Consider the following 72,089-nt stretch of genomic DNA (forward strand, 5'->3'; position numbering starts at 1 on the left):
CTGTAAAAGGGAATGAGGATGCTCTCAATGAAATGATATGGAATAATGTCCAAGATAGGTTGTTAAATGGGAAAAAGCAAAGGGGAAATGCCTATATACTACCATTTTGTAAGAAAGGAGGGGAGAACATATTCATATACCTGCTTATTTTTGAAAGGAAACACAAGATACCTCAACCAAAAATTAACAAGATTAGCTACTCATGGTAGCTGGATAGAAATAGGGTTGAAGGGATTGGGGATTGGAAGAACATAAAATTTTGTATAATTTTGACTTTGGGGTACTATGTTAATATTTCATATACTAAAAAAATGAATAAAAAGAAGGCTAGGGAAATAAAATAGAAATTTAAAACACATAAACAGATAAACCTAATTATATTTCAAATAAATAACATAACTAAAAGAACTCACCTTGCAAGAGAATACTTTAACTACTTACCTTCAATCTAAAGACAAAAGTAATTGTAGGAGAGATTGAATCAAGTGGCAGAATTGGAAGACCCTTAGCTAACATCCTCCTACAGACACACCAAAACTACAACTACATATAGAATAACTATTGCTGAAATTGACCTGAAAACCCGCAGACAGATTTTTTTACAACTAAGGATATAGAGAGAAAGCCACGTTGAGTCTGGAAGGAGGGGCAGAGACACGGTCTACTGTGTACCCGCACCCCAAGTACAGTGACCCACAAGTGGGAGGGATATCACAGCTGTAAATGTTTTCTCAGACAAGTATGGGGCCTGAGACCCACCTCAGTTCCCCATCCTTGGGGACCTGTACCAGGAGTATGAGCCTTCATAACATCTGGCTTTGAAAACCAGTGAGGAAATATATTGAGGAAAGTGAGAGGGCTATAGGAAACTGAGACTTTGCTCTTAAAGGGCACATACACAGACTCACTCTCTCCAAGTCCAAGCACAGAGGCAGGAGTTTGAAAAGTGCATGGGTTATACATGAAGGAGATTCTCTGAGTAATTTTAGGACGAGTTCTGAGAGGCAGGGATCTGTTAAAACTTTCTTGGATGGAAGTGTTGGCAGTGCCAACTTTTTCTAGTCCCCTTCTACCCACCTTACCTGGGCCAGGCAGGTGCCATTTCTGACAATCTCCATCTACCTTGCTAGTACAACTTGCCCCACTCCAGGGTTCCCTCAGCCAATGCTCCATCAAAGTGGTTACCATTCTGCCACACTTGGCAGGTGGCCCTGGCCAGCAACGTAGCCCCTCCAAAGTAGTTCCCACGCTGGAGGTCCAGCCATGCATACCAGTGCACCCACAGCAATTTTTCCCCAGGTACAACAGGAGGGTGCATGCAGCCTACACAGAGAACACACCTGGAGCACCTGACTGGTGACTAGGGGGGAGTGCACTACTAGTCTCATGTGATACCTTCTACATAAGGCCATCCCTTTAAGACTGGGAGACGTAGCTGAACTACCTAATACATAGAAACAAACACAAAGAGTTAGGAAAAATAAGGAGACAAGGAATATGTTCCAAATCAAAGGAGAAGACAAAACCTCAGAAAAAGAACTAAATGAAATAGAGATAAGCAATCTACCAAATAAAGTGTTCAGAGTAAAGGTCATAAATATGCTTAATAAACTTGAGAGAACAATGGATGGACACAGTGAGAAGTTCAACACAGAGACAGAAAATCTGAAAAAGAATCAATCAGAGCTGAAGAATACAATAACCATAGTGAAAAATACACTGGAGGGAATCAATAGCAGACTACATGATGTAGAGGAACAGATCAGTCATCTGGAAGACAGTTAAGTGGAAATCACACAATTGGAATAGCAAGAAGAAAAAAACAATTAAAAAAATGAAGATAGCTTAAGGGACTTCTGGGACATATCAAGCATAATAACATTCACATCATAATGGTCCCAGAAGAAAAGATAAAGAGACAGAAAATCTATCTGAAGAAATCAGGGCTGAAAACTTCCCAACCTGATGATGGAAACAGACGCCCAGGTCTACAAAGCACAGAGAGTCCAAAATAAGATGAACCCAACGAGACCCACACCAAGACACATTATAATTAAAATGTCAAAAGTTAAAGATAAAGAGGGAATCTTAAAAGAAGCAAGAGGAAAACAACTAGTTACATACAAGAGGATCCCCATAGAACTATCAGCTGATTTTTCATCAGAAACTTTACAGGCCAGAAGAGAATGGCAAAATAGTCAAAGTGCTGAAAGGAAAAAAATTATGACCAAGAACACTCTATCTGGCAAGATTATCATTCAGAATGGAAGGGGAGATAAAGAGTTTCCCATAGCAGCAAAAGCTAAAGGATTTCATCACTAATAACCAGCCTTACAAGAAATATTACAGGGACTTCTTTATGTGGAAAAGAAAAGGCCATAACTAGAAATAAGAAAATTATAAAAGAAAAAGTCTCACTGGTAATGCCAAACAGAGAGTAAAGGTACTGGATCAATCACCTATATAGCAAGTTTGAAAGTTAAAAGACAAAACTAGTAAAATCATTTATATGCATAATAAGTTGTTAAGGTATACACAAAATAAAAAGATGTGAAATATGACTTCAAAGACATAAAAATGGGAGAGTGGAGTAAAATCTAGTGCTTTTAGAATGCCCTTGAACTTAAGTGATCATCAAGTTAAAATAGACTGCTGAATACATAGGTTGTTATATATGAACCTCACAGTAATCATGGGCCAAAAACCTACACACAGAAAATAAAGAGAAAGGAATACAAACATAACACTAAAGAAAGTCACCAAATCATAAGGGAAGAGAGCAAGAGACAAAGAAAGGAACAGAGAAGAATTACCAAAACAACCATAAACAATTAACAAAATGACAATAAGTACATATCTGTCAACAATTACTTTAAATGTAAATGGACTAAATTCTCTAATCAAAAGACATACAGTGGCTGAATAGATTAAAAACTAAGACTTATATACATTCTGCCTACAAGAGACTCACTTTAGATCTAAAGAAATCACAGGTTGAAAGCAAAGGGACTGAAAAGATATTCCATGCAAATGGAAATGAAAAGAAAGCTGGGGTAGCAATACTTATACAAACAAATAGACTGTAAAAATACAAACAAAATAGACTGTAAAACAAAGACTGTAACAAGAGACAAATATGGGCATTGTATAATTATAAAGCATCAATCCAACAAAAGGATATAACACTTCTAAATACCTGATCTAGAAAAGGAGCACCTAAATACATAAATCAAATATTACAGACATAAAGAGAGAAACTGACACAGTACAATAATAGTAGGGGGTTTTAATACCCCACTTACATCAATAGATAAATCATCCAGACAGAAAATCACAAGGAAACATTGACCTTAAATGAAACATTAGACCAGACGCACTTAATAGATATATACAGAACATTCTGAACAAATGTAGCAGATTACACAATCTTTTAAAGTGCACATGGAACATTCTCCAGGATGGATCACATATCAGACCACAAAAGAAGTCTCAATAAATTTAAGAAGATTGAAACCATAACAAGCAAATTCTCTAGTATGAAACTAGAGTTAATTAAAAGGAAAAAACACAAATATATGGAGGCTAAACAATATGCTACTAAACAAGGAAAAGGTCAACAACAAAATCAAAAACTATCCTGAGACAAATGAAAATGGAACACAATGTTCCACAATCTACAAGATGCAGCAAAAGCAGTTCTAAGAGGGAAGTTCAGGGCAATACAGGCGTGCCTCAGAAAATGAGAAAAATCCCAAGTAAATAATCTAACCTTACACCTGAAGGAAACAGAAAAAGAAGCACAAACAAAGGCCAAAGTTAGTAGAAGGAAGGAAATAATAAAGATCAGAGTGGAAATAAATGAAATAGAGACTAAATAAAATAGAAAAGATCAATGAAACTAAATAGCTGATTCTTTAAAAAGATAAACAAAATCAATAATCCTTTTGCCAGACTTATCAAGAAAAAAAGAGAGAGGGCCCAAATAAATAAAATCAGAAATGAAAGAAGAGATGTTACAAGCAACACCACAAAAATACAAATGATAATAAGAGATTATTAGGAGAAATAATACACCAATAAATCTGACAATGTAGAAGAAATGGATACGTTCCAAGAACCATAAAATTTTCCAAGATTGAGGAAGAAGTAGAAAATCTGAACAGACTGATTACTAGTAATGAAATTGAAATAATGATCAAAAAATTCCCAAAGAACAAAAGTCCAGGACCAGACAGCTTCACAAGTGAATTCTACCAAACATTTAAAGAACAGTTAATACCTACACTTCTCAAACTATTCCAAAAAATTGAAGGGGAATGACTGCTTCCAAATTCATTCTACAAGGCCAGCATTACCCTGATATCAAAACCAAACAAAGACATTACCAAAAAAGAAAATTAAAGGCCAATATCTCTGATGAACACAGATGCAAAAATATTCAACAAAATATCAGCAAACTGAATTCAAGAATACGTTGAAAGGATCATACACCATGATCAGGTGAGATTTATTCCAGAGATAGAAAGACGGTTCAATATTTACATATCAAACAACATGGTGCACCACATTAAGTAAATGAAGGATAAAAATCTTATGATTTTCTCAATAGATGCATAAAATGCATTTGATTAAATTCATCATCCATTTATGATAAAAATCTCAACAAACTGGGTATAGAGGAAACATATGTCAAAATAATATAGGCCATATATGACAAACCCACAGCTAACATCATACTCAATGGTGAAAAGATGAAAACTTTTCCTCTAAGATCAAGAACAAGTCAAGGTGCCCACTCTCACCAATTTTATTCAACATATTATTGGAAGTCCTAGCTACAGCAATCAGGCAAGGAAAGGAAATAAAAGGCATTCAAATTGCAAAGGAGAAGTAACACTGTCACTATTTGCAGAAGACATGATACTATATTTAGAAAACCCTAAAGATTCCACCAAAAATTATCAGAACTGAATAAATGAATTCAGTAAATTTGCAGGATACAAAATCAATATACAGAAATCTATTGCATTTCTATACACTAATAGTGAACAATCAGAAAGAGAAATTAAGAAAACAATCCCAGTTATGATTGCATCAAAAAGAATAAAATAGTTAGGAATAAATTTAACCAAGGAGGTAAAAGACCTGTACTCTGAAAACTATAAGAAATTGATGAAAGAAATTGAAGATGATACAAAAAAATGGAAAGATATACCAGGTTCATGGATTGAAAGAATTAATAAATATTGGTGATATTTTTCACAGAAATAAGACAAATAATCCTAAAATTTGTGTAAGAACACAAAAGACCCTGAATAGCCAAAGCAATCTTGGGAAAGAAGAACAAAGCTGGAACTATCATGCTCCCTGATTTCAACTATACTTCAAAGCTACAGTAATCAAAACACTATGGTACTGGCACAAAAACAGACACATAGATCAATGGAACAGAATAGAGAGCCCAGAAGTATACACATACTTATATGGTCAATTAATCCATAACAAAGGAGGTAAGAATATACAACGAGGAAAAGACAGTCTCTTCAATAAAGGTTTTGGGAAAACTGACAGTTACATGCAAAAGAATGAAACTGGATCACCATCTTATACCATATACAAAAATAGACTCAAAATGGATTAAAGACTTTAATGCAAGACATGAAAGCATGAAAATCCTGGAAGAAAACATATGCAGTCAGCTCTTTGACATTGGTCTTAGCAAGATTTTTATGGATCTGTCTCCTCAAGCAAAGGCAACAAAAGCAAAAATAAACAAAAAGGCCCACACCAAACAAAAAGCTTTTGCTCAGTGAAGGAAACCATCAACAAAACGACAATGCGACCTACTGAATGAGAGGAGATATTTACAAATCATATCCAATAAGGGGTTAATATCCAAAATAAAGAAAGAACTCATACAACTCAATAAGAAAAATACAAACAATATGATTTAAAAATGGGCAGAGGACATGAATACACATTTTTCCAAAGAAGACATACAGATGGTCAGAGATACATGAAATGATGTTCAACATCTCTAATCATCAGGGAAATATAAATCAAGACAGCAAAGAGATTTCACCTTACACTTGTCAGAATGGCTATTATCAAAAAGACAACAAAGTAGCAATGTTGGTGAGGATATGGAGAAAATGGAACCCTCATACACTGTTGGTAGGAATGTAAATTGCTACAGCCACTATGGAAAACAGTATGGAGGTTCCTCAAAAAATTAAAGATAGAACTTTCATACAATCAAGCAATCTCACTTCTGGGTATTCAAAGAAAGCAAAAACATTAATTCAAAAAGATATATGCATCCCTATATTTATTGCAGCATTATTTACAGTAGCAAAGATATGGAAGAAATCTATGTGTCCATCAATAGATGAATGGATAAAGAAGATGTGGAATATTACTCAACCACAAAAAGAATGAAATCTTACCATTTGTGACAACAAGGATGGACCTAGTGGGTATCACGCTAAGTGAAATAAGTCAGACAGAGAAAGACAAACACTGTATGATTTCTCTTATACATGGAATTTAAAATACTAACAAAACAAAATAGAAACAGACTCATAGATACAAATAACAAACTGGTGGCTGCCAGAGGGGCAGTATTTGGGTAGATGCACGAAATAGGTGAAAGAGATTAAGAAGTAGAATCTTCCAGTTATAAAATAAATCTCAGGGATGTATACAGCATAGGTAATACAGTCAATACTATTGAAATAACTATGTATTGTGACAGATGGTTACTGGACTTGCCATGGTGATGATTTTGTAACGTATATAAATGTCAAAAAACTGTTGTACACCTGAAACTAATATAATACTGTATTTCAACTATACTTCAGTAAATTAATAATAATTATAAACAAATATTAAAGCCTAGTTAATGTTATTTTTACCCCAGTGATATGGAGTAGCAATTTTGAAACTACTTTCTGGGATTCTAATATTCAATAAATAAGCAAATATATTGAGCATCTGGGGAGCCAGATTTCTTAACATTGAAGAAGTGAGTTGTAAATATAGAGAAGACTGGCATGGGTTCTTGAATTGGAATTGTAAGTATCACTATGAACTCATGGTTTTTAAGAGAGAGAGACAAAAATAGATGTGTGTATGTGTGTTTTTCTTAGCTCTGTCTGCTGAGAAGATCTAAAAGAAATAAAACCACAATTAGTAATGAGCACAACTACCTCCCATATGTTGCTTTCTAATTACCACTCTGCACTAAAAGAAACCAGAGATCCTTGGGAAAGTAGCTGATTCCAGCCCCGAGGCAATAAAACTACAAGATGATCCTAAAATACTTGCTTGGGCCATAAAATAAGGCTATACTAAAAAAATAACGATGGAGGCATATCAAAATGTCACAGGAGTCGGCTTGAAGCTCTCCCATTGGACAAATCCAGTAATGTGAGCATCAATCTAAATAATAATAGCAAAAAGTATAGCCCACTAAATGAAATATGAATCTAAAAGTCCATACTGATAGGAAAAAAATTTAAAAAGAAAGAGAAAGAAAGAAAAAAAGAGAGAGAAAGAAGGAAAGAAAAGAATGAAAGGTAGGAAGGAAGAAAGATCTTTCTTACATTATAAAGTGCATATTTGAGTGTGGAAGGGATGAAAGGGTTAGAAAATGACTATTTGGTAACTATCATAGTAATTAACAACCTGTTTAAACAAGAATCATCAATGGATGCTAAAGTTAGAAGGTGAAATTTTAATGAACAGAGTATTTACATAATCTCAAAGCTTTCCCCCAAAATTACTTATTAATTACAAAGGGAGAAAACAATAATTTTAAAGCAGAGAAATCTGGCAGACACCACCTTAACCAAGTGATCAAAGCTTACATAATCAATGATAGGGCAAACCAACATCACTACTTTCTGATCTCTGATTCACTGAGAGAGACACAACATCATCTTTGTGGTATTCCCCCCAAAAATGCATAACCTGAATCTAATCATGAGGAAACATCTGACATACCCAAACTGAGAGACAATCTGCAAAATAATTGGCCTGTGTTCTTCCAAAATGTCTAAATCATGATAGACAAAAGAAGGCTGAGGAACTGATCCAAATTAAAGAAAACTATAGAGCTATAGAGCCGTGAAACTAACGCAGGGCATGATTCTGGATGGGATCCAGGACCAGGCAAAAACTTTATCTATAACGGGGATTATTGGACAATGAACTAAATTTACTTATGACTGTAGATTAGATAATTGAGCTTTTCTATGTTAAATGTCCTACTTTTGATCATTGTACTGTGATAATATAACAGAATGCCTTTGTATCTAAAAAATATAAAAGTATTTAGGAGTAAAGGAATATCATATGGCAACTTATTCCCAAATGCATCAAAAAACATATGTGTGTGTGTGTGTTTATGTGTGTGTGTGAGAGAGAGAGCACAAATGAGAAAACAAATGGAGCAAAATAGTAACAATTAGTGAACCTGGGCAAAGGGTACACAGGAGTTATTCCTACTATTCTTATAACCTTTTCTGTAAATTTGGAGTTATATCAAAATAAAAAATTACCAAAAAAAGTTGATTAAATGTGATTGGACTAAATGATCACTATAGTTCTTCCCCTCAAAAATCTATACATCTAGGATTCTTATTTTATCTGCTTTTCTTGAAAGGAGTCACTGCAAGTATAAACAGACAATACAAGCATAACTCAGACAAAATGCACTCCTAAGAATGAGAGAAATCACTGTATTCCTACTTTTCATTCCATGATTTCAGTGTGCTATAGATTTTGTGATTGCTGAACTTATTTCTCTCTCTAAACAGTCCTAAGTAACAAAGGAGGCCGTAATGTCTAAATATAGTTCCTGCATATCTTTTAGTCAGTTACAGAAGAGGAACAGTGGGCTGTATTTTGGAAAATTGGCTTCAATTTCAACAAGCAGGCCTTTATGGGTAATAATTTACCTTGTCTGCACTGAAATTTCCTAGGGTGGTGTTAAGCAAATTATCTCTGAATTCCCTCCCTTACTCAAATCCTACAGAATAAACAGTTTAATAGCAATGAAACACACAATGTACCTGGAGACATTAGTGACAAATTTTGCATTGAAATAACAGATGTTTTAATTTACATAAATTAATCCACAGAAGACTCTCAGAGCCCAGGGAAAAAGTATTGTTTGCTATATTTTTTTTAAAATCTCGAGTCAATTGCTTCCATTAAGCACAATCTTTCTCCTCAACCCTCACAGTAGAGTAATAATAACAACAACAAATAGGATATGCTACACACTATTCTAACTGCTTTGCACGTGAAAAGAAATTTAAATTACTAAATTAATGTGTTATTTACCTAACCAAGTATTATAATATTACTGTCCCTATTTTTCAGGAAAGAAAAACCAAGGCACAAAGAGGTTAAACAATCTGCCTAAGGTCACTGTGATATTGTGATTTATAACAAGCAATATATATATATTTTTCCCCCATTTCTGGCACAGAGTTCCTAAAACCTTTGGCATTTCCTAAGTAAAGAGAGCAATAAAGGTGTCTTTTGTTATGTTAAGGAGGTTACTTGGGGACCTCACCTAACTATGCAGGTCGGTTGCCAGGGGAATCAACCATGTGATTAGAGAGTTGTTACCCACAATTCTACTCCATGACATCAGGGAGGCAGAGGGGCTGGAGGTTGAATCAATCTCCTATGGCCAATGATTTAATTAATCCTGCCTATATAATAAAGCCTCCATAACAAAAACAAAAGGAGGGAGTTCAGAGAGCTCCCAGGTTGGGGAGCCAGAATGCTTCCATGTGCCACCATGCCAGGCCCCAAACTCCTCAAGGACAGAAGCTCCTTTATTTGGGACCTCACCCTATGTATCTCTTCATCTGGCTATTGATTTGTATCTTTTAATATCTTTTGTAATAAACCAGTAACCTAGTGAGTAAACTAGTTTCCTGAGTTCTGTGATCCGCTCTAGCAAATTAATCAAACCCAAGGAGGGGGTTGTGGGAACCTCTGATTAGTAGCCTTAGGTCAGAAGTGAGGTAACAACCTGGACTTGCCATTGGTTCTGAAATGAAGGGCAGTCCTGTAAGCTAGAACTCTTAACCTGTGGAATCCCATGCTATCTCCAAGTGTCATAATTCAGTTGAATTATAGGACACTCAACTGGTATCAGAGAATTGATTGATGGTGTGGAGAAAAATCCCAACACAACAGAACTAGTGATCAGAAAAATCAGTCACAAAGCTAGGAAGTTATAGAGTGGGATTCCCTGGCTCCGGAATCTGGGCTCCTCGTACATATGTTACGACACTTTTCACAGTTCAGCAAGACCCTTAGCATATTATTTTCTTTCACTTCCACAGGAACTCAAACTTGACTTAGGGGCAGATATTTGAAACTGAATGTATTAATTCTTTCCTCCTTGCTGAGGAACAGGAAGCCTGTGTGTCTAAATGTCACTTTCCCATTGTGTATTATGTTAGATTTGATAGATAAGTCCTGGCACCTTCAAGTGTGTCACAGTCAGTGAGCTGCACCTCTCGTCACAGCCTCCAGATCTTGATCTCTGCTGACCTTTTAATTTATTCCCTCTTCCTTTGGGGACTCTGATGACATTTCCCCATTCAAAGAGTAAAAGGCAGGGCATGATATACAGCACCATGGAAAGCACTGGCTGATACCTGGAATTGAGACCAGCCTCCTCACTCACTGACTAACCCATTTCTCTAAGCCTCAGTTTCTTCCCTTATGAGAAGTCAAGTGCATTTAGAACTTGCCAGTCTTCTAATGGGTTTTGTGAACATTCTCTCTTAAAATGGAACAAACAGTTCCTAAGTCACAAAATTAATGATTAAAAAGGATGGAATATGTAAAAATGCTTGTAAACTTTTAAATGATATACAACTATTAGTTACTTTTAACAGTCATTACTACCAAGGTCCAGGACCAGGAATTATGTAATAATCATTTCTATCTACTGTGAGATCCTTAGAGCAGAGTTGGGTACAAATTGATACTCTGAGTTCAAAGATTAAGAACTGATCAGGTAAACAAAAAATCCTATGGAATTCTCTACCTTGTCATCATTATACAGCAGAAGACTATGACAGGCTGACTAGTAATCTCTATTTGATCTAATGGACAAGGCATAAAAAGCACCATGAGATAATCCAGTGGTTTTAACTGTATTCAAATGACAAGAACAAATTCCTAGGCAAATTCTACAATTTTCATCTGTTGAAATTTGAAGAATCTGCTTGGGAGTCATGCAAAACTTCCTGGATTTCTAAGTCAAGAACCACTTAAGACCAAAAACCTGAGTGAGTGAGACATTTGGGCTTTGTAAGAGATCTCTGTCACTCTCATGAGAGACCTCTATGGCCTTAATAATAAAAGTTTCCAGAACCCTGGTATGAGATCTGTGACTTTAGTGTGAGACCACTGTGGTTGGCGTTAACCCAACTCAATGAGGTTTAGCTTTTTGGACTTAATAGGTCTTGGGAAAGGGATTTAATTTTAGGGAAATAACACCTTAGTTTCAATGACATCCATAAGAGGGAAGAGTACAATTTCAGCGTCTAGCTTTATGTGCACTGGATGGACAGAATGATTTTTACTTCCCATAATGTTTCATAGCAGGACTGTAAGCTAAAATTTTAAAATGGAAAAGTAGCTATATATGCAGAATATGACAAAACTCTGATAAAAAGAAATAAAGAATATCAAAAGATATTCCATGTTCATAGATTGAAAGACTATCGATAAGATTTCAATTCTTCTCAATCTGATGTATAGATTCAGTGTAACACCAATCAAAATCACAGTAAACTATTTTGTAGATATTAACAAACACATTCTAAATTTATATTGAGAGTAAAAGACCTAGACTGGCTAACACAATACTGAAGAAGAATAAAGTTGGAAGAATTACACTACTTGATTTCAAGACTTACTATAAAGCCTCAGTAATCAAGACAGCTAGGTATTGACAAAAGAATAGACACATAGATCACTGGAATAGAATAGAGAGCCCAGAAATAGATCCACACAAATATAGTCAATTGATCTTTGACAAAGGCACAAAGGCAATTCAATGGAGAAAAGATAATCTTTCCAAACAATGACAATGGCACTGGAATAACTGGACATTCATATGTCAAAAAAAAAAAAAGAACCTAAACACAAACTGTATACCTTTCACAAAAATTAACTCAAAAGGAATCATAAATAAATTATAAAATGGGTGGAAATCTATAAAACTTATTGGAGAAAACATAAGAGAAACATCTAGGTGAGCTAGGTGGTGAGTTTTTAAATAAAAGACCAAACACATGACCCGTGAAGAAACATTACTAAGTTGAACATTATGAAAGCTAAAAACTTCTGTAAAAGATCCAAAGACAAACCACAGAGTGAAAGAAAATATTTGCAAAACACATCTGATAAAGGACTTTATCCAAAATATACAAAGAATTCTTAAAATTTGACAATATGGAAACAAATAGCACTATTAAAAACTAGGTGAAAGATCTACAGAGACACCTCACAAGAGAAGATATATAGAGGACTAGTAAGCATATGAAAAAATGGTCAACATCATGTGTCATTCAGGAATTGCAAATTAAAAAAACAATGAGATATACCATACACCTATTAGAATGGCTAATATGCAAAAAACTGACAAGGATGCAGAGCAACAAGCACTCTCATTCATTCCTGGTAGAAATGCAAAATGGTCAAAGCACTTTGGAAGACAATATGGCAATTTCTTACAAAGCTTAACGTGCTTTCTTATAAAATTTACCATACAATCCAGCAATTGTTCTCCTAGGTATTTACCAAAGTTATTTCAAAATCTGTGTCCATGCCAAAACCTGATGCAAATGTTTATAGCATCTTTATTCACAATTGTCAAAACTAGAAGCAACCAAGTTGTCCTTCAATAGGTGAATGGATAAATAAACAATTGTATACACACACAATGGAACAGTATTCACTGAAAAGAAAATAAGCTATTAAGTCATGAAAAGACATGGATGAATTAAAGCACATGTTGCTAAGTGAAAAGAGCCAGTGTGAAAATGCTACATACTCTATGATTCCAATTACATGACATTCTGGAAAAGGCAAAACTGTAAAGATCATAAAAGATCAGTGTTTGTCAGGAGGGAGGGGGAGAAGGGTTGAATAGGTGAAGCACAGAAGACTTTTTAGGATGATGAAACTATTCTCTATGATACTATAATTGTGGCTATATGACGCTATGCATTTGTTAAAACCCACTGAGTTTTATGGCATAAAAAGTGAACTTTAATGAGCTCATGTTTTAAAAAATTATCTAGGAGATTGGGAAAATTTCATGATGGAATGCAGAATGTGACAAAACAATCAAACTTTATCACAAATGTATGAAACAACCTCACTGAAGAGAGTAAGGGGAAATGTGTGCTGACCTGCATAACTTTGAAAATGACTGGATTTTGTAAAATTAAAGGGAAAAGAAATTGTACATAAGAACTGCACTATAGTTGCTAGAGTTGTTTCCCATAGAGGCACTGGTTAACAATTCTGATGCTTTTATACATGTACACTGGAAATGAACAATTGAGTAAATGGATGACAGGTGGGAGCCAGGTTTCACACTGTTGGAGTGGGAGTTTGCAGATAAGCAAGGGGATGGGCTAGAATGATCCACGTGGTAATGGATTAAAGTTGGAGACATCAGTGTGAACTCATGTTTAGCTTAATATAGATTTAGATGAACCAGTATTTCTACACATAGAAATATCTACACATAAGTATATAAAATGGGTTGGTAAGGGACTAGAAGCAATGACACTCCATTAGCTATGAGCCTATCCTGCACCCAGATCATGGTTTCTAATGCTATTGGCCAAGGGAAAGAACTAGGGCTCATTGTAGAAATGGCTGATTCTGGGACTGGGGCAGAAAATATACAAGATAAGCCTGAAGTCTTCTGCAGAACCAGAAAGTAATGAAGGGCTCATTAAAAAAAGGGGGGGGGGAGACAAATCTCCTGTGCAGAATAATTTCAAATAACTTACATAGATACCTCGCCCTCAAGGAGGTGAAAGATAACACTTCACTCCTTACACTACAAAAGGCAGGGGCAAAGCATAACTTCACAGTGGAGAAACTTTGCAGACACTGTCTCAACCAAGTGATCAAGGTCAACATCAATAGCAATAAATTATATTAATAGTATGTACTTTTGATATGGTGTGATTAAATGGCATGTTAACTTTACCTCTGCGGTATTCCTAGCCAAAAATCCCACAACCCCAGTCTAATCAAGGAACAACTATCAGACAAATCTCAACTAAAAGACATACTAAAAACATATTTGACCAGTGCTCTTCAAAACCAACAAGGTCATCAAAAACAATGAAAATCCTAGAAACTGTCACAATCAAGAGAAGCCTAAGGAGACCTGACATCTAAATGCAATGTGGAGATGTGACATCAGCATCATGGAGTTGTGAGACTCCTTTTGTTTCTCCCATTCAATCAACAACCAGTAGGACAGTCCTAATTCAACAAAGTTTCCTCTGATCTACACACCAGGATATAGGATGGATCCACATATATATAACATCTGAATGTGGGTGGAGTAGAATGCACAGAGAATGTGGAACGAGGAGAAGAGCAGAGGCAGTACCTGTGACCCCAGACCCCCAGCCATAGCAGCTGAGCCCACAGCCCCAGCAAACCTGTTAGCAGCAGCAAAGGCAGGGCCTGCAACCTCGGCCCCCCCAATGGTGTTGGTGTACACAACTCCAGCACTACCCCCAGCTACACTGGTGTCCACACCCCCAGAGAACCCATTAGCAGCAGCAGAGGTGGCACATGCAACTCTGGCCCTCCAGTTGCAGCCACTCCCACAGCCACAGGGAACTGGAAAGCAGCAGAGGCGGGGCCCATGACCCCAGTCCCCCAGCCACAGCAATGCCCCAAACTCCTGTCCTTCTACCTGCACCATTGGTGCCTGAGAACCTGACAACGTTGAATGCAGGAAAAGCATCTATGAATCTAGCTTACCCCCCAAGCTGCCCCTCTCCCCGCTGCGGAGGAAGAGCCTGCAGCCACAGCAACACCGGCAGCAGCAAGGCGCCAGTGATCCCGGGAGGCAAAGCAGCAAGGACAAGTGCACTGGTGACACCTCTGACAGAGGCTGTAGAGAGTGGAAAGTGAAGGCTGTCAAATAAAGTCAGAGGCAGCACAGGTAAGAGAAACCAAAAAACTATGCTGTAGTGCTACCTACTGGAAAACAAAAGACAGACCTCTAATTAGCAACGTATTAAGTTGTTAGAATCAATGTAAATACAGTTTTACCTAAATAAGAAAGGTGTTCGTTACTTCAAATGCACTGGCAGAAGAACAACACATCAAGCACCATGGAAAATCATGGTAACGTGGTATCACAAAAAGAAAATGACAGTTCTCCAGAGCAAACTTAAAGCCTTGGGAAGATTGTGATCTAACTGATAGAGGAGTCGAAACAGCTGTCATGAAGAAACTCAACAATTTACAAGAAAACTCAGAAAAGCAGCTCAATAAGCTCAGGAATAAAATTAATGAAGAAAAGGAGTAGTTTTCCAAGGACACTGAAACTCTAAAAAAGAACCAACAGAAATTCTAAAGCTGAAGAACTCAATAAATGAGATGAAGAATACATTAGAAAGCATTAGAAATAGAGCAAACTGTATAGAAGCAGCAATTAGTGAGCTCCAAGACAGATATCTAGAAACGATTCAGGTGGAACAGGAGAGAGAACTAAGATTTTTGAAAAATGAAGAAAGTCTACAAGAAATACTCATCTCCATTAGAAAGGGCAACATAAGGATAATGGGTATCCCAGAAGGAGGAGAGAGGAAGAAGGGAACAGAGAGTTTATTTAAAGATATGATAGCTAAATGCAATGTGGTCTCACGGATAGAGTCCTGTAAGAGAAAAGGAACATTAGATAAAAACTAAGGAAATATGAATAAAGTAAGAGATTTACTTAAAAACGATATATCCATATAGCTTCATTAATGGTAACAAATGTACCATAATAATATCGGAGAATAAGAGAAACTGGGAGGAGGGTATAGGAACTTTCTGTACTATGTTCATAAGTTTTCTATAATGTATAGCTGTTCTAGAAATAAAACTTTAAGAATGAAAAAGGACAGATGCTAGGCTCTAGAGTACTAGTGGATGAGATTTCAGTCCCTAACTCATTAGCACTAGGCATTTAAAACTGCCTCATGTTCTAGGGCCAAGGAAAGTCTATGAAAGAAAAACTTATCACATTCAAATATCTTGTCCACAGACTACGAGTCACACTTACCAACTGGTCTCTCCAATTTGTTAATTATATTAATATCCCTAAATAATTCAGTTGTGTACCCTCATCCATCTAAAAGAATGGGAACTCTTACCACGAAGAGAATATACTATCCTCTTGCTTGAAACAACTCAAGTTATCACTACCTCAAAAAGAAATCAGAAATGTAAAAAGTCTCATATTTGGAATCCCGTTTCTGTGAGAAAAATGGGCTTATTGTGTTTTTTATTTAGTTCTAGTTTGTTTTTGGTATCGATACTTCAACATAACTATCAGAATGTAGTCATAGGAAAATGAAGACGACAAAATAAAAACTGATAAATGTAACGAAAGGAAGCTTTTCTTAGAAGAAAAGTTGAGGAATTTATGATGGGTTTGTGAGTAATCTAGGGAAAAGCAAAAATCTAGAGGCCAGGATAGACACATGTGAAAGGAAAAAGGAGGTGAACCTGTATTTAATTATTCAGAAAGAAGAAATTGAAAAGGGAGAGATATTTCACTCTTTCTAGGTTCGAAAGGGTGACTGAGTTTCAAAAAAAACAGATGAAAGTCAGGGACTGTTACATAAAATATTTATGCATGTGAGAGAGAAAAATCAGGAAAATCAGTCAAAATAATAATACGTGACTTTCAGATTGACACATATATTGTACATAAAGATGCAAGTATTTCCAGGGTGTTAGGGAAAAATCATCAGGATATTTGAAGAGTTAGATCTCTGAAGGTAGAAGTGATGAAAATGAGATCTACTAAGGGAGGGGGCGTAGGAAGACTACAATATGAGGTCAAGGTTTACGTTAGGTTTTGTTCTAATAGAATAATTCCTAAGTGGCATTACCCACAGTGGGGTAAAGACGGACAAAATGGCTTTTATAAGAGCCAGAATTTATTGACTTCCTATCTCTCACAGTGAGGAATCCACAAATGTAATCAAGAAGAGTATTTTTGGGGAAAAACATATCTGAGAACTTGAACACAAAAGATATATTAAAAGAATGAAAGTATCTCACTCCAGACAATAGTGTTAGCCACAAGATATTAGAAAAGGAAACAGACCACATTTAGAAATAGGTGAAGATTGTTATATATTACCTGGCTATTCCTAAAATGAGTGGGGTTCATGAGAGGAACCCTAGAGGAATATCCAACAACCAGGAGAAAAAGGATGCAGCCAACAGAAATTTTACTCACGGCCTGGAATAATCAGAAGCAGAGGGAAGATAAGGTCTTAAGGAGCAAATGGCAAAGGCATTGGGTCTCCCCAGGCCCTTTGGGATTAAAGACCAGAAGCTTGTTTGCTAAATTTTCTGTGGTTTGGGTTGATCCTATGATCTTATTAACTCTCTGAACTCTTGAAATGTAGGACATATGAAAGATGACTTGTGATGTCCTGAAGGGACAACACTATTGCAGGGAAAGACAGCTCCATCATGACTATATCCAAGCTTCAGCGTGAGGGCCTCCAGTCAGCAATGAGCAGAATAAATCTTGGTAAGAATTAATTTGTAAATGAATTTACAAGAGCAAATGAATTGATTTTGGGGTGATAATTTCACTCTAAATTTGATAATGGAGTGTTATATCCATATTCAAGGCATTTTCAACATTGGGCATTGTAACATTATAACACTGTGCATTGTAACATTTTAGCATTAAAAGCATTTGACATCATTTCCTAAGCTCTGCTGAACTATTTTAGACCATTTGGACAGGAGCAATTTGGAACAGAAAGGAGAATAAGAGGAAAACTTCAGCCAACTATAGAATTGGGCCCTGAAGCTAATTTAATTAGCTCTTCTGGCCAATTTAAGAGCCTTCTAGGGGTAAAAGTTTAAGTGTCCTCCAGTAGTTCCCATAGAAAATAGAAGAAAGCAGTGTGTGGTATTAGAAGAGAGCTCTCCTGAACATGGGTTGGCACTAGTCTCCTTTCCTAAGAGAGGCAGGCCGGCACCGGTCTCCTCAACTGAGGGAAACAGACCCCTGGTTGATCACAGGTTGTGATGATTACCCTAAATGGGTTATAGTAGAACAAAGACCTAGAGAATGTTAGAGAGACTTATCTCCCAGTCTTCACACTTCAGCAGAAGGATGAAAACCTCCATTCCCCAGGTAGAGAGTGGGAGAAACACTACTTATTTCTGGCTCTAAGTTATTCATACATACCTAATCAATGGGACTGAGGAAACCACTGGGTACATGAAGTTCAGCTCATCCTGAATTTTCTCTAATCTTTTCCAAGTGATTCTTCCAGGGGAGAAATATCTTTTTTAATCACTCATACAGTCAACTTCAACTTCCCAGGACATATTCTATCCTAAAGAAGGAAGGCCTCTCATCTTGGGAAGTAATTTACATTCAGAGATACTATATCTGATAGCCCATTTCGGGATACAAGAAACATCATTTCTCCAGTTCAGCCTTATCCATGTTAAAGCTGATACTTTTCAAATATGTGTGATACCTGAGACTGCTTCTCAATTGGCACCACTGTTGAGAGAGAGATGTGCTGTTTATTGCCCCCTTTAAATCTTCAATAAACTTTTTCTAAGTTCCTAGCAGGCTGAGAAGCAGATGTTAAAGATGCCACCAGGCCAAGACAGAAGCAGAGATGATTGTTGATGTTCCTTTTGGATGAATGAGTGGGTAGGAATATGTCCTGTAAAATGAGAACATAATCTCTTGAGCACAAAATGGGATGAGGCATAACAATAAGAAAGAGACATCTGACAGAATGTAGAGTGTGTTCTTACTTATTGGTTGGTCAAGAATATCTCAGACCACTCTTTTTGTCTGTACTTTTAGTTAAGAAAAGAAGAAAGAAACTCAACTATAAACATTTCAGATGAACATCCCATATCCCAGCAAGAATAGTGACCCTGCTTGTTGCATGTAGGGTGTTTAGCCTTATACATGCATTGCAGTATTGGGCATTTGACAGAGAAGATAGTCTTGAGCCCTTTATTACAATGTTTGCAAAAAGCACTTATCTCTCTAAAATATTGGAACCACTTATCTCATTTTCTCATTTATTATTTTACCTCTGGTTTGTAGTTGGATTTTTAAATTTTTTGTTATTGCTATATAAAAATTGTATACTTTTATACAGTCCTGTGTATCATTCTTTTGCTTTATAGTTTCCAGTTCAATACCATGTTTGACATAATTCTGCCATTTAAATGCTGTCTTAAACATAATACTCTTCCAACTTGAGATTGTAAAAATTAAACTCAGCTCTGATTAGGATAACACGGTTAAATGTCAGTTTTTAGTTAGGCTTACAATTCTACCTCAAGTTAGTTATTCTTGTTCATTTTAATTAATATTTATAACTTTAAATGAAGAACTTGGGTAAAAAATATATATAAAGTGGGTAAAGGAGCTGTCAGCCTATCATTTTTTTAACTCGTAAGATTATTACTAATATTTGGAAAATTGCCCCAATATTTTTCACCAGCAACTAATGTAGTTTTTCCTTGATATGTCTTGTACAATTTAAGGTTAATTCAAATATGTTTTCATTAATATATATTGAGTGACATGTTAAGTAAGTACATTAAGTGATTTTTTATATCGCAAAAAGTTAAATTGTAATTTCAAACTATATGACAAAGCTATAGGAATCCAAACAGTATGGTATTGGCATAAAAACAGACACAGAGACCAATGAACAGAATTGAGAACCCAGAAATAACCCATGCATATATGGTCAACTAATATTTGACAAGGGAGCCAAGAATACTCAATGGAGAAAGAATGGTCTCTTCAATAAATGATGTTGGAAAAACTGGATACTCACATGCAAAAGAATGAAATTGGACTCTTATCTTACACTCACAAAATTAACTCAAAATGAATTAAAGACTTAAATGTAACCTTGAAACTGTAAAACCCCTAGAAGAAAACATAGAGGAAAGCTCCTTGACAATGGTCTTTGCAATGATTTTTTTTGGATAGGACACCAAAAGGACAAGCCACAAAAGCAAAAATCAACAAGCGGCACTACATCAAACTAAAAAACTTCTGCACAGCAAAAGAAACAATCAACAAAATGAAAAGTCTACTTATGGAATGGGAGAAAATATTTGCAAACCAGATATCTGATAAAGGGTTAATATCCAAAATACATAAATAACTCATACAACTCAATAGCAAAATAACACAGAATCTAGTTAATAAATAGGCAAAGAACCTGAATAGACATTTTTCCAAAAAGAAGACATACAAATGACCAACAGGTTCATAAAAAGGAGCTCAGCATCATTAGTCATCATAAAAATCAAATGAAAACCCAATGATATATCTCCTCACAACTGTTAAAATGCCTATCGTCAAAAAAAAAAAAAAAAAAAAAAAGAGCTAAGAAATGCTGGTGAGGATGTGGAGAAAAGAAAACCCTTGTGCACTGTTGGTGGAAATGTAAATTGCTGCAGCCACTATGGAAAACAGTATGGAGTTTCCTCGAGAAATTAAAAATAGAACTACTATATGATCCAGCAATCCCATTTCTAAGTGTATCCAAAGGAAATGAAATCACTATCTTAAAGAGACATTTGCACCACCATGTTCATCGTAGTATTAATCACAATAGTCAAGACACGGAAACAATCTATGTGTTCATTGATGGATGAATGGATAAAGAACACACAATGGAATGTTATTCAGCCATAAAAAAGAAAGAAATTCTGACATTTGCAACAGCATGGATGAAACTTGAAGAAATTATGCTAAATGAAATGTCAGATACAGAAAAATGCATATTGTATGATCTCACTTACATGTGGAATCTAAAAAACCCAAACTCATAGAAACAGAGAGTAGATTGGTGGTTGCCAGAGGATGGGGGAAATGAGGAGATGTTGGTCAAAGTGTAAAAACTTCCAGTTATAAGAAGAATAAGTTCTGAGGGTCTGATGTACTGTATTGTGACTATAGTTAACAGTACTGTACTGTAAACCCGAAAGTTGCTAAGAAATTAGATTTTAAATGTTCTCACAATAACAATAACAGCAAATATTAAAAAATTTCCTGGGCATCTCTGAAAAATGGAAAATGACCTGTGACAGGAATAAAAGTAGATCACCCTTAGAATTTTCAACAATAACACCCTTTGCCAAAGAAAAATGGAGTAACAAATTAAAGATACAGAAAGAATAAAATGTGATTTTCTGTCTGAAAAATTATTATTCCAGTAAAAAGAATAATGAAACTGTTAACTAAGGAAATGTCGTTTTCATGGGCCCTTTCTGAAGAATTTACTGGAGAAAGATTCTCAGACAGCCAACAGTCTTCTCTTTCATACCCTCTATTTTTGTTGTGTCTGGTGAGTTCATAGCTGACATTTATTCTTTCACAACACACTACTCTCTTTCACTCATCTCATCACTGACATTTGGGAAGCTTAGTGAAAGACATGAACTGAGTGATATTTTGCAGAATGCCCTGCTCTCTTCCGGTACTCACCAAGCCAAAGAGAAGCCTGCCTTCCATCAGGACTGCCCCTTCTGCAGCCACCCACACAATGTGAATAAGTGTGCCCAGTACTCCCCTCTCTTCCTTAGTTCTGACCCTCCTTTCCTACCTGAAGGCCTGCCATAAGCCCCCTGGTCAGGACTGATCATCTCCAGTTTCTCTTCCATAATAATGTCTGGAGAAATAACAGTCACTCCAATAAAATAAGGGGAACTATTAAGCCCAAGAAATTAATCTCTTCTTCCAACAAAGCCCAGCTCGAACGCTTCTGCTTTCCCACATACCCAGAGAAGAATTGCCAACTGCTAATATATTCCACATTCTAGAATATATCCATAATAATGCAAGGAAGAAAACACCAGTCTGCCTGGTCACCTTGCAAAGGCAATGTTATCTGTAGCAAACACCATGGTATTAGAAAGCCTTCCTTTAATATTACCTGTAACAATTCAGAAAGAGCCAAATCCAGACACTCATGTGCATAGCACAGGATCCACTCATCCACATTGCTCAAGGGCCTGTCTTTAGGGTTTCCGGCCACACAGACTTCCTTGTGATATTCCAGCCAAACTGTCTTCAAATTCGCACTAGCCCTACACAAAATGGAACAATAACATAAGACCTACACTAGTTCTGAAATAACTGGCAGCTGATGATACTGACTAATCTTGATCTTCACTGACTGAGAAGGATGACCTGGCAACTGCTGAATATAATAGAATGATCAGCAGCTGAAAAGGCAACCAATGCAGATGACCTAAAAAGATGTTTATGGAAACACAGTACCTTCTTGCCAAATCTTACAAACAAAAGGCAACAAGGCTAGTGAAGACCAGACTAGCCCTTGATTTAGATGATTAAAGAAATTCTCCCAAAGTGCATAGCAAAAAAAAAAAAGCTAGATATAAAATGAAAAATAAACAGAGAGAATTGATTCATGAGATAAAATGTTAATGTATAAGTTTCAGAAGGAAAGTGGAGAGAAATGAGCGTCTGAGTACTGTGAAGAAAAGTCCCTGTGTTGAAGAAAAATCTGAGAAAACATTCCAGCACAGAAACTACCTGAAAGTTAGAAGATTAGTGCAGTGCAATTGAGGCTTTGAAGGGGTATCAGACTATATTATTGGAGTGCATAATTGTAGCCACTAGTTTATCAGTGGGGGTGGTTAAATATATCTCTTAGAAGTAATAAGGCCTAAATTGAATCTTGCAGAAGATTCTAGAAAGAGGAAACAGCAGACAGAAATCTTGGAGACGTAAATTAACATGATTCATTCAAGAAACTATGTATTCAATTTGTTTGGATCTAGAAATCCTACGTTGGATTCTGTGTCGAATTTTGCTCTCACTAAATATCATAATCCCCAAGGATAGTAATAAGAATAGAAAGTTTATTTCACCTGTGTTCTACAACACCAAGACTTCCCTGATTAAAACCATATGCAGAGAATCTTGGAGGATCTCTGGGGCATGAACAGTCAACCTTCTGTCATCTGTGTGAGCCCAAGTGTGTGTTTTCCTCATACATTTCAAAATTAAACCGAAATGATCTCTATATCATCAAAAATATTAGCTAAATATCATACCCATAGTTACACACACAAACAATACAATGGAAGAAGAGAGAAACAATCTCACCATCAGACTGAATATCAAATGATGAAGGAACATTTCTAATATTTGCTCTGACTGCTTGGACACGGTTCCTTCCAAAACAACCCAAGTCACACGTTGTACCTATTAAGAATGAGACACTAACAACATCCTATCCACACCATCCCACTGGGCGAAGTCCCACAAAGAAAGAAGGGATGTACCTGACCTGACCTGACCTAGTCTACCAGGTGATGAGGTCCATCCAGTGTGGAGCTCAAAGACTCCATTGTTCTGCTTGTCTTTATAAAGGAAGCCACCTGGGTTCTCCCAGCACAGAGTTGGGAGCAACTCCAGAGCTTCCTCCAAGATGCTGCTGGTCCTGCTCTCAGTGGCCTTGCTGGCCCTGAGCTCAGCTGAGAGCTCAAATAGTGGTAAAAACCAAAAAGGGGGTGGGGGCTGTTGTGACTCTGCTTAGGGCTCAGGAGATCATCTGTAGTGAGGAATGGTGTGGGAGGGGAGACAAATTAGAGGAAAAAGGAGGCTGCATAGTTCTTAAGATAAGGATAAGGCCAGTAATGTCCTCATTTCATGCCAAGGCCTTATATTTTATTTAAAGTGCAGCTGGAACCCAAGAAAGAATTTGGCAGGGGAATGACAAGGTCATATTTGCGTTTTTAGAAAATTCTGACCGTGCTGTGAAGGATGCGTTGGAAGATGGCAAGACTGGTACAGGGAAGGCCAGTCGTGAAGATGTTATGGTAATCAAAGCAGGCAGTGGATGTAGTGGCCTTGCTGGGAATGCCATATAGATGAAGATAAACACACAGCAGAGCTATTTCAGAGATAGAGAAGAGGATATGAAATTTCTCTCTCTCTACATAGCAATATAGAGACACCAGGACCTGATGTTCTCATTTTTCTCCCTCCCATATTTAATATTTCAATGTGCTGTGAGCAATACGTGGAAGATTATATCCAAATGTTTATCCCTGGTAGCCCGGCTTTGAGAAAGCATGTTAACGTAAGTAAAAGTATTTAATGAAGAAAGAAGGCCGAAGTATACTAAAACATGAAATACCTCAGCACTTAGCTTAAATTAACTTCAGCGTTTGAGGGATCCTAAGGAAGATAAAAAGGTCCTTTTCTATTTTGAGTTTGTGGTTGACACTCAGCATAGTAACAACCCTGCCGCTCCCTTACATGTTGCTCTCTTTCTAAAGGCATCACGGACCATGGCTGACAAGTTAACTTAGAGTCCAGACAGATAGTGGTTGGCAGGGGTCCTTTCTCTGTAGAACAAGTGTGAGCTCTAGCAGATTTGGGACTTAACTTTTCACTTCATCTTGTGCATCTTTTCCTAGATGTCAGCGACGAAGAATATTCTGCCCTCATATCAGGTAAATCTCAATTAATCCTCAATATACATTCCTTCCATTCTCTTCTCAAGAACTTTTCAGTTCTCCCATGTCTTATTACCATCATTTTCCTGTCAAGAATTGATTAACGTTAATACCCCTAGCAATATAGGCAATCATCTACCCAACCTTGATTCTGGGGACTGTGAGCAGGACCTCAACTTGAATAACAGAGATGTGTCTGGGCTGGATGACAAAAGGAGTGTGCTACCTGTTCTCTCAGGCCAGCAATGACTGCTGAGAGGTGACAGACAGAGGGCAGGAGTCCTAATTCTGACTCCTCCATCCCATTGAGAACCAACCCCTCAACTGCTCCTGCTTCCCCAATGTTACTCTCTGGTTTAAGCAGTAGTGCAAGTAAGAGTCTTGGTCCCTTTACTCCATGTTTCTCCACTCAGCTGTGCCCCTGTAGCTGATAAAAATTTGCCACAGTTATTTGGTGAATCCGTGTGGGCCATCACTTTGTCTTTCTCTCTCTCTTAGTATTTCTCTACCCAAATCGTGGAGCCTGAGGCTTCCCCATGGAGCCCAAGTGGCCAGACAGAAGAAGCACATTTGTCAAATTATGTCAGTGGCCTGAAATGTAACTGGCAGCATAAGTGACATTAATCCCTTTGCTTTTCCTCTACACTTGGAGACATTCTCTGGGAATTCTAAGATATCTAAGACCTGCTTTTTCATCAAACTTAAACTCACATGTTTGTCTCATGAGCAAAGAACTAGAACTTCAATATTACTAGTATGCTGATGAAGAGGACTACTGCTAAAGGAAGTAGTGGGCAAGGGGGAGGTGGGAAGTTGAGGGGCAAATTCTGGGAAAAAGGGACTGTTGCGTATATTCATCAGAGTTCAATCTGAGAAGGGAGGCCTCCATCACTAAGTCATCTATTCTTGCGCCATATCCATGCAGACATAAAGGAACAAAGCCAGAACCCAAATCAGAACCATCAGAGACCAGCTCCCGGAGGACGCCCGCCTAGAGCCCCTTCCGACGGCGGAAACCCAAATAACAGCTCCCAGGAGCGACCACCCCGACCAGGCGGAAACCCAAATAACGGCTCTCAGGAGCGACCACCCCGACCAGGCGGAAACCCAAACAACGGCTCCCAGGAGCGACCACCCCGACCAGGCGGAAACCCAAACAACGGCTCCCAGGAGCGACCACCCCGACCAGGCGGAAACCCAAACAACGGCTCCCAGGAGCGACCACCCCGACCAGGCGGAAACCCAAACAACGGCTCTCAGGAGCGACCACCCCGACCAGGCGGAAACCCAAACAACGGCTCCCAGGAGCGACCACCCCGACCAGGCGGAAACCCAAATAACGGCTCTCAGGAGCGACCACCCAGACCACAGGGCAATCAAAATCCTCCTCCCCCACCTCCTCCTGGAGGGCCCCAGGGACCACCACCCCCACCAGCAGGACCTCCACCTCCAGCTCCTCCTGATAATGGAAACCAAGAGGATGCTCCTCAGGACAGAGGACCCCAGGGAGGAAGAGGCCCAGCAAGATCCCCTTCTGAGGGTGCTCCTCAGCAGCAACCACCCAGACCACAAGGCAATCAAAATCCTCCTCCCCCACCTCCTCCTGGAGGGCCCCAGGGACCCCCACCCCCACCAGCAGGACCCCCACCTCCAGCCCCTCCTGATGGTGGAAACCAAGAGGATGCTCCTCAGGACAGAGGACCCCAGGGAGGAAGAGGCCCAGCAAGATCCCCTTCTGAGGGTGCTCCTCAGCAGCAACCACCCAGACCACAAGGCAATCAAAATCGTCCTCCCCCACCTCCTCCTGGAGGGCCCCAGGGACCACCACCTCCAGGAGGCCAGCCACCCCAGTAATATGGAATTCAATGACAGGTATGATTCTATTTCACTCTCCATCAAAGGCCCTAACGCCTACAGTTCTCAAACTTCACTTTGCCAATGAATCAACTGGAAACATTGAAATGGGATAGTCCTAGGGCCCGTTTCTAAAGATTTCTCTTCAGATATTCTAGAATAGGGTCAAGACTTTATTTTTAACAAACTGTCCAAGGAAATTTCAATTTTGAGAGACACTGCCATAAGTGGGCTTTTTTCCCATGATTACCTGTCTTAAATGGGCTGGTAATGAGGAAGTAGAGCAGTGTCCTCCCTTTGGTCCTCCCCTCTGCTCCTCCTCAGGCTCAAAGACTTCCCATCTCAAGTTTCCACCTGACTACTCTACTCAGTCCTGCCTCACAGTAGGCTTCTTGGGCCCAGTGTGCCTGCTAAATACCACTTTAGTTTTATGCTGTTAAATGTTATCTAGCTTTTAAAATATTTACTTTTAAATTAATATATGATCAAGGTAAATAAAATTAATAGAATGGTATGAAATTAAATCTTAAAGGCTTATCTCTTCCTATCTCCCCACTTCCCTCCCCCAAAGCCAACACTGTTAACCCTTTGAACATCCCCTTGGAAAAATTTATGCTTATATAAACATAAATTAATACTTTCTGCAAATGGTATTATAATTTATATGCAGATTTATTGTCCTCATTTCATATAAAATATTTCTTAGAAAGATTTCATTTTAGGTCACAGAGATATATGGCTCTATGTGGTCTTTTCTTGGATTTGTTTTACAATTGTATACTATTCCATTGTGTGGCTGTGCCAAGATTTCTTTAGCCAACCCTGTCAATGGACATTTTGGTCACTTTCCATTTTTTCCAATTGTAGCATATGTGCAGTGACCATCTTTTTAAATATTTCTTTGAACATTTTCAGTAACAACCAAAAGATAAACAACCTAGGAATAATCTCTTTCATTCATCTTGCAAGCAACTATTTAGAGCACATTATCTCCTAGGTGCATAAAAACAGGAAACAAAAAGAAATTAGGAAGGAACAGGCAGAGGGAGCAGGGGAGAGGGAGAAAGATGGGCTCTCACCTACTTCACTTCAGTAACACCAGCAATGGATTAGAAACTACCTGCCATGTCTTGGCTTCTCTCTCAACTTCCCTTTTTGTTTGTTTGTTTCAGAAAATGAATATGAAGATAAGTGTCCTTCAGAAAGCCTTCACACTGGAACAATGCAGTCTGTCTTCAATATGCCAATAAAATAATCAGCATCCAATTTCTGAGTGCCATCTCTCATTCTGGGTGTTTGTGAGTCTGGAATTTGAGGGTTGTGAACACAGCACAGGACCATCAAGACCCCTTCTCATTGATGCTTCTGGCAAGCTTCATCCTGGGCCACTTTCCTAGAAAACACTGTTGCTCTGTTCTTTCTTTGGGAACAGGAGTAGATCTCTCCTCTTTCTCCCTGCTATCACCTCCTCCCTCCCCCGGACACGTTTATTCACAAGCCAGCTGCCAACTGAAAGAATGCCAGTCTTCCTCCCTTCTCTGGATGCTACATCACAAATACTATTTCTCAACATCGTATTTCAGAGCTTTGACTGAAATTAATTTTAAAGAGACAAGGAAAATATAACAAATGTGAGGAAGTTGCATTGGCTGATAGAATTCTTGAAATTTACAAAATAATTTATCCTGCTCGCTAGGGAAGTGAATATGGTTCTAGGCCTCTGTTGCCCCTAAACCACTATACCCTGTTCTTTCATTTTTATCACTGCTCAATTCTATTGCACATTAGGCCCCCCACATTCTTTAACAAAACCTGGGTGGATTTCATAAAGGAGGTGGCATGATGTGTTTTAAAATAGAAGCAAGAAATTTGGAGTCCTTCAGTCATGTGTTGAAGTCCTAACTCTTTTTCCTCCAGCTCTGGACTTTTAGCACGCTACTTAAACTCTCAGAGCCTCAGTTTCCTCTCTGTAAAATGAGGGTGATTATAATACCTACCCTAAGGGATCCAGAGTAACAACATAAGGTACCTAAACACCTCACAGAGATTGACCCCCTCTCCTCCTTATAACTGTTTTAGGGAAGAACAGTAGACATGAAATTGTAAGGAATTAAATCCTCCCAAATTAAAATTTTTCCAATTGGTTTGTCAAAAGATCTAATCACAATATTCTCAGACAATGTCTGTTCCAGATTTTAAAAGGAAAATAAAATAAATCACTGTCTCTCTATCTCTATGTTTTTTTTAAAGAGTGGCCCTGAGCTAACATCTATTTCCAATATTCCTTTTTTTTGCTTCTCCTCGAAGCTCCCCCCCACCCAGTACACAGTTGTATATTTTAGTTGTAGGTCATTCTAGTTCTGCTATGTGGGATGCCACCTCAGCATGGCCTGATGAACAGTGCTAGGTCCATGCCCAGGACCAAACCAGTGAAATCCTAGGCCACCAAAGTGGAGCATGTGAACTTAACCACTAGCCACAGGGCCAACCCCCTGTCTATGTTTTGTTTTTTTTTTTTAGCATTTTCTGTCTTACCATTCTATTTGTAAAAGTCTTTTTAGTTTTTTGTTCTGAGCACCTACTAGTCTGTTGTGTGTATTGTCACACATTTAATATTGACTTTACGTCATGATAATTTGAAATAGAAAGTCTTCTTAAACTTCTACCAGATCAGGAAAGTGTTAATTAATATAATGAAGCGTTGCTTACATAATATCAAAGTTGGTCCACCACCCAAAATAAAGTATCTAGAATAAGAAAACATTAAAAAAATATTTTAACGGATTCCTAAGCTGGCTTTTAGACTAAAACAAAGAAAGAGACAAAGTTCTTAAAATTCTAATAAAGGAAAAAGAACGTAAAACAATACAAACTTCAGAAATGGAAACGAGAAATTAACTCTAGGTGCGTAGATTTTAAAAATAAGAAGAAAACATCATGTAAAACTCTATTCTAGTAGAATCTTTAATTAATTAAACATTAATGTGAATTGATGTAAATTACAAAATTTGACCCTAGAAGTTTAGGAAAAGTTGAATAGGAAAAAAACACAAAAGAACTGGAAGAAGTTGATAGGACACCTATCACTGTTACCTCCAACATCAATGGATGTAGCAAATTTTAATATCTAACTTTTTATGTCATGGAAGAACACATAATTCTTATAATATGTAAGTTATTCTCAAATATCGAAAAGGTTAACAAGTTTCTAAATTCATTCAGTTTGGATCACAAAACAAGATATATAGACCTGCAAAAATATTTCGAAGATATCTGTATTCCCATGTTCAGAGCAGCATTATTCACAATAGCCAAAAGTGGCAACCACGAAAATGTCCTTCCAGGGATGACTAGATAAACAAAATGTGGTCTATGCATACAATAGATGCAATATTGTGATTTATAAGAAATATATATAATTTGGTCATTCAAACAACAAAAATATATTTTCAGATACATTTGATCTTCATCTACAGTTCCTGGCTCACCGAATCTAAAACACTTGGAATGTCCTGAGTGATAAGAGCAATGGGAGAATCTTTTGTTATCATATTTGGTCTCTTGTCTTCAGTTCCTAAAAATGCTTCAGAGCCATAAAAGTGAAATTAGTGTCTTGTTATTCATAACAAACTCTTTCCACAACAACTCAGTTTATGTTAAGCGAGGTGACTTTTGCAAAGAACCTGAGGATGAGGACCAGTTGCCAGGGGAACCAACCATGTAATTAGAGGGTTGGATACTACAGTTCTACTCCCTGACCTCCAGGAAGGGAAGAGGGTCTGGAGGTTGAATCAATCACCAATGGCCAATGATTTAATCAATTGTGCCTTTGTAATGAAGCCTTCCCCAAAAAAAAAAAAGAGAAGGGAGTTAAGAGAGCTTCCAAGTAGGGGAGCCAGAACGTGTCCGTGTGCTACCATGCCAAGCCCCAAACTCCTCAAGGAGCGTAGCTTTGTTGTTCGGGATATTGCCCTCTGTATCTCTTCATCTGGTGATTGATTCATGTCCCTTAATAGCTTTTGCAATAAACCAGTACTCTAGCTAGTAAATTGCTTTCTTGAGTTCTCTCAGCCACACTAGCAAATTAATCAAACTCAAGGTGGGAGATGTGAGAACCTCTGGTTAGTAGCCAGTAGGTCTGAAGTACAGGTAACAACATGGACTTGCAATTGGTTCTGAAGTGTAGGGCAGTCTTGTGGACTTGAATGCTTAACCTGTGGAATCTGATAGTGTCAGAACTTGGTTAAATTGTAGAACACCCAGCTGGTGTTAGAGAATTGCTTGGTGGTGTGGGAAAAAAACCCAACACATCAGAATTGCTGATCAGAAAAATTAGTCACAAAACTAGGAAGTAATGGACTGGGATTCAAACCAGACCCTCTGGCTCAGAATCTGGGCTCTCCATACTTATGTTATGCCACTTTTCATGATTCAGGAAGACCCTTTGCATATTATACTCTTCTTTAGCTTCCACAGGGACTCGCAAGCTTGATTTAGGGGCAGATATTTGTAACTAAATGTATTAATTTCCTCCTTGCTGGGGAACAGGCGCTTTCTGCACTTTCCCATTGTGTATTACGTTAGATATGATAGATCAGTCCTGGTACCTCCAAGTGTGTCACAGTCAGTGAGCTGCATCTCCCTACAGAGCCTCCAGGTATTCATCTCTGTTGTCATTTTCATTTCTCGACTCCTCCTTTTGGGACTCTGATATGCCATTTCCTCATTCAAAGGCATAAAAGTAAAAGGGCAAAGAAGGATGTGTAGTTCCATGGAAAGCACTGGGTGGTACCTGAAATTGAGACCAGCTCCCTCACTGACTGACTGACTGATTTCTCAGAGCCTCGGCATCTTCCCTTAAAAGAAGTTAGGTGCATTTAGAACTTAACAATTTACTAATGGGTTTTGTGGATGTTCTTTCTTAAAGTGGAGCAAACAGTTCCTAAGTCACAAAATTAAAGATTAAAAGGATAGAATATGTAAAAGTGCTTGTGAACTTTTAAACTATTTACAGGGATTAGTTGTTAGCAACAATCATTACTACCCAGGTGCCAGAATTATGTAATAATCATTTCTATATACTGTGAGATTATTAGAGCAGAACTAGTTACAAATTGATACTCTGAGTTCAAAGATTAAGAACTGATCAGATAAACAGAAAATCTTGTAGGATTCTTTATCTTCCCATTGTCATAATCCAGAAGAACTATTTCAGACAGACTAGTAATCTCTATTTGGCTTACTAGGTAAGGCACAAAGAGCAGCGTGAGATAATCCAGTAGTTTTCACTGTATTCAAATGACAAGGGAAAATTCCTAGGCAAATCTTACAGTTTCCATTCATCGAAATTTGAAGAATCTGTTTGGGAGTCATGTAAAACTTCCTGGGTTTCTAAGCCAAGAAACACACAGGACCCAAAAACTGAGTGAGACGTTTGGAAGTTGGAAAGAGATCTCTGTGGCTTTAGTGAGACCTCCATGGCCTTACTATAAGGCCTCTGTGACTTTAGTGTGAGAACCTCTATGATCTTAATGAGGAAGTTTTCTGGAATCCTAGTATGAGATTCTCTGTGACTTTATGGTGAGATCACTGGGACTGGCATTAACCTGAGTCACTGAGGCTCAGCTTTTTGCACTTATTAAGTCTTGTGAAAGAGACTTAATGTTAGGGAAATAAGACTTTAGCTCTGATGAAGCCCATAACTAGGAAAGTACAATTTCAGTGTTTAGCTTTATGAGCACTGGGTGGACAGAACGATTGTTACTTCCTTGATGTTTCTTAGGAGTGCCACAAACCAATACTTTAAACTGAAAATGTAGCTAGATATGCAGAATATTGTAAAATTCTGATGAAAGAAATCAAAGGATATCTAAATAAGTTCAGAGATATTCTATGTTCATGGGTTGAAACACTCACTATTGATAAGATTTCAGTTCTTCTCAAATTGGTATATAGATTCAATGCAATACCAGTCAATATCCCAGCAAGCTATTTATAGATATGAAAAAGCACATTTTAAATTTACTTAGAGAGCAAAAGACCTAAACTAGCCAACACAACACTGAAGAAGAATAAAGTTGGAAGACTTATACTACTTGATATCACTACTTACTATAATGCTACAGTAATCAGGACAGGATGGTATTAACAAAAAAATAGACACATAGATCATAGGAACAGAATAGAGATGCCAGAAATAGCCATTGATCTTTGATAAAGGAACAAATGCAATTCAACGGAAAAAGGATAGTCTTTCCAAAAAAAGGTGCTGGAACAACTTGTTAAAAAATGAGTAATTTGTTTCTACATTTAAATTTAAAGATCTAACTGGCTTTATTAAATAATTCATGAATCAGGCAGGCATGCCATCTAGCAACTAGAAGTGCACTCCGAAGGGTTGTACAAAATGGAAGGTGTTTATAGGCAGGAGGTGGGTGGTCTATAAGGTATTTGCAAAAGAAAAGAAAGGACTGTTTCAGTCCCAGACATCTTCTTTTGGAAGGAAGGAAACAGCAAGTGTTTTACCAAGCAGATTGCCTCTTCTTCTTCTGGAAGATAGAGAGGCTGCACATGACAGATTACCTCACCGATACTGGCCAGAAATTTACAGAATGGTTGACTAAGATTACATTTCTGAGGAAGGTAAAAACTGCAATTTAATCAGGTATTAAATCTATATTTGGCATCATGGTCTTTAGCACAAGTGATGCCATTTGGGGCCTGTGGTTTTTCTCTTTCTCCCATTTGATCACACTTTCATCTTGACTGAGAGATGTGATCAAAATTTAAGGCATTAGCCCCACTCTCAGTTACCGTTCTGTAGTTCTGGCAGCTTTGTTGATCCTTGGTATGGTGTCCACAGGTCATGCTATTGTGCTTAATCCTTGTGATGTTCACAGGTCATGATTCTAGTTCATATCTTTCGTCAGTTATTCTCTTCACTTCTTTTCTGATGTTCCAGTCTTAGGGTGATCATTTGCCTAGTAGTTAGTGGCTGCAAACACCCTTTTAAAGCTTGAGAGAATACAATGTGTCAGGGGAATTTTTACGGTAACTGTAAACAGGATAATTCTCAAAGTTTGAAGTGCACTTCAGAGCCATGGTCCCCAAAATCCAAATCAATCAAGATTAAATAAGTCAAAGAAAGACCCATTGAAGGAGTCATCTTTTCAAGCAAAGTGCTTGCTCATTGATCTTACATAGCTGAGTTTTAACTTCTCTAGAAGTATTGATCCAGGTATTGCAGGTGGAGTTGGCCAAAGCAGGAACCTCCTTGCTCAGCTAAAAGATAATCAAGGGCTATTCCGTTATCAAGAGCAACTTTGGCCAGAGAGTATATGGATTTTGTTGGGCAGCTTTGCTTTTTTTTTTTTGAGGAAGATTAGCCCTGAGCTAACATCTACCACCAATCCTCCTCTTTTTCCTGAGAGAAGACTGGCTCTGAGCTAACACCCATGTCCATCTTCTTCTACTTTGTATGTGGGACACCTGCCACAGCATGGCTTGACAAGCAGTGGATAGGTCCACACTGGGGATCCGAACCAGCGAACCTTGGGCCGCCAAAGCAGAACATGTGAACTTAACTGCTGCACCACTGGGCCACCCCTGGCAGCTATTGCTTTAACAGTACATTCTGCAATATTTTTGAGAGGTTTCTGATTATAGCCTCATTTGTATTTATTCCTGACCAGGGAAGTAAGGACTTGCCAAAGGAAGTGAATCCTTAATCATGAAAGCCTAAACCTCCTCATAGATCCTTTCTAGCATAGTTAGGGGCACAATTAGACAACCTAATAGGCATTGAGTAGCTGTATGCCAGCCATCTAGGCATTCAGAGGCCCAAAGAGAATGATAATCACCACAGACAAGGGTAAATCCTGTCTAAGCACAAATCATTTCCACTAAGGTAGCACTGTTAATGGATTCATTCATAGGAATTACTGGATTTGCCTGTCCAAGCCAGGGGTCATTTAGATTTTCTCCTACCCTGAAATAAAAAGTTGTTCTACCTTTCATAGGTTGCCCCCCTTTAGCAATGGCCTAGGAGATATGGATGATGGCATTATCTTTCTAAGCCAATGCTGGAGTAAAGGAAAGAAAGAAAGAAAAGGAGAAAGGGTTTTATGTTTACTTAAAGTACAAAGTCTTGATCCATCATCTTGGGCAGAAGCAGTCTACCTCAGCTACTTTTTCTTCCCTGTCAATTTGATTCAGAGATTTCCAGCATCTGTATAGGACCTGATGTCAGATGCAGCCTTCTTTAGCTGTGAGATGTTTATCCAAGGCTCAATGTCTTCTAGTTTTGTAGCAGTGTTAGGGATGAGGAGTTTTTGTCAAAGTCCCTTCCAATGGGGCTTGAGGGCTGTCTTCTTCTGATGACATGGTCAGAATACCCGGCCACCAGGCTCTATACTGTAACCAACAGAATCCTTTGAACTGGGAACTTGGAAGCCTTCTTTAACCTGTTGATGATAGGCTTGAGCATAATACATTAGAGATTTACAGTAGCTGGTCGTACTAGCAGGAGACAACAAAGGATTAACAGAAGGTTGTATACCAATAATCACTGGTTTGATGGTGACTATCTCATGTGGAGTAAGATTATGTTTTCTGAAGGGAGTCCTCCAAATATTTAGCAAGACCAAACACAATGCCTTAGTTCAAGGGAGTCCATTAGTTTCAGCCACTGTGAGAGCATCGACCTTGTGGCAAAGGGATGCTTCATCCCATCCAGAAAACATACATACAATAAGAAAACGTACTGATAACCCATACTAAGTGACAGTTGATTGAAGTCCAGCTGCAGGTGTTGAATGAGCCTCTAGGGACAAAAATAGTTTTTCCAAGATTAGGGACCTGGCAAGTCAGACATTGCTGGTAGATTGTTTTTTAAATTAACAGAAGTATTCCCACTGTCTATTCATAATTTGAGTCATAAATTCTATGGTGGGTGAAAGAATGCAAAAATTGAAAATGAGGCTTAACAGGGAGCCAGGAAGAAAGAAGTGGAGGTCTTGGGTTTCCTATAGCACCAATAAATGAGTGGATTTCCCAGTCATTTAATTTACAGCAGTTGTTTACTCATCTTAACTTCTCAGATTTAGCAGCATACTATTGCCATGTTACAAGGACATCAGGATGGCAAAAACTCTGGCAATGAGAGGTCATTATTTTGCAGAAGCAAGATACTTCATATATATGTGCCATCTTCCTTGTAGATTCTGTTGCTGCTGCCTTTACGTGATAGTCAGCTAGAGCATTTCTCCAACATTCAGATTTGGTTCTTTCAGCAGGAGCCTCAATTTTGATGACAAACAACATTTTATACCAGAACATGTCAGATTTCTGGAAATTTTACATAATTTCTAAGACACTTATACCTATGCCAATACAACATAAAGAAGGTCTTGTATTACTTTTAATTTGAAAATGCCTCCCAATAATTTAACATATCAAGTAAGCCTGCTTAACACTTCTATTTGAATGTTCCAGGGGCCCTCTGGAAAAATCCCAAAGTTTCTGTCAGGTCAAAAAGACTTCATTTTTAGAATTTGATTGGAAAGTTTGTCAAAGATATCAAAATGTTTGAACACTTGACTAAACAGGATCACAGATTATCATGAAACAGCACTTAATTATCCATTTAACCAATGTAGCAATAAAAGATTTTAAAGGCAAATACGGCAGGTTACATAATTGTTACCAAAATACCTTTTTTAATATTAAGAAGACTCAATGTTAAGTAATCAAAGACCCGATGAAGACAGTAAAGAGCACAGTGGGTAAGACATAATATCTTAGCTCTCCAGGGAGAAAACTTTCACAATATCTTACCAGGAGCAGAACATAGTCCAAAAAAATTTTGTCCTTTTAGCAGGTGACTTAAAATTAAGTTTCAGTTTTACTTAAGTAGAGGTACATTACAGATATTACAGCTTCTTTTTAAAATACTTATAATAACAATTTAATTTTAGCCAGCTTGATTACATAAGGTAAAATTCTCTCTCTCTTCCCAACTTTGTTTTTTATTTTCCTCCAACCCATTATGAAATAACCAGAAGTTCTAATTTAGACAAAATTAGTCTCATTTCCCTTAACAAGAATGCCTCTTCATACCTCACATCTTTTCTTAACCAAAAGCACATCTTATTTTCCTTTCAGACAGAGTTGTTTCCCTTATTATTTCTAGCAGGTAATCCTCATTAGAATTCTTATCATTTAAAAATCTTAGCATCTAGTGAAAGTTAAGAAGTAAACAAATAAGAAGTGTCTTTTCCATTAGCATTCTGTGGATTGGCTGATTTATAAATAACGTTTTTAACGTCCCAATATCTACAAGAATTTTGAGATGAATAGGGGAGGTTTTGGTACTGACAAAAGTTGAACTGTGAACCACTCATAGAGTTACACCTTTGGCCATTCAGAGATTCACAACACAAGTATAGTTGTTTCCAATGCCCCAAAGAACTGAGTTGCCCTCTAAATGACGTCAAAGGAATGATACATCCATCCACCTGCTATTGGAATGCTTCTTTCCATCTGGGTACATTTAGCTTAGGAGAGAAGGCCTAAAAAAATTCCCTATCAGCCTCTGAATATCAGTTTCCAATTTGGCCAAATTTCTGATCAAAAGTTTATTAAATCTTACAAATATCTTGTCAGGTTTTAGCCAGGAAAAACAGTAAATATTTCTGGCAGTATTAAACAATGCAATTAATTTTAATTTTCCCTTGACTAGTTAAAGGAATAACATAGCAGTTTTCCAGAAAATCTGAGTCCCATAAACTTTAGAAGGGGCTCATATGGGAGCCTTCCTTTGAAGGCAGGTAGGAGGACATTTGACAAGAATTTGCACAGAACCTTTGAAGAAAATCTATTTTCCAGTGTCCTAGTTGATTACAATAGAGACAATGATTTCTGGGTCAGTGTTTTGATAACAGACCCTTAGGAGGTTGTAATGGAGGAGACCCAGGTATTCTTACGATCTCTGGCCTTGTGGCTGCAGCTGTAAAGCAACTAGCTTAGCAGATTTTTGTTTGCTGTCCTCTAGTCTCTTCAAAGTAGAAAAACAACTGAGTCAGAAGATGACTAGAATGAGTACTCACATAAAGGATGATAGAGGGGAGCAGTAGGAGCTGCATCAATAGTCTTATTGTTTTAGTTTCATCTTATCTATTTAATTTTTCTTTAGCCTTTTGCAATGAACCTTCCAATGTGCTAGATTTGGGAGCCCTTGCTTTTCTCACCTATTTGGAATGCTCCTCACAAAGGCTATTGGAATTCTAGGCCATTTTCACCAAGATTTTCCTTCTTTTGCAAATATCTGCTGCCTCTGGGACCACAGGTCTTGTAAGTAAAATAAACAGGTGTGCTGGAAGGTGACATGCTCAATTCTTTGGATATAAAGGATCTCATTTCTTCTAGTTAGGCCTTTGGGTTTCTCAGAGCCAAACTAATATCTCAGAAACACAAGCAGTGGAGTTGGGACTGTAGGGGTGGGGAAAACTCCCCTTTCTCACCTTCTTGTCTTGTTATGGCTGGACTAATAGTAAAACTGACACAAGACCAAATTAACAGGAGAACCATCCAGTTTAATGCATACGTACTGGAGACCATAGAGAAATGATGCTCAGAGAGTAAACAAAGCAGGGATATATGCATATATATATATATATATATATATATATATATATATATATCTTTTACACAAAGAAACAGTAAATTTATGAGAAATGACAGGACAAAGGAACTTAGATTTGAGGTACATAGTGAGGAATTTAAGCAGTGTTTAGGCATGGGCTATTTAGTTAGCAAGGTTTGTCTATTTAGGTTTCTCAGCCCTGAATTCCCTAGCTCTGGTGATAAGGATGCAGGCAGAGTACCTTTCACATGGGAGAATTATTTCCTACTTTCAGGAGGAGAAGGGACTGGAGGGATAGAATGTCCTTTATGCTTTTTAAGTAATTTTAACTCAAAATAATCAATATGCCATTGTGGAATACTTTTAGGCAGCCTGTCCTGGGCCCCAAAAGGATCTCACTGAAGAAAAATTTTCTTGAGATAAAAAGGTGACTTACTGTCAATCTGAAAGTGACCATTTCTCTAAAAACCTTTAAATACTCAATCCATGCCCACCACTGTCTGAGGCTTTTTTAGCTAGCTTTTATCTACACAAAACTAGACACACAGGTACCCGTCAATATATTGGCAGTAACCTCCCCACAAGAAGGCCTTGTGGGCACCTCCAACAATTCCAGTGGGACCTTGGATTGGAGGAAAGGATAGGACCAGCAAACCCTAACAAATGGGGACTGTGGACTGATTCCAAACGAAATGGAGAACTGCAGCTGCCACCAGCAGTTCCCAACTTGGAAACTGGGGAAGGATTTCAAACAAATGGGGAGCTATAGACCAAACCATCAACAGTTCCCAATGTGGAATTCAGTGACAGAGCTAAGGGAGGAGGCTTTCCATCTGAGGAATCATGATCTGAAAGTCTAGGGGCTTCGCTCTGCACAGAACCATCTGCCAGCTCAATTGGTTCCTGGCAGTATCCTCTACCAGCTCAATTGGGCTCCAGGTAGAATCATCTACCACCTCAAATTGAATTGACCTGTAAAGGAAAGCCAATTAGATTGAGAGCTTGAATGCAAAAAAAGAGCAGAGCTCAAACCCCACAGGAACTTACCAATGGCTCTCAGAAATGGTGAGAAAGACTAGACTCAAAGGTTTGCATGGGGCACCATGCCTGTGTTTCTTGTTGTCCCTGAATGCCATTATAATTTCACTTCAGATCCTGATGCTGCCACCAAACCAGTTAACAAAAATTTGAGTGGGTAAATTTGAAGATCTAATTGGGTTTATTAAGTGATTCATGAATTGGGCAGCATCCCATCTGGCAACTGGAAGGGCGATCTGAGACGTGCACAAAATGGAAGCTTTCTACAGGCAGATAGAGGTTGAGGTAGGCACAAAAGAAAAGAAAAGATTGTTTCAGGCCGGGACATCCTGTTTTAGGGGGAAGGAAATAGCAAGGATTTTATCATGAAGGTTGCCTCTTCTTCCTCTGAGGGGTAGAGAGGGCCCACATAGCATATTACTTTATTGGTACTGATCAGAAAATTCCAGACTGTTGATTAAGATTACGTTTCTGATGAAAATGAGATGAAATTGGATCAGATATTAAATCTAGGTTTACTGTCATGAGTTTTAGCACAAGTGATGCCATTTTGGGCCTGTAGCTTTTCTCTTTAACAAACTAGACATTAAAAACCCCAAAACGAAGCTGAACTCAAACCTTGCACCTTCCACAAAAATTAACTCAAAATGAATCATAAACTAAATGCAAAATGCAAATCTTTAAGACTGGTAGAAGAAAACATAAGAGAAAACCCAGATGAGCTAGGTGATAAGTTTTAGATACAACACCAAAAGCATGATCTATGAATGGAAAAAGTGAGAAGTTGAACCACACAAAAATTTAAAACTTATGTTCTGAAAGCAATCCAAAGACAAGCCACATACTGAAAGAAAATATTTGCAAACACATCTGATAAAGACCTGTATCTAAAATATACAAAGAAACCATCAACAAAACGAAAAGACAACCTAACAATTGGGAGAAGATATTTGCAAACCATATATCAGATAAGGGGTTAATATCCAAAATATACAAAGAACTCATACATCTCAACAACAAGAAAACCAACAACCCAATTAAAAAATGGGCAAAAGAGGGGCTGGTCCCGTGGCCGAGTGGTTAAGCTCGCGCGCTCCACTGCAGGCTGCCCAGTGTTTCATTGGTTCGAATCCTGGGCGCGGACATGGCACTGCTCGTCAAACCACGCTGAGGCAGCGTCCCACATGCCACAACTAGAAGGACCCACAACAAAGAATATACAACTATGTACCGGGGGGCTTTGGGGAGAAAAAGGAAAAAGTAAAATCTTTAAAAAAAAAAATGGGCAAAAGATCTGAACAGAGATTTCTCCAAAGAAGACATACGGATGGCCAACAGGCATATGAAAAGATGCTCAACATCGTTAGCTATCAGGGAAATGCAAATCAAAACTTCAATGAGGTATCACCTCACTCCGGTCAGAATGGCTATAATTAACAAGACAGGAAACAACAAGTGTTGGAGAGGATGTGGAGAGAAGGGAACCCTTGTTCACTGCTGGTGGAAGTGCAAACTGGTGCAGCCACTATGGAAAGCAGTATGGAGTATCCTCAGAAAATTAAGAATAGATCTACCATATGATCCAGCTATCCCACTGCTGAGTATTTATCCAAAGAACTTGAAAAGGCAAAGGCATAAAGATACTTGCACCCCTATGTTCATTGCAGCATTATTCACAATAGCCAAGACTTGGAAGCAACCTAGGTGCCCAACAAGGGATGAATGGATAAAGAAGATGTGGTATATATACACAATGGAATACTACTCAGCCATAAGAAATGGTGAGATCCAGCCATTTGTGACAACATGGATGGTCCTTGAGGGTATTATGCTGAGTGAAATAAGTCAGAGTGAGAAAGTCTACTCATAAGTAGAAGATAAAAACAACAACAAACAAACACATAGCAATGGAGATTGGATTGGTGGTTACCATAGGGGAATGGGGGGGAGAGCAAAAGGGGTGATTAGGCTCACATGTGAGGGGATGGACTATAATTAGTTTTTGGGTGGTGAACATGATGTAATCTACACAGAATTCGAAATATATTACAATGTACATCTGAAAGCTATATATTGTTATAATCTAGTGTTACTGCAATAAAAAGAATAATAAAAAATTTTTTTTAAAATACAAAGAATTCTTAAAATTCAACAAAAAGAAAATAAGCAAAATAAAAAAATGGATGAAAGATCTAAAAAGACACCTCACCAGAGAAAATATACAGATGTCAAATAAATACACAAAAAGATGCTCAAGGGCCAGCCCTGTGGCCTGGTGGTCAAGTTTGATGCTCTGTGCTCTGGCAGCCTGGGTTCACAGGTTCAGATCCTAGGCACAGACCTACACTACTCATCAGCCATGCTGTGGTGTGGACCCACATACAAAATAGAGGAAGATTGACACAGATGTTAGCTCAGGGACAATCTTCTCCAAGCAAAAAAAAGAGGAAGATTGGCAACACATGTTAGCTCAAGGCAAATCTTCCTCAAAAAAAAAAAAAAAAAAAAGATGCTCAACATCATATGTCAATACAGAATGGAAAATTAAAAAAATAATGAGATACCCTAGAAACCTGTTAGAATGGCTAAAAGCCAAAAATCTGATAATACCGTTGCTGGCAAGAAAGCAAAGCAAAAAGACCTCTCATTTATGCCAGTGAAATGCAAAATAGTAGAACCACTTTCTAAGACAGGCTTGGGTTTCTTACAAAAACCAACATAGTTTTACCATACAATCCAGCAACTCTGCTGCTAGATATTTACCCAAGTGATTTCAAAATTTACGTCTGTGCAAAAACCTGCATATGAACATTCATAGCATCTTTATTCATAATTGTCAAAAACTAGAAGCAGCCAAGTTTTCCTTCACTAGGTGAATAGGTAAGTAGACTGTTGTACACACACACAATGGAATATTATTCAGTGAAAAGAAGAAATAAGCTATTAAGTCATAAAAAGACATGAACGATTAAAGTGCATGTTGCTAAGTGAAAGAAGCCAGTCTGAAAAGGCTGTAACCTCAGTGGGGTCCTGGATGGAGAGGCGGAAGGATTGAATAGGTGAACTATAGGATATTTTTCAGGGCGGTGAACCTATTCTATATGATACTGTAATTGTAACTATACGACACTACTCATTTGTCAAAACGCATTGAGTTTTACAGCACAAAGAGTGAAATTAATGAGTGAATATTACTAAAATTCATTTAGGAGTTTGGCAAAATGACACAACAGAATGCAGAATGTGACAAAACAATCTAACTTTATTACGAAAGTATTAAATAACCTCATTAAGAGAGTGGGGGGAAATGGCAGCTGACCTGGATAACATAAAATGAGTGGAGTTTGTAAAGCTACAAGACAGAAGAAGCTGTACACAAGGACTGCACTATAGTTGCTAAAGTTGTTTCCCACAGGGGTACTTGTTAACAATTCTGGTGCTTTTATACATATACACTGCAATTGAACAATTAAGTAAGTGTGTGGCAGAAGGTAGGAGCCAGTTTTCTCACTGTTGGAGTGGGAGTGTGCAGATAAGCAAGGGGAGGGGACTAGAATGATCCATGTGGTAATGGACTAAAGTTGGAGACATCAGTATGAACTCATGTTTAGCTTAATATAGATATAGATGAACCAATATTTCTCCATGTAGAAATATGTATATATACGTTTATAAACATGAGCTGGCAAGGGACTAGAAGCAAGGACACTCCAGGAGCAATGAGCATACAGAGCAACCTGATCTTGGTTTCTTTTTTTTCCTGAGGAAGATTCACCCTGAGCTAAAATCTGTACCAATCTTTCTCTATTTTGTTTGTGGGTCACTGCCACAGCATGTCCGCTGACGAGTGATGTAGGTCCATACCCGGGATTCAAACCTGGGCCACCAAAGCAGAGCACACTGAACTTAACCACTAGGCCACGGAGCAGGCCCTAAGACCTTGGTTTCTAATGCTATTTTTCAGTGAAAGGAAGTAGGGCTCCTCATAGAAATGGCTGATATCGGGACTGGGGCAGAAAATATACAAAGAAAGTCTGAAGCCTCCTGTAGTACCAGAAAGTAAGGAAGTGCTCATTTGAAAAAAAAAGGAGGGAAGAGGCAAACTTCCTGTGCAGAATAATTCAAAATAATTTATACAGATAACTCGCCCTCAAGGAGGTGGAACATAACTCTCCACTCCTTAGACTATGAAAAGAAGGAAAAAAGAGTAACTTCACAGTGGAGAAACTTGATAAACACTGTCTCAGGCAAGTGATCAAGATCAGCAAGAATAGTGATAAATTATGTTGATAGGATGTACTCTTGATATGAGATGATGAAAATGGCATGTTAACTTTACCTCTGTGGTATTCCTAACCAAGAATGTCATAACCCCAGTCTAATCAAGGGAAAAATATCAGACAAACATCAGTAAGGAGACATGCTTCAAAATACTTGACCAATATTACTCAAAACTGACAAGGTCATCAGAAACAAAGTCAGAGAAACTGTCATAGCCAAGAGGAGCCTAAAAAGACCTGACATTAAATGCAATATAGTGTTCCGGATAGAGCCCTGGAACAGAAAAAGGATATTAGGTTAAAAACTAAGGAAAGCTTAATAAAGTATGAGCTTTAATTAATAATAATATATCACTATTGATTCATTAATTGTAACAAATCTACCATAGTAATGTAGGATAATAATAGGGGAAACTGCATGCAGAGTAGGGGAACTCTCTGTGCTACATTTACAATTATTCTATAATGTACAACCGTTGTAAAAACGAAACTTTCTTAGCAATATAAAAGGATAGACTCTAGGCTACAGAGTGCCAGGGGATGAGATTTCAGTCTCTAATTCACCAGCACTGGACCTTCTAAACTGCCTCATATTCTAAGTCAAGGAAAGTCTATGAAAGGGAAACTTCCTACATTAAAACGTCTTGTCCACAGCCTGTAAGTCACACTCTCCAGATGGTCTCTCCAATTTATTAATTATATTAATACCTCTAAATAATTCCTGTCTGTAGCTTTCCCATTTAAAAGAGTAAGACCCTTATCATAGAGGGAATATGCAATCTTCTTGGCTTGAAACAACTCATATTATCACTAACTCAAGAAGAAATCAGAAATATAAAAAGTCACATTCTTGGAATACTGTCTCAGGAAAAAAAGCTGGTTTTTTTTTTTTTTTTGCTTTGTTCTGGATTGTTTTTTGTTATCTATATTTCAATATAACTATCAGACAGTAGTCATAGGAAAATGAAGGAGCAAAAAGAAAAAATAATTAATGTAGTGGAAGACAGATTTTCTTAGGACAAAGCTCAAGGAATTTATGATGGACTTGTGAGCAATGCAAGGAAAAGTGAGAATCTGGAAGCCAGGCTAGACAGATGCAAAATGAAATAGGAGGTGAACCTGTATTTAATTATTCAGAAAGAAGAAATTGAATAGGGAGAGATATTTCCCTATTTCTAGGTTGGAAAGGGTGACTGAGTTTCAAAAGGAAATAACTAACAGAAGAGAGTCGAGAACTGTTATGTAAAATGTTCACATATTTGAGAGTAAAAAAAACAGGAAAATCAATCAAAAGAATATTATGTGATTTTTAGGTTGACACATATTTTGCACATAAGTATATAAGTGTTTCCAGTGTGTTAGGGAAAAATCATCAGGACATTGGAAGAGTTCAGTCTCTTAAGGTGGAAGCAATGAAAATGATATCTACTAAGGGAAGGAGGTGTGGTAGGAATACTATGTGAGGTCAAGGTTTAGGTTAGACTTTGTTCTGATAGGATGATTCCTAAGTGACATTACCCACGGTGGGGTGAAGATGGACAAAATACGTTAAATGGCAGTTCTTTTATGAGAGACAGAATTTATTGACCCCTCTTTCACAGTGCAGAACTCCAAAAACGTAATCAAGTAGAGTACATTGGAAAACAAAAAGAATATTTTTTTGGGAATTGAAGGACAAAGAAATATGAAAGGAATGAAGGTATCAAACTCCAGCCAATAGGGTGAATCACGAGATAGTAGAAAAGGAAGCAGATCACATCTAGAAATAGGTCAAGATTGTTATATATCACCTGAGCATTCCTAAAATGAATGGAGTTCATAAGAGGCTTTTAAACCCTAGAGGAATATCCCACTACTGGGAAAAAAAGGATGTACCCAACAGAAATTTTACTCTTAGCCTGGAACAATCAGAAGCAGAGGGAAGATGGGGTCTTCAGTGGTCTGTGATTTCACATTTGATTTTTTTGTAACCTAGGGATTTTATAGAAATGTTTTCTCTTTCTTTTTCAAGTTGTTAGAAGGGTTTGTCAATAATTAATTACTAAATTCTAAATTGTGTTTCATCGTGGACAAGAAAGTGGTTAACTAAGTTTCTTAGAATGTGTTGAGTTTTTCTTAGTATTCTAGTTGGATAGCTGTTCTCTTATTTTAAAGTGTATCAAAATCATCTGAGTCTGTGTTCAAAATGAAGTTCCCAGAGCTCTAGTTCCACAGATACTGATTTAGTATGTCTCCAATGGAACCTGAAAATTCACACTTTTAATAAATATCCAAAGTGATCTTCATGCAGGTGATCTTCAAACAACAGTCTATGGGACATTGTAATAAGTGGTCAATACTGGTAGTTATTCCATAGGCACTGGACAAAGTGGGTAAATTTCCTTAGGGAATATATGTGGATACGTCAACATAGTAGAGCAGTCTTATTATTTATTATTTACATCATCGATAGCCCTTTATGTCTACAACACCTGTAAAAACACCCAAAAAAATGAATATAAAGTTATTGTGATATTATAGGGTTTCTGCCCATTACTTCCAACAATTTTTGCTTTAACGTGATATTTCATTGATTCAAGATATGTTTTTTCCTTATTGTAGTACTGAAATAATAAATAATTATTATAATATGTATATTGTAATAAAATTAATATCTCAAAATCTATTTTACCAGATGAGTCACTACTTGTGCATGTACAAATATTAGGTATGCCAGCTTCAATATCTGTAAGGTGATTGTCCATGGCTTGAATGAAAGTCCCAAGGACAGTTGTAAAGCACTCTTTTAGATTCTGAGAACTAAATACTTGTAGGAGAGGCAGGCAGTAGCAAATCAGATATGTTTGTCAATATCCTTGGGACAGGAGTCAAAGATAAGCAAACTCTATACAATTGTAGCACCAGCTGAACACACCAGTAAGAATAGGTTTTAAAAATATATAATCTCTCTTTTAAACGCTACATTACAAACACATAAGGGAGAACTTATTATTAGATACCACATTCACTGACTCAAATAAAATTTCTCTTCTGGCCTGAGGATATATACTCCAGCTAGCAATACAGTTCGGTCTAGACCACCGCTCATCAGCAGAGATGATCTCCTGAATTTTGCCAAACAATAAAGGAACAAGTATCATTTAAAGGAGTTATTAAACACAAAAACAAACCCATCTCCATACACCACCCCCAAAATGCAAGTAAAATTCTATTCTCAGGAGCACTAAATTTATTAAAACAGGTTGTCCATTATAGAAAGAAAACAATTGTAATAGATTTGAAACACTGGTTTAAAGTAGATCATCTCAATAGCAGAATGAAAATAGGTAAAGATTTCATTACTTAAGTTACTTTCCCCAAAAACAATGGAAAAGAGGAAAGAGAAAATAAGTATAAAAGACAATTTTAGAGACACAGAGAATGGATTCCAAAGTTTTTATAACTGTTTAATAGGCGTTCCAAAATAACAAAATATAAAGAATAAATCAACAATAAAATAATAGCATAAAAATATTCTAATGTGAAAAAAACTTCACCCTCACTAAGTGCTAAGAGAAAGTAATATTAAAAACTCTCCCAGAAAGATTCTGGAGAAATTTCTGAATTAAAATATCCAAGGAAAGTACTAAAACCCTCCAAAATGTGAAATAGGAAACCAAAAAGTAGAAATTTCCAACAAATAAATGAGCATCATATTGACTTTAAGTTTCTCATCTGAAATTTTGAAAGCTTAAAGATAATAAAATAATTTGTTCCAAACTCATGATGAGTAACTTCTTAAACTAATTTCTAACATTTAATTGTTAAAGCAAATAGGAACACTTCAGACTTGCAGCAATCTTTCAAAGAATTTGTCCACTGTAACAAACATTAGAAGGATCAACAAATAGTATTAAGAAAAGAAAACAGTGGAAATAATAATTTTCTCAATAATTACTAATAAAATAGTTATAAAATGTAAAGAAATGAGAAATAATGTCCAAAACTGTGAAGATAATTTTTTTGAAACTAAAATAAAATTGTGGCTGATTTTAATCAAGCATGGGTGGGAAATATTATGGTGGAGTAGAGAAAAAAAAACAGCCTTCAGAGGGGATTTGTGCTGTGTCTCTAGGGGACCGCAATAGAAATTTATTAGTTATCAATATTAATAGAAAAATATAAAAATATTAACACAGACAAACCATCGATGCATAGAAAAATAAGGTTAAATTCCTATCTCATGCCATAAGGAAATAAATTTTAGACTGTTGAAAATAAGTTGTTAAGTATTCTTATCAATAAAAATGGAACAACAATGGTAGAAGAAACCTAAGGAAAAGCAGACAGGAAATGTATTACCCAGGACTAGTAAAGTGCATTTAATTACAAAATTAATAAGTATTTAAAATGCATTTGGTCAGAGTGTGTACAAAGGCATTACTATACAGTTATATACCTTCAGATATATTTCATATGTTATGTGAGTACTAACAAAATATTCTGATTTAATGGACTAATGAGTCTTTGTCAACAGGACTGCCCGGTTCTGAAATTCTTAAAGTCTCAGTGTATTGCCTCTCAGTAGACACAGGAAAGATGTTAGTTAAAATTCTGTACTTATTCCTAATAGAAATCCCTTAAAAAATCAGTTAGGGAAGAAAAATTCCTGGCCAAAGGCATCAGTCAACACATTTCTAATATTTCAGATGAAAAAGCAGAAAACCTAAGTTGTCACAAATGAGTAGAATAAGGGATTGAAGCTGGATTACTTGGGAATTTTAACAAAGATTAAAGAGTTTATGTTGCTCCAAACTATAAATTGTTCTCTACTTACTTTCCTTCAACCTTGACCTTCCTCCTTGGCAAAACGCTCATGTAACTCCTCTGTGGTGCTCTTTTTTGGTTTCATCTGTAGATACTGTTTCTGAAATTTATTCCATCATGGTATACTGATAACTTCTACTCATTCTCTTTCTTGAAAAAAATTTAAGAAAATTTCCTGAGTTAAATGCTACTTTTACAATGGGGATAACAAAATCATAGAAAGAAAAATTCTGCACATTGAGGTCGCTGACCTCAAGTGGAAGAACAAAATTTGGATTTCCTCTAGCTCTTCTGTCTATCTTAAAATCATATTGAATAATGAGAATATACCCAGGTGCATCTCTACAAGGACACAGAGCCCATTCATGAACATCTCCTGAAAGACTGACGAAACTCATGTGCTTGAAAGTAAAGGATCTGAGGACCATTCCTTCAGAGGGAGATTCATTCTCAACTCCAGTAGTCTATCACTATACTTCTGTTAACGAATGCTACCTATGACCTTATTTTCTTACATACCAGCTCACACTGTTAACTCTTACTGAGCTAGCCATTAACTGAAACAAATAGATTTTGCTTAAACTGCTACTTGAGTAATTAATTTTTAAATCTCATACAGAATTCATACACGGTTGATTATAGCTTGGAACTGAGAGTACTTCAGATCTGATATTGGCATCTTGCACATTTAATAGAAATTTCAGCTTTAGGTCCTTAAGTTGACAAATATATTCTTTATCTCTGCTCAAAATACACATGAACTTAATTTTGGCAAGTCTCAATAAGGCATTTTGTAAATTGTATTTGTTTTATCAAGTTCTAAATAGGAGCCTCACATTATTCCTATGATTTAAAATGGCGTAAGGCAAAGACTACCTACACCAAGCCCAGCTGTGAAAAAAATGGCATGCAATGTCTACTCTCCCCTTTAGCCCTTCAAAACACCTCCAGATACTTTGGGTATGTGACAGAAAAAGGGGCTCCAAAGGGAAAGAATATGACTCACACCCAGTCTTCCAGCTTTAGGAAGTTCAAATTTATGGAATTTGACAGAACAATCCCCAATTTTTTCACAAAACGTGTGTTACTTTCTTATTGAAAGAACTCCAATAGTTTTTGTTTCTAGAAGAAACATCTCAGAGTTTGTGTTTTGCAGTTATGCTCTTTTTTCCACCAATATCATTTTGCTTCCAAATGCAAAACACTCAGCCAAAATTAGCTTAAGTAGAAAAGGAAAATTGAATGTGAAAATAATGGAGGCCTCAAATATGACTGTTTTCAGTGGCTCAAAAATGTTTTCAACAAGTTTTAACCAATCTCTCAGCTCTCCATGTCGCTGGTAAAATGACTGTCAGCAGCACATATTCCATTCACTCATCTTAGCAACTCATTCATACATGAAATGCTTGGAGAAACTGACTAGATATGCTTTAATAACACGGCAATTCCTCAGCCAATCACTATGGTAGGCGCTAAGTACTATGACTGGCCGGGACTGGATCATACGCCAACCCCAGTGGCCTTGGGTTTGGGCAACTATGATTAGAAGCTCTAATGGGACCACAAGGATGGAAGTGTTTTCCCCCCCAAAAAAGCATGCTGGCAGGCTGACTAACAAATCAACATCTCTCCTAAAGTTTCAGCACTGATCATCCTTCCACTCTTTTTATCCTTTCTATTATGTTATCTTGTTCAATTTGGGTGGGGCAGAAGTTCTACAAGCTTGTCCTTATGCTCCCATCTCTTCTGAAACATCCTTGTCTCAAGAATTTCTGATGTTAAGATCTCACCTACAAATTCTCTAACCAAAAATGCAATTCATCTGACTCTGAGCACTTGAACATGTTTGAAATTATATGGGTTTTCCTACTTCCTTATTACCCACTCTGGATTTTAAATTCCTCTCTAAAATGTTTCTACACATCACAGTCTCCTCTTGATGCAAAATATAGGTGGTGGAACGAACTTGGAAGCCCCATATCCATTTATTTATTAGAAAAAATAATCTATTCCTTAATTGGCAAAATCTATCATAGATAACAACAAAAAATTACTTCCTGAATGGTAACTCTAATAATATAAGCAGGTTGAGGAACTCGATATGTTTTCCTTAACACAAGAGTTGTTTCTTTGAGTCCCTTACAAGAGCTACTGCTTTGAAAGGAGCAAGATATTAACATGAGGTGATTTGCTTATTTGTTGCTATGCAACAAATTACCCCAGATTTAGCAGCACCAAATTACAACAAGCAAGTATTATTCTCTGGTTTCTGTGGGTTTGGTGTCCAGGAGTGCATAGGCTGGGTGATTATGGCTCAGCATCTCTCAGGAGGTGGCAGTCAAGTTGTCAGCCAGGATTGTAGTCATCTCAAGGCTCAGCAGAGGAAGATCTTCTTCCACACTCACTCATGGTTGCTGGAAGATCTCAGTTACTTACCACATGGACTGCTTCATAGGCTGAGTGTCCTCACCACCAGACAACTAAATTCCCACTCCCCAGTCTGCCTTATGATAAGACAGCTGGCTTCCCCCACAGGAAGCCATGCTTTGACGGAGTGGAAGAGCACAGCCATCATGGAGCCACAGATTTTTTGTAACATAATTTCAGCAATGATATCTCATCACCTCTGTCCTATTCTATTCACTAGAAGTGAGTCCAGTTCCCACTCAAAGAGAAAAAAATTAAGCTCCACCACTGGAGAGGAGGAGTATCAAGAAATTGGTGGACATATTTTTTAAATGATCACAAGAGGCATTGACTTTCCTCATGTGAAATTACACTGTGTATCTCTGATAAAAATTAATACTTGCCTTAGTGGTAATACCTGCTTCCATAATTAAAAAAAAAAACTGTGAAGATTTAGCTACAGTGAACCTTGGAAGGGATCCTGAAATGCATCCACAGGACTGCACCTTGTCCTTGCCCCTTTGGAATGGCAGTAATAGCCAGAAAATCCTCCTTAGCATCTAGCTAAGCTTGAGCTATTCTAGTTTTAAAGTCATAACAAGAGTCTGAGCAGCAAAACTAACTTCTGTGAATAAGACAGGTTTTCCCAGGGGAAAAAGTGAAGAATGTGTGATAAAGGGAAGTATGGGTAAAGTAGATGACATTAAGAAAGATGGAAAGTGGTCTTCTTGTAGGACCACTTCTTTACAAACAAATAATACTTCCAACTAAGTTAAGGATATAATATATGTAGGTCCCTTTTATAACACTCTCCTTCAGAAAGTCCTTCTAATTTAAAGAACTATATGTTTCTTCCTAAAAATCTATTCATTTTGTCTTTAACGTTATGGAAACACAGATGATATTCAGGGAAGAAGCAGTAAATACACCAAACTATTCTGCAAGACTCTGATGTGAACAGGGCTGGAAATGGAAACACTATAGACTGTTGGAAGTGGAGAATACATGTTAAGATGAGCACAGGAGACACCTGAAGGCGCAATAGGTAATGAAACTAAAATACTTAACCATCTCTCATGAAACAAGAAATAACATTTTTCAAGAAAGAAAAGGAGAGGTTGATCATACCCAGGTCAATATTATTCTGTTACAGGAGATAGAATTGGGAACTCCCAAACCCTGTCTATCAGAGATAGACTTGATCAAAAGAATTGAATCAGAGCCAGTATAATTTTCAACCAAGAAACTCACAATAGAAATCTAGTGTGGCTCTATAACATGCAGTCAGTCCCAGGAAGAGCAAGAAACAGTCCAGTGGTCCTTTGTACTATAGAGGAGAACCATGATTTCCAAAAAAAAAAATGGCCAGAGACTTGTCAATAGAGGCAATACTCCATTTTTAATATGAGTTATCTCTAAGAAAAGTTCATGAGAGATGTGTCTATTCTTCATGATGTCAATTAGGAATCTTGTGATTGAATTTGGTATAAAACACAATTCCAACTGGCTTTAGGTGAATTGGAGAAAGAATTTCTATGCTGAGAGAACAGTATAATGCAAAGGACTGGAGTTGGGATAGGGCATGGAGCCCTTGAAGAACAGAAAGACTTTTAAGGTGAGTAGAACATGAATGGAATGGGGGAGTGGGAGAGATATAATTCAAGTAATAAGTTGTAGTTCTGAACCCAAAAGCCTTTAGAACTAACTTCCAGATTCAAGGAAATACAGGAGATAAAGAAGTTAAATGGCACAACAAAAAGACAACTAACGTATCCAGAATGTGGGAAAATCCTAAAGACATATGACCCACTTACATCAATAAGTTAATGACATGGGGAGAAAGGAGAGAGGACGCCCTGCAGGTTTCCATGAGGCTATGGATCTGCGCTCAGGCTCAAATTCTCTGTATTCAGTTGCAGACTGAAGAAGAAGGATGAGCTTGGTAAAGTAAGATTCTTCTGTGAGGATGTCCTTCTCTAGATTAAGAAATGTAACAACCAAATATGGAGAAGAATCTAGGTTTTGTGTAGGGGAAACTTATGTAATTTGGATTGCTCTCTTTAAAAAACATATACAATATGATGAATGTAAAATTACTAGGCCCCTCCCAGGGTCTTGGAAAGGGCCTGGGCAAATGAGGGACCCCAAAGTATAAGCTTCATTAACTTCATAAAAAATGCAAATCTGACCAAACGCAACACATAAAACTTGTTCAGATCCTAGTTTAAACAAACCAGCATTTGTTGCTCAAAAATGTAAAAAAAAAAAAACAATTTTGAGACAATCAGGAAAATTTGAGTACTCACTAAGTTTAACTAGAGAACAAAGAAAATTAGTGAAATTTTAAGAAAAATCCAAACACTTTCTTTATCATAAACTTGAGTTTCTGTCTATGTCTGTTTACTAGAAGGGACAGGATTTCCGTATGACATCAAGGGGTTTGTTTTCAAAGTTCTAAGGATGGTTAACCAGTAGACATGGAACTATGGACGTTTGTTATAGGAAACTATATTTGTTAGATTATTAGAGTAGAAAACAGTGTTTGTTCACTTAAAATTGTTGTTTCTGGGTTGAAAAATAAGCTAAGGTCCTTACCCAGAAAATTATGGTCATGCTATATTTAATGCAGCCAGTAAAAAAGGACTGTGCAGATTCCTCTGTTAAATTAAGAACATAGATAGCAATCTGCCTTGTAAGTAACTTGAATAAACAGAAAAGAAAGAAAGACAGAGAGAGAGAAGGAAGGAAGGAGGAGAGGGAAGGGAGGAAGGGAGGAAGAAAGAAAGAAAAGAAAGAAAGGAAGGAAGGAAGGAAGGAAAGAAAGAAAGAAAGAACGAAAAGAAAGAAAGAAGGAAGGAAGGAAGAAGGAAAGAGAGAGAGAAAGAAAGAAAGAAAGAGAGAGAGTGAGAGAGAGAGAGAGAGAGAAAGAAAGAAAGAAAGAAAGAAAGAAAGAAAGAAAGAAAGAAAGAAAGAAAGAAAGAAAGAAAGAAAGAAAAAGAAAGAAAGAAAGAAAGAAAGAAAGAAAGAAAGAAAGAAAGAAAGAAAGAAAAAGAAAGAAAGAAAGCAAAAAGAAAAGAAAGAAGAGAGAGAACAGAAAGAAAAGAAAAAGAAAAAAGGAACCAAAAGGACCATTTATAGAAGCTCTTTTAAAGTCTATCAAGGACTTTGTCCTTCTAACCTAAGCATGTTGAAGTGCTCTCAGAGTATTAAGCCAGGAAGTTACAGGATCAGAACTACACATCAGAAAGGTCACTAATTGTTTTATTTAAACATGGTACATTGAACACGTGTTTATTTCTGCTCTTTCCAAATTCCCAAATTAAGCTATAAGATGAAATTTTAAAAAGGAGTTAATGACCAGAGATAAGAAGAATGGGAGAGAAGATGACAGTAAAAAAGAAATATGAACACAATTGTGGAACTGGAATGACTATGTGAAAGTTAACAGTTAGTGAATCAAGAAAAGCTGAAATCAGGCATGTAAGAGAGGAGAGCAGTGCAAATCAATTACTCCAGAATTCCAGAAAAACTGGCCTTTTTAGAATATTGCATTTTTCCATCCAGAAAGTTATATTTTTTCACATTTACTGTATAATCTCCATTTTTTCTTGTTTGATCCTAGAATTTTAAATTATTCTTATGAATAAAGTCTCTCTCTCTCCATATTTCTTATCAATGCTGATACGTATAAAGTATATGGCTTTGTGAAAGTCACTCAATCGTATTAAGCTTTTATTCCTTCATGTGAAAAGTGAATATAATACATATATCAAAGGGCTATTGTGAAGAATAAAAGAGCTAATGAATGTAAAGCATTTGATGCTGAGCTAGGCACAAAGGAATGATATCAAGGAATAGAGAGGATGTGAGCAAACCAAGGATCTTCATGCACTGCTCCTATCATCGTAAATTAGTGCAGCTGTTTTGAGGGAAGTATATATTAACATTTTATGACTGCAGACATTTTGACCCAGAATTCCGTTTCTTGGCATATGTTTATTATTTAGGTAATTCTCTATAGAATACACAAAAGTGGTATCAGTGTCCTTAGATGTTGTTGGCACTACAATGTAAGGATTTTTCATTCCCATTGTATCTCACTGAATCTAAAATATTGTGATTGGCAAATACACTATCATTTATGTGCCACTCAGAAAGAAAAAGCATAGCCAGTCAAGCTGCCACACATAAAGACGCATCTGGTTCTAGTTAGTATTGCTTAGAACAAAACACCCCAAAACTCAGTGATAATAAAATTTAACTGCTGCTAGAAATTCTTTTGTTGGTGGTAGAATTAATATTGTCGTTACGAGACTGTTTATATAATGTGAGAACACTCTATAATTCCTTATGTCACCTTAATTTTTCAATGAGCTGAGAATTCATGTATTCTCAGCTATAAAAAAAAAATCTCTCTCATGCAAGGCACTGAAACTTAACATAGTAATATCTAATGCTTTGTCATATTTCTTTGATTAGAGATCTACGAAATGATAGAAGAACCCTTTGAATGACTTCTAGGACTTTTGATGTCCTGAAATTTCCATGTCATTGCTTATTTTAAAAGGACAATTTTTCTCTCCTGTTTTCAGTAGGCCCCAAAGACACCACAGTTGCTACATGGTTCATTTTGAGGACATTAAAGGTCTCAATGTCCAAGACTCATAAGACACGCCATCAGGGCTTTACTTCTCTTGGCCTTGGATACTTACCAATTCTACAGCCTCTCAACCTTATGCCTGGGCTCAGGGTCTAATGCCATCTTTCCCCAACAAGGAAATGTCATGCCTTGAAAACACCCTTGCTTCTCATGGTGGACTGTAGTCATCATTGACAGAATGACTTTCTCCTGGTCTTCTTCAACATTAAACCTTATCTCAGCTGGCATGTCCAAGGTTAAAGAATAAAGGGTATATCTAATCTCAATTCTATAATAATATTAGTTACTGTGTGCCTTGTTTTATATGAGAGATTCTAAATTTCAACAAAACTTAGAATCTGAGATAGGGTCTTAAAATAACTATTGTCCATGCCCTTCTTTTTATTGATACTTTCCTATAAATCATAAGGAAATGAATCTCTTCAGTAAACTGTGTCAAGGCTTCAATTCCCTTCCTGAAGCTTCTGAAAACACTCACTCTCTTCTTAGGCGTATTAAAAGATTTGTTGAGGAGTCCTTTCAGATTGTCTTGCACCATCCACTGATGGTCACTAAAGCAGAAATGACCTTTGAGTTTCCCCATTCACTTCTGTATATCAATTATGTATTAGTTCCAAACAATTTTTCAAAAGACTTACTGTCGTTGTCTGCAAAACAATTGCCTTCATCTCAAGACCTATAATCTTGTGTATCTAGGTACCAAGCTGCCTCTTAGGAATTAGGACAGAGAACACACACTCAGCGTTAACCTGGTGGTGAGTACACTAGAGGCCTTTCCTCAGCATCAGTGGGAAAGGTAGAGAGTTGAAGAAACAGATTTTCAAACATGCAGTTGACGCCCATTAATCATCCTGACATTTTCTCCAGGACCACCTGATACTCCTGATATCCACTCAACTCTGAGCTGGAACACTCTGACCCATTCTCATCTCCTCAGCTGTCTTTGCTTGGACTTGCTTTCAACTATGAGTGTCCTTCCATCGTGTTTCTCTGTTCCTCTATAGCTATGCTTTCTACCTTTAGGAAATCTTCATAAATTTCTAATTGACAGTTAATACTCTCTGTTATTCTTCAGAAATGTTACAATTTATTCCTTTAAAAGTACTTTGTTCCATTTCAGAGAATTCAGGTCAAAGGCAGTATAAGTCCATGTGTTCTATTTCATTTTCTTGATCAAATCTCATGCACAATAATCCTTAATGGTTATATGAAATGACTGAAGAACAGCAAGGTTGTTTTCAATATTTATAAAAACTCAAAGAAATTTATAAGATATATACATACTCATTTTTTATGATGTCCGTAATTAATTACTTCTGACTACACAGAATATTTCACTTTCAGAATAATGGTAGCTTTGTGAAAATAAGTGCCAAATTTTCCTTCTCTCTATGCTGTAGAGTAGTTTAAATAGCATAATTATGGTCTATTCCTTGAAGATTTAAAAGAACTAACACTTAAAACCATGTGGAATTGTTCTTTTTAATGGAGGTAATTTTTAACAACTTTCTCAATTTCATCCATGGATATTAGTCTATTCAAATCAATCATATGTTCTTGATTCAGTGGTGTTAATTTATATTTTATTAAGAATTTGTTTTATTAAAAATTTAATATGAGTTGGCAAAGAGTTGTAGTATATATTTTTTCATACATTTCATTTAATCAACCATGGTTTCTTTCTTAATTAGGTTAGCTTATTTAATTTATTTGTTTACTGATAATAACCATCTGAGATTTACTTAAATTTCTGTTTTTAACTTATTCTGATTTTAGCTTTATATTTTGCCTGTTATTATCCAGTTTATTTTGCTTGTCTTTTGCTATTTCCTTGAATTTAGTATTTCTTTCACTTACTTGTCTAATACTTTGTTTAGTAATAGAAGTATTAAATTCCATGAATTTTATGAATGAAATGTTGATCTAATCCATAGATTTGAACATATTGGATTCCCATTTTGTAAATTCCTGAGTAGTCTGTGATTTCACGTTTGATTTTTTGTAACCTAGGAATTTCTTAGAAATGTTTTCTCTGTAATTTTCAAGTTCTTAGAAGAGTTTGAATTAATTACTCAATTCTAAATTGTGTTTCATGATGAAGAAGAAAGCAGCTTACTAATTTTCTTTCTTGGAATTTGTTGAGTTTTTCTTAGAACCCTAATTTGAAGTGTATCAAGATCATCTGAGTGTTTGTTTAAAGTGAAGTTTCTAGAGCTCTAGTTCTATAGATACTGATTTACTATGTCTCCAGTGGTATCTGGAAATTATGATTTTTGATAAATATCTCGTGATTCTGATGCAGATGATCTACAAACAATATTCTAAGGGCTATTATAATAAATGATCAATATTGGTAATTATTCCATATGCACTGGACAAACTGGTTAAATTTCTTTAGGGAATATTTGTGGACAAGTTAGCATAGTAGAGTAGTCTTATGATTTCTTACTTACATCATCTATAGCCATTTGTGTCTATGACATATGTTTAAAAAAAACCTGACAAATGTACATAAAGCTATTGTGATATTATAGTATTTTTGTCCATTTCTTCAAACAACTTCTGCTTAAACACAATATTTCATTGATTCCAAAACATATTTTCTTATCGCATCTCTGAAATCAGTATGTATGATAAAATTAATGACATTTTACAATCTCTTTGGGTCAGATGAGTCATTTCTTGTGCATGTACAAGAATCAGGACTGCCAGCTCAATACCTGTAGAGAAATTGCCATTGACATGAATGAAAGTCCAGTGAGAACCAACTAGTTGTGGGAGAGGTGAGGAGTAGCAAGTCGGATATATTTGTCAATATCCTTGAGACAGGAGTCAAAAATAGGCTAACTCTACACAAATACAGTACCAGCTTAAGACACCAATAGGAAAAAGTTTTTAAAATATATAAGCTTTTTTATTAAATGTTGCCTTTCAAACATATTTAATGCAGATTTTATTATCAAGAACAGCATTCACTGACACAAACACAAACAGGGTTTCTCATCTGGGCTGAAGATCTATAATCCAGCTGTCAATACAGTTCAATCTAGACTCACTTCATCGATGCAGGTGATTCCCTAAATTTTTTCAAACAAAGGAAACATACATCATTTAAAGAAGTTACTATACACAAAAATAAACCCACTTCCATACTACTACTATAGAAAACAGATAAGAAAAGAGGCAAAAAAAAAATGGAAATGAAATGGTATTCTCAGAGGCACTAAATTTAGGAAAGCAGGCTGCAATAATAGAAAGAAAATAATTGTGGTAAATTTAGAACATTGTTTTAAAGTAGAAGGTCTAAGTAGCAGAATGAATATAGATAAAGACTGAATTAGTGAGGCAAAGATATCGTTAAAGTAATTCCCAGAATATATTGGAAAAGAGAAAATAAGTATAAAAGGAAATTTTAGAACTTAGAGAATAGATTCAAAAGTTTTAATAACTGTTTAATAGGGGTTCTAAAATAAGAAAATATAAGGAATGAACTATCAATAAAATAAGAAAATGTTTCTAAGGTGAGAGTAACTCCAGACTCACTAAGTGCTAAGAAAAAATGTTAAAAACACTCCCAGAAAGACCCTGGAGAAATTACTGAATTCAAATATAAAGAGAAAATTCTAAAAGCCTTCAAAAGGTACAATGGGGGACCAAAAAGTAGAAATTTCCAACAAATAAATGAGCATCATATTGACCTTAGACTTCTTGTCTGGAATTTTGGAAGCTTAAAGATCTTAAATGAATTATTTTCAAATTCATGAAGGATAACTTCTTATAAACTAAGATATCTAGTATTTAATTGTCAAAGGAAATAAGAACATTTCAGACTTGTAGTGATTTTTGCAAGAATTTGTCTACCAAAACTAACACAAGAGGGACCAAGAAATTACAGTAAAAAAAGAAAGGAATCAAAACAATAATTGACTCAATAATTATTAATAAAATGGCTACAAAATTTAAAGAAATCAGAAATAATGTCCACCAAGGTGAAGATAAATTTTGTTAAGGAAAATATTTTTCTAGCTGATTTTAGTCAAATATAGTTGAGAAATGGTATGTTGGGGGAAAAGTGAAAAAACAGCCTCAGAGGAGATTGTGTTGTGTCTAGATGGGCCCTCACTAGCTACTGATTAGCTAAAAATATTAATAGAAAGATATAAAAATTTTATCCCAAAGTGTCTATGCATAAAAAATTAACTAAAGGTAAATTCCTATTTCATGCCATAAGGAAATAAATTCCAGATGATTGAAAATAAACTAAATACTCATTTCAACAAAAATGAAATGACAACAGCACAAGAAACCTAAGGAAAAGCAGACAGGAAATCTATTAAACTAAAGAGTAAAGTTTATTAAATTACATAATTGATAAGTATTTAAAATGCAGTTGGTTAGAGTACATGCAAAAGCATTCTCATACAGTTATATATGCTCAGACAAATTTCATATGTTATGTGAGTACAAAAAATATATTCTGATTTAATGGGCTTACAAGTCTTTGTCAACAGGACTGCCCTGTGCTGAACTTCTTAACCTCTCAGTACATTGTCTCTCAGTAGCCACAGGAAAGGTGTTAGTTTAAAATTCTGTTCTTATTCTTAATAGAAATCTCTTTAAAAATCAATATTGAAGGACAGTTTATTCTAAAGGGCATGAGTCAACACATTTCTAATATTTCAGAAGAAAAAGGAAAAAAAACCAATTGTCACAAATGAGTAGATTAAGAGATTGAAGCTGGATTGCTTGGAAATCTAAAAAAGATTAAAGAGTTTACATTGCTCAAAGTTGTTAGTCGTTCTCTACTTGCCTTTAACCTTGACCTTCATCCTTGGCAAGAAGCTCATATAACTCGTGTCTGCTGCTCTTTTTGTTTCACCTGGGAATATTTATTCCGTCATGGTACATTGATAACTTCTACGCATTCCCATCATTGGAAAAATGTTATGAAAACTTCCTGAGTGAAATAACACTTTTACAATGACCGTAACAAAATCAGTATTAGGAAAGAAACCCGCACAATGAAGCTGCTGACCTCAAGTGGAAAAAGAAAATTTGAATTTCCTCTAGCTCTTTCGTCTGTGTTGAAATAATATAGAACAATGAGAATCTATCCAGCTTGATTTCTTTGAGGGCACAGAGCCCATTCATAAAATTCTCTGGAAAAGATTGACAAACCTCATGGATCTGAGGAACATTTCTTCCTGATGAGATTTATCCACAGCTCCAACAGTCTAGTCACTATGCTACTGCTACTCAATGCTAAAGATGATTTTATTTTCTTACATACTAGCTCACGCTCTTCACTCTTACTAGACTAGTCATTAACTAAAACAAGTGGATTTTGCTTAAACTGCTACTTGAGAAATTAATTTTTAAATCTCACAAGGAATTTCATACATTATATGACTGTATTATTATAGCTTAGGACTGATAGTATTTCAGATTCTGATTTTGGGATCTATCAAATTTAATAGAACTTTCAGCTTTATGTCCTCAAATTGATGAATATATTCTCTATCTCTGTCCCAAATAGATGTACACTTAACTTAATTTTGGTAACTCTTAATAAGGCTTTTTCTATGTTGTATATTTTCTATCAAGCTCTAAATAGAGTGCTCATATTATTACTACTGAAAACGGCATAAACAAAGAGTACCTACCTAAAGCCAGTTTGAAAAAAATGGCATACAATATCTACTCTCCCCTCTAGCCCCCAAAGCACCTCCAAATACTATTGGTCTGTGACAGGAAAAGGGGCTCCAAAATAGGCAGAATATGACTTGTTGCAGCCAATCCTCCAGCTTTAGGAAGTCAGTTTTACCTAATTTGACGGAATAATCCCCAACTGTTTCATAAAATGTGTGCTGCCACCTTAATGAGAGAACTCCAGTAGCTTTTGTTTCTGGAAGAAATATCTCAAAGTTTGTGCTTTACAATCAGAAGTCTTATCCAGCAGGATTTTGTTTGTTCCCAATGCAAGAAACCCAACTAAAATTAACTTAAGAATAAAAGGGAAATTGAATATGCATATAACAGGGACCTCAAATATGACTGGATTCAGTGGCTCAAAACTTTTCAAAAGGCATTAATCAACCTCTCAAGTCTCTTCATGCATCTGCCAAAATGGCTGCCAGCAGCTCCATAGTCCATCCCCTCATCTTAGCAACTCATTCATATATAAAACACTTGGAGACACTAACTATATATGTTTTAATCACATGGCAATTCTTCAGCCAATCATTATGATAAAGGTTAAATACTATGATTGCCCCAGACTGGATCATACACCAACCCCAGTGGTCTTGGGTTTGGTCAAAGTATGATTAGAAGCTCTAATGGAACCACAGAGATTGTAGCAGTTCCCCCCCAAAAAAGGATGCTGCCAGGCTGGCCAACAATCAACACCTCTCCTGTAGTTTCAGCACTGGCCATCCCCCCACTCTTTATTTTTTCCCTTCTCTTATGTTATTATGTTCAATTTGGATGCTTCTAAAAGCTTGTTTTTATGCTCCTATCTCTCCTTCAACTTCCTCATCTCAACACTTTTTCACTTTAAGAACGTGTCTACAAGTTCCCTATAATCAAAAATGCAATTCATGTGACTCTGAGTACTTGAAGACATTTGAAGTTGTACGGGTTCTCCTAATTGCTTATTAACAACCCTGGATTTTAATTTCCTCTATAATATGTTTTTTTTGCACATCACAGTCTCCTCCTGATGAATAATATTTGTGGTGGAATGAACTAGGAAGACCCATATTCATTTATTATAAGAAATAAAAAATAATCTATTCCTTAATTGGCAACATCTGTCATAGATAACAACAACAAAAACTACATCCTGAATGGTGACTCTCGTAATACAAGCCAGGCTGAGGAACTAGGTATGTTTTCCTTAACACAAGAGTTGTTTCTTAGAGTCTCTTGCAAGAGTTGTTGCCTTGAAAGGGCGAGATATTAACATGAGGTGATTTGCTTATTTGTTGTATACAACAAATTACCCCTAATTTAGCAGCTTAAAAGACAAAAATATCTAGGGGCTGGCCCCGTGGCCGAGTGGTTAAGTTCGTGCGCTTAGCTGCAGGGGGCCCAGTGTTTTGTTGGTTCGAATCCTGGGTGCGGACATGGCACTGCTCATCAAACCACACTGAAGCAGCGTCCCACATGCCACAACTAGAAGGACCCACAACTAAGAATATACAATTATGTACTGGGGGACTTTGGGGAGAAAAAGGGAAAAAAATAAAATCTTTAAAAGAAAAACAAAGACAAAAATATATTATTTTGCTGTTTCTGTGGGTTAGGTGTCTAGAAGTGCATACGCTGGGTGGTTATGGCTCAGGGTCTCTTACTAAGTGTCAGTCAAGCTGTCAGCCAGGACCGTAGTCATCTCAAGGCCCAGCAGATGAACCTCTGCTTCCATGCTCACTTATGGTTGCTGGCAGATCTCAGTTCCCTATCGCATGGACCTCTTCAAAGGCTGAGTGTCCTCACAACATGACGACTAGGTTCCATCTCCCCAGGCTGCCTTATGATAGGACAGTTGGCTTCCCCTAGAGGAAGCTGTGATTTGACAGAATGGAAGAGCACAGCCAGTGTGAAACTCACAGTCTTTTTGTGACCCAGTGACATCTCATCTATTCTGCCATATTTTATTCACTAGAAGTGAGTCCAGTCCCTACTCAGGAATAAGGAAACTAGGTTCCACCATTGGAGAGGAGGAGTATCAAGAAATTTGTGGACGTATTTTTTAAATGATCACTAAAGACATTGACTTTACTCATGTGAAATTACACTGTGTGTCTCCTATAAAAATTAATATACGTCTTAGTGGCAATATCTACTTCCAAGATTTAAAAAAAAAAAAGTGAATATTTAGCCACAGTGAATCTTGGAAGGGATCCTGAAAGGCATTCGCAGTACTGGATCTTATGCTTTCCCCTTTGGATTGGCAGTGACTACTCAGAAGATTTCCACTAGCAACCGACTAAAGCTTCTACTTTAGGTATTCTACTTTTGAGCTATTCTACTTTTCAAGTTAAAACAAGGGCCAGAGCAGCAGAACCAAATTCTGCAAGAAAGATGGGTTTTCCCAAGGGAAAAAGGGAGGAACATGTGATAAAGGAAGCCATGGTAAAGTAGATGACATTTTGGAGAAAGATGAAAAGTAGTCTTCTTATAGAACACCTTCTTCCAAAGACCTAAGACTTCCAACTAAGTTATAATCTCTATATGACCCCTGTATAACACTGTCCTTTAGAAAGTCCTTCCAATTTAAAGAACTGTATGTTCTTTCCTACTAATCTGTTTACTTGGTCTTTAACATAATGGAGACACAGAAGATGTTCAGGGAAGAAGCAGTAAATATACCAAATTATTCTGCAAGGACTCTGGTGTGAACTGGGCAGAAATGAAAACATGATACACTGTTGGAAGTGGAGAATAGACGTTCAGATGCATGTAGAAGACACCTGAAGGCACAGTAGGGAATAAGACTAAAATACTTGAATGCAGCATTTGTTCATGGAAAAGCAAATGATCTTTCAAGAAAGAAAAGGAGAGGCTGATCATATGTAGATCACTATTATTCTGTTATAGGAGGTAGAATTGGCACCCCTCAAGCCCCATCTATCAGAGTTGGACTTGATCAAAAGAATCAAAAGAATTTAATCAGAGCTAGCATAATTTTCAGCCAACAGGCTCACAATAGAAGTCTAGTGTGGCTCTATTAAGATGTTGTCAGTCCCAAGAAGAGCAAGAAAGAGTCCAGTGATCCTTCACACTATAGAGGAGAACCATGATTTCCAAAAATCAGGGCCAAAGATTTGCTAATGAGGAAAATACTCCAATTTTAACATGGGTTGTCTCTAAGTATAGTTCATGAGAGATGTGCCTATTCCTCATGATGTGAGTTAGGAATATTGTGACTGAATTTGGGAGAAAACACAAGTTCAACTGGTTGTAGGCAAATTGAAAAACTCCAAGAAATATTTTTAGAATATTGCATTTTTCTCTCCAGAAATTGATTTTCATTTACATTTAGTGTATGCTCTGGATTTCATGTCTTTTGATCCTAGGAATTTTAAAGTGTTCTTATGAATAAAGTCATTCCTTCCAAATTCTCTCTCTCTTTTCATTGTATTTCCTATGCTAATACTTATAAAGTGCATGGATTTGGGAAAGCCATTCAATCATATCAAGCTTTTATTCCTTCAACCGAAAAGTGAACATAATACAGAAAATCATCAAAGAGAGAATTAACATGAAGCATTTATTGTTATGCTAGACAGAAAGGCATGATCAATTGATGTTTATTAGCTATATAGCCATGCATATAAATAAATTTAATATATGATAAAGATGGCAATTCAAATCACTGAAAGAAACTTGGTTATTCAATATAGTTTAGGGACAATTACCTATCCAATTATCTTTAAACACTCATTTTAGAGTCTACTACATAGTAATCACAAAAAATAATTTTGAATGGATTAAAGAGTTAAATGTGATTCATCTTTTAAAATGTGTGTATGTTTATGATGTTGAGGTGAAGAAGTAGAGTGAGAATGTCTGTAGTGGTGAGGTGGGGAAGTGAAAGAAGGGTGTTTATGATAGTAAGATAGGACAAATTCTGAAACGAGACACAAAACACACAGATATAAAAGAAAAGATTAGGGGGCTGGCCCCGTGGCCGAGTGGTTAAGTTTGCGCGCTCCGCTGCAGGCGGCCCAGTGTTTCGTCAGTTCGAATCCTGGGCGTGGACATGGCACTGCTCATCAAACCACGCTGAGGCAGCATCCCACATGCCACAACTAGAAGGACCCACAACTAAGAATATGCAACTATGTACCTGGGGGCTTTGGGGAGAAAAAGGAAAAAAATAAAATCTTTAAAAAAAAAAAAAAGAAAAGATTAGGATATTTAAGTATATCAAACTCGAAAGTCTGAAAAAAAAACACCCTGAAAAAAACTAAAAGACATTCAAGAGATTAGAAGAAAATAGTTACAAAATATATGTCATACACAAGATTGATATCTACAACACACAAAGAAATTAAGCCAATTAGAAAACTAAAAATCAGCCGATAAAAAAATGAATAAATATCATTGCAAATGTTATTGTTTCAAGTCTACAGCTCTATGTTTAAGAAAGCGCTGGACCAGAGAGGTAGGCAAAGCAAAATGGCAGGGTGAGCTGACCCGGGACTCTCTCCCCTCCAAACTACAACAAAGGATTGGAAAAACTGAATTTCAGACAATAAACCTAATGCCAGACCATCAGGAAACTACAGAAACAAGACGATGGAGGAGGACGGAGAGGCTGCAGCCGGCCTCAGAGGAGCTGGAACGGGGTAAGAGAGAACTTTGCTCCCTCCCCTAGAGACTGGGATCGCTGCTGTGGGTGAGGGAAGGAGCGGGGGAGGGGCCATGTGACTGGGGGATCATCCAGGACTCCCACCGCCATTGCAGTGGAAACCTGCTGACAGGGGAAAGCTTCCATGTGCAGGGACCCCATCAAGCCAGGGCCCTGAGAGACCAGAGAACAAGAGCTGATCAGAATCCAGATTGGCGCATGAGAGAAAGTGCCCCTCCTCCCCGCAAACCACGCTGGGCGCTGCCATCTTGCCTGAAGGTGGAGAGCTCAGAATGCACAGCTCTCGACCCCCCATCTAGTGGTGACAGGCTGTAACTACAACCAAATGATACCATCATGCACACAAACCGCTCCTCTACCATCCAGCAATTTATAAAAGCTCCAGACCAGAAGGAGAACAATAAAAACACAGAATTAAGTCCTGAGGACTTGGAAATAGGTAAACTAACTGAAAATGAGTGCAGAGTAGCTATCATCAAAAAACTCAATGAGGTAGAGGGAAAGATAGAGAAACAAGTCAACGAGTTCTGGAGTTACTTCACAAAAGAGATTGAAACTATAAAGAAGAATCAATCAGAAATACTAGAGATGAAAAATACAATGGACTAGGTAAAACAGAATATGGATTCCCTGAATGCCCATGTAGACACCATAGAGGAGCAAATTAGCATAATCGAAGATAGACAGGCTAAATGGCTCCAGGCAGAGGAAGAAAGAGAACTAAGGATTAAAAAGAATGAGGAAAATATCAGAGAAATAGCAGATTCAATAAGGGAACGAATTTAAGAATCATCGGAATTCCTGAGAACGTGGAAAAGGAAAATGGAACAGAAAGTGTGCTTAATGAAATTATAGAAGAGAAGCTCCCAAATCTAGGGCTTGAGGGAGAAATGTGTGTGGAGGAAGCTTTCAGATCTCCTAGATTTGTCAATGTAAAAAGACCTACTGCAAGGCATATAGTAGTAAAAATGGCAAAAATGAAAGACAGAGAGAATATTCACGGCAGCAAGACAAAAGAAAATAGCCTACAAAGGAGATCCTATCAGACTTTCAGCGGATTTCTCTACAGAAACCTTGCAAGCTAGGAGAGAATGGAGTGACATATTCAAAACTTTAAAAGATAAAAATCTTCAGCCAAGAATACTCTATCCAGCAGAAATATCCTTCAGATATGAGGGAGAAATTAAACCTTTTCCAGACAAACAAAAGTTAAGGGAATTTGTAACCAAAAGTCCTCCACTACAAGAAATCCTCAAGAAGGCTCTCATACCTGAAAAAAGAAAAAAAGGGAGAAGGGGGTCACAAACCACAAAGTAGGGAGACAGATAGATAGAACCAGAATAGGATAGCAAATATTCAATTATAGCATTAGGATAAAGGTAAGGAAACCACCAACGTAAAGACGATCTTATCACTCTAACTACAAACTTATAAAACGAGTTGGAATAAGAGATGAAAATAATAATTTAGGAGGGGAAGAGCAAAGGGACTAAATCAGTCCAGGCCAAGTAAGAAAGCGACCACCAGAGAATAGGCTATATTATATGCGACATTCTAAATACAAACTTTAGGGTAGCCACTAAACTAAAGAACAGAACAGAGCCACAAAACATAAATAAGGAAAAATCTAAGAAACTCAGCATAAGAAATTGCAGAAGTCAATGGGTGGACTAAAACACACAGGACGAGAAAAAAAGGTAATGCAGGAAAACTAGATAATGAGTGACAGAATGACAGCACTAAGCCCACATGCATGAATAATCACCCTCAATTTAAACGGATTGAACTCTCCAATAAAAAGACACAGAGTGGCAAAATGGATTAAAGAACAAGATCCAACAATTTGTTGCCTCCAGGAAACACACCTCAGCCCCAAGGACAAACACAGGCTCAGAGTGAAGGGGTGGAAGACAATACTTCAAGCTAATAGCAAGCAAAAAAAATCAGGTGTGGCAATACTTATATCAGACAAAACAGATTTCAAAATAAGGCAGGTAAAGAGAAACACAGAGGGACAATATATAATGATCAAAGGGACACTTCATTAAGAAGAAATAACACTTATAAATATCTATGCACCCAACACAGGAGCACCAAAGTTCATAAAGCAACTGTTAACAGACCTAAAGGAAGATGTTAAAAATAACGCAATAATAGTGGGGGACCTCAATACCCTACTCACATCAATGGACAGATCATCCAGACAGAAAATCAACAGGGAAATAGTGGAGCTAAACGAAAAACTATAACAATTGGACTTAATAGACATATATAGAACACTTCATCCGAAAACAGCAGAATACACATTCTTCTCAAGAGCGCATGGAACATTCTCAAGGATAGATCATATACTGGGAAACAAGGCAAGCCTCTACAAATTTAAAAAACTTGAAATAATAACAAGCATCTTCTCTGATCATAGTGCTATAAGGCTAGAAGTTAATTACAAGAAAAAAGCTGAGAAAGGCACAAGGATGTGGAGACTAAACAATACACTACTGAACAAGCAATGGATCATTGAAGAAATTAAATAAGAAATCAAAAAATACCTGGAGATAAATGAAAATGATAACATGCCATATCAACTCTTATGGGATACAACAAAAGCTGTATTAAGAGGAAAATTCATTGCAATACAGACACATCTTAACAAACAAGAAAAATCCCAAATAAGCAATCTTAAACTACACCTAACCGAATTAAAGAAAGAAGAACAAACAAAGCCCAAAGTCAGCAGAAGGAGAGAAATAATAAAAATCAGATCAGAAATAAATGCTATTGAAGTGAAAAAGGCAGTAGAAAGGATCAATGAAACAAAGAGCTAGTTATTTGAGAAGATAAATAAAATTGACAAACCACTAGCCAGACATACAAAGAAAAAAACAGAGAAAGCTCAAATAAACAAAATCAGAAATGAAAGAGGAGAAATAACAACAGACTTGGCAGAAGTACAATGGATTATAAGAAAATACTGTGAAAAATTATATGCCAACAAAATGGATAACCTAGAGGAAATGGATAAATTCTTGGACTCCTACAATCTCCCAAAGCTCACTCAAGAAGAAGTGGACAATTTGAACAGACCAATCACAAGGAAAGAGATTGAAACAGCAATCAAAAACATCCCAAAGAATAAAACCCCAGGACCAGATGGCTTTCCAGGAGAATTCTACCAAACTTTCAGAGAGGATTTATTACCTATTCTTTTCAAGCTATTCCAAAAAATTAGGGAGGATGTAACACTCCCTAATACATTATATGAGGCCAACATCATGCTGATACCAAACCCTGACAAGGACAGCAGAAAAAAAGAGAACTACAGGCCAATATCGCTGATGAACATAGATGCAAAAATTCTAAACAAAATTTTGGCAACCAGAATTCAGCAATCATCAAAAGGATCATACATCATGATCAAGTGGGATTCATAGCAGGGACACAGGGATGTTTCAACATCCGCAAATCAATCAACGTGATACGCTACATCAACAAACTGAGGAATAAAAACCACATGATCATCTCAATAGATGCAGAGAAGGCATTTGACAAGATCCAACAGCCATTTATGATAAAAACTCTGAACAAAATGGGCATAGAAGGGAACTACCTCAACATAATAAAGACCATATACAACAAACCCACAGCCAACATCATACTCAATGGGCAAAAACTGAGTGCCATCCCCCTGAAATCAGGAATGAGACAAGGATGCCCTCTATCACCACTCTTATTTAACATAGTACTGGAGATCCTGGTCAGAGCAATCAGGCAAGAAAAAGGAATAAAAGGAATCCAAATAGGGAGGGAAGAAGTGAAACTCTCGCTGTTTGCAGATGACATGATCTTATATATAGAAAATCCCAAAGAATCCATTGGAAAACTGTTAGAAGTAATCAACAACTACAGCCAAGTTGCAGGGTATAAAATCAATTTGCATAAATCAGTAGCATTTCTATATCCTAATAACGAACTAACAGAAAAAGAACTCAAGAACACAATACCATTCACAATCGCTACAAAAAGAATAAAATACCTCGGGGTGAATTTAACTAAGGAAGTGAAAGACCTATACAATGACAATTACAAGGCCTTTCTGAGAGAATCGGATGATGACATAAGGAGATGGAAAGACATTCCATGTACATGGATTGGAAGAATAAACATAGTTAAAATGTCCGTTCTACCTAAAGCAATTTACAGATTCAATGCTATCCCAATCAGAATCCCAATGACATTCTTTACAGAATTAGAACAAAGAATCCTAAAATTCATATGGAGCAACAAAAGATCCCGAATTGCTAAAGCAATCCTGAGAAAAAAGAACAAAACGGGAGGCATCACAATCCCTGACTTCAAAACATACTACAAAGCTACAGTAATCAAAACAGCATGGTACTGGTACAAAAACAGGTGCACAGATCAATGGAACAGAATTGAAAGCCCAGAAATAAAACCACACATCTATGGACAGCTTATCTTTGACAAAGGAGCTGAGGGTATACAATGGAGAAAAGAAAGTCTTTTTAACAAATGGTGCTGGGAAAACTGGACAGCCACATGTAAAAGAATGAAAATTGACCATTCTTTCTCACCATTCACCAAAATAAACTCAAAATGGATCAAAGATCTAAAGGTGAGACCTGAAACCATAAGGCTTCTAGAAGAAAATGTAGGCAGTACACTCTTTGACATCAGTATTAAAAGGATCTTTTTGGACACCATGTCTTCTCAGAGAAGGGAAACAATAGAAAGAATAAACAAATGGGACTTCATCAGACTAAAGAGCTTCTTCAAGGCAAATGAAAACAGGATTGAAACAAAAAAAATAACCCACTAACTGGGAAAAAATATTTTCAAGTCATATATCTGGCAAAGGCTTAATATCCATAACATATAAAGAACTCACACAACTCAACAACAAAAAAATCAAACAACTGGATCAAAAAATGGGCTGGAGACATGAACAGACATTTCTCCAAAGAAGATACATGGATGGTCAATAGGCACATGAAAAGATGTTCATCATCGCTGATCATCAGGGAAATGCAAATCAAAACTACACTAAGATATCACCTTACACCCATTAGAATGACAAAAATATCTAAAACTAATAGTAACAAATGTTGGAGAGGTTGCGGAGAAAAAGGAAAGAGAATTTAGAACTTATGAATCTAGTAATGGATTTTGTGGACATTTTCTCTTAAAATGGAACAAACACAGGTCCTACATCATGAAATTAAAGATTGAAAGGATAGAATATGCAAAAATTCTTATAAACTTTTAAACTATACACAAGCACTAGTTACAACTAGTAGTCATTACCACCCAATTCTGTTACCAAACCAAAATGAGTCCACTTCTTGGTGATTTGATATCAAAGTCTTCACCAGAAGTAGTTGTCCCACAAAGTAAAATTTATTTGCAACAAGTAAAGGAGACAAGGGGTAATCCCTTCTTAAGCCATGGCTCTCAAGAAAGGGAAAACAGGGGCCTTTCATTTCAAATTGGGAATGAATATTCAAAAGGGAGAGGTGGATATCCACTTGCACAGGCTTAGTGGGAAAACATGCTTACATATACATCACACACTATGGTAATAAGGCCTAAGCTCCTCCTGGGGCACAGATCTCAACTTTAAAATGAAGCAAAAGTAATCTCTTGGGCACTTCTTGGTCTGTTGCACAGGCATTGCTCTTGCAGTGGAGTTTGGACTAGTTAAGGGTGGTTGGTGATTGCATCTCTTATAGTTCATTGCTGTTAAGTGCTTCCAAAGCCTCCTTTGAGTTTCTTTGGGCAACTAATTGGCGAGAGGTCCAGGACCGGGAATTATATAATAATCATTTCTATCTAATGTGAGATTATTAGAGCAGAACTGGGTATAAATTGATACTCTGAGTTCAAAGATTAAAAACTGATTGCATAGGGGCTGCCCTGGTGGTGCAGTGGTTAAGTGCGCATGTTCTGCTTCTCAGCAGCCCAGGGTCTGCCAGTTCGGATCCTGGGTGCAGACATGGCACCGCTTGGCACGCCATGCTGTGGTAGGTATCCCACATATAAAGTAGAGGAAGATGGGCATGAATGTTAGCTCAGGGCCAGCCTTCCTCAGCAAAAAGAAGAGGACTGGCAGTAGTTAGCTCAGAGCTAATCTTCCTCAAAAAAATAAAAAGAAAAAGAACCGATTGCATAAACAAAACATCTTATGAGACT

At 37.0% G+C, this 72,089-nt stretch overlaps 1 protein-coding gene across 1 annotated transcript; it reads left to right on the forward strand.

Annotated features, from left to right (window-relative positions):
* The first annotated feature begins 14,970 nt into the window (after positions 1-14,970).
* LOC106783269 (basic salivary proline-rich protein 3-like) lies at positions 14,971-27,939 on the forward strand. Its single transcript, XM_070270345.1, has 6 exons — positions 14,971-15,212; positions 23,729-23,850; positions 24,098-24,199; positions 24,781-24,816; positions 25,697-26,691; positions 27,846-27,939. The coding sequence occupies exons 1-5, from the start codon at positions 14,971-14,973 to the stop codon at positions 26,671-26,673; spliced, it is 1,479 nt and encodes a 492-aa protein (XP_070126446.1). The 3' UTR covers positions 26,674-26,691; positions 27,846-27,939.
* Positions 27,940-72,089: the final 44,150 nt, after the last annotated feature.

Source organism: Equus caballus, chromosome 6 (genome assembly GCF_041296265.1).
Source record: "Equus caballus isolate H_3958 breed thoroughbred chromosome 6, TB-T2T, whole genome shotgun sequence".
NCBI lineage: Eukaryota > Metazoa > Chordata > Mammalia > Perissodactyla > Equidae > Equus > Equus caballus.

Excerpts from the sequence above, each read along its gene's own strand:
- LOC106783269 (XM_070270345.1), top strand. The coding sequence starts at position 14,971 with ATGCCCCAAACTCCTGTCCTTCTACCTGCACCATTGGTGCCTGAGAAC. Across the intron at positions 23,851-24,097 it reads AGCTGAGAGCTCAAATAGTG|AAAATTCTGACCGTGCTGTG; the intron begins GTAAAAACCAAA and ends TTGCGTTTTTAG. Across the intron at positions 24,200-24,780 it reads AATCAAAGCAGGCAGTGGAT|ATGTCAGCGACGAAGAATAT; the intron begins GTAGTGGCCTTG and ends ATCTTTTCCTAG.